The sequence below is a fragment of the Trichosurus vulpecula genome, chromosome 8, assembly GCF_011100635.1.
Source record: "Trichosurus vulpecula isolate mTriVul1 chromosome 8, mTriVul1.pri, whole genome shotgun sequence".
Classification (NCBI taxonomy): domain Eukaryota; kingdom Metazoa; phylum Chordata; class Mammalia; order Diprotodontia; family Phalangeridae; genus Trichosurus; species Trichosurus vulpecula.
The window spans coordinates 217,376,961-217,449,049 of record NC_050580.1 but is presented as its reverse complement, the minus strand read 5'-3'; the positions used below and the strand labels follow the sequence as shown (position 1 = coordinate 217,449,049).

The window sequence follows — 72,089 nt, the reverse complement described above, 5'->3', positions numbered from 1 at the left end:
AACCTGACCAACCAGAGTATCTGTCCAACGCCATACAGCCGCTTCCACTTCACGGTGGAAAGCATCAAACACAATTTCCAAGCATCATTCCGCCCCCCACGCCCCCCACCACCACATCCCCACACCCCAAAGGACAGAGCACAATCCCACACTCAGATGCAACTGGGCCAGAGCAGCCTCGGTGATGTATATGCAGTGCCAAGTACTGGTTGCCAGGGAGGTAGCACATGTCTCGCTCGCTTCCCAAACTCCCGGGGGCAGAGAAACAGATGGGGAGAGCTGGAGGCAAATGGGGGAAGGGACTAGTGGAGGAATTTGTCTTTATGACTAACTGGGAAGACCCGTCCAAAGGTATCTCAACGACGCCAGCCTACCCCAATCACTCCCCCATCCCAACTCTGCGTTGTCGAGAGACTTACTGTCAGTAGCCATGACTTGCCCCGCAAAGGGCTTTGCGCAGTGCTGGCCTCTCTCGGCTCCCGCAAGGCCGCCCGCGTTGGTGCGGGCGCGAGCTCTCCTTCCCTGGTCCTCGGCCGCTGCCAAACGCCAGGCAGCGCTCCCTCCTAGCCCTGCCCTGCACTCCCCTTCCTGGCTCCTAAGCGCGGCCGCTGCAGCGGTAATTCTCCCGAGGCGCAGCTGCTGGAGGAAGCAGCAGTGGTCACAGAGGAGTTGACCCCACGAAGGGGCCGCCAGACACCTCACTCGGCTAGCCTAGTGAGGAATCTATCTCTCCAGTTTCGCATCCTCTCTCCTCCTTTCATTCTCTTCGTCCCCTCCTCCCGCCCCCAAACAATGCAACTGGGAGATTCTTGAGGGCTTTTCTGGCCCCAGAATTTCTGAGGATGCCTTCCCACCGTTGTGCTTGTTTATAGCTTTCTAAACCCCTCACAATCCTGCTGAGCAAAGAGGTGGCACCCCTTTTGCTTGTGCCTACCCAATAGATAAGGGCATGTGGATTTGTAACTGGTCATTACCTTAATGAGAGTTCTTCCGTCTTTCAAGGTTGTTTCTCTTTACAATGTTGCAATTGTTTAATTGTTCACCTGGTTCTGCTCATTTTACTCTGCATCAGTTTATTTAAGTCTTCCCATGTTTCTCCTTCCTTTTCATCATTTCTTACCACACAATATTATTTCATTACATTTATATGCCATAATTTGTTCATCCATTTCCTGACTGATGTCCACCCCCTAAGTTTCCAGGTCTTTGCTGCCATGAAAGTACTGCTATATATATTTTTGTATGGATGAGGTTTTTTTCCCTCTTTATTTGATCTTTTCGAGGAATAAGCCTGGTAGTAGTATCAATGGGTCAAAGGGTAAGTACAGTTTATCGTTGTTCCGTCAGGTCCTGTTCTTTGTGAGCCCATCTGAGATTTTCTTGGCAAAGATACTGGAGTGGCATGCCATTTCTTTCTCCAGTTCATTTTACAGATGAGGAACTGAGGTATTTAGGATTGTGACATTCCCAGGGTCAAATACCTAGTAAGTGTCTGAGGACAGATTTGAACTCAGGAAGCTTAATCTTTCTGACTTCAGATCTGGCTCTATACCTGCTGTGCCACCTAGTTTATTTAAACTCATTTCTTACAGATCTGTTTCATGAAACTTTAAACATCTTTTGAACTCTTATGTTTCCTTGACAAGTTATCTACTTTCCTCTAAGTTGTGAAGCTGAGAAACCAGACTCAACAATCTAGTGAAAACTGGACCGGAGCTCATCTTGATGGGAAAGGTGTCTCATTACATATTATACTCCTAATAATATATTCCAGGATTATAGTTGCTGTTTTAGCCAAATTCATAATATTAAAAATCAAGAAATTCTAGGCTATTGATGTAATGACATATTAAAACAAATAATCTAGGCATTATGAACATCAGAATATATTATATATATATATGAACATTATCTACAAAAATCTAAACCTTTATTCTTTAGGAGGGGAATATGTTGGCAATGAAAATTTGCCAAAAAGTAATGATGAAAATATACACACTAAACATCAGTTTTTATTATATTGAACATTTATTAAAGAGCCAACAGAATTGATTCTTCAAACTGAACTATACTGTCAGTAAGAAATTATGGGGAATTGAGAGATCCATGGACAAATCATAAATAACCTGCTCCTCAGGTCACCAAGGTTTTAAAAAAAAAACCATGAAATTTCTAGTGAAACCACATTTCAAGATTCCATTTTCCAGAACTCTTCCAATTCAGGCATATAAAATACCAAGCAGGAGAGAGGTATTTAGAATATACATAAAAAGATGCTGAGGAATACACTGGATCCTTGGGCTAAGCAATAGGTAGAAGGCTTGAATTTTTAAAAATATGACTCTAGTGATGTACTTACACTGGGGATTCACATTAGTAAAAGGAATTCCTTTAAATACTGCTATATGAAGCAATAATCTTAGTCTCCTTTGTTTTCTTAACACACAGGTGATATAGGGCTTATATCTAAGAAAATAACAAGAGTTATTTTGAAATCAGTATTTGTGTCTTGTCTTTGTATTTTCAAAGGACTTACTATCTGGACATGGAGACTCAACTCAGTTTGCTATCCAAGGCTCAACTAGCTAAGCACAGAGAGGTCATTCACAAGCAGATTGGCCATTAGATAATGAATTCCTTGGCCATAGCAACACATGAAACAAATGAAAAAAAAATGAAAAATGGCCCCTGAGTACAATATGGCCTACTTCTAGGATAATGGTTAATAGTGGAAAAAACAGTTTTCAGACCCTCTATAAACATCATCTTATTATGGTGTAATATCAATTAAGTTGGGACTTTCTTACTGTTTTAAAATTAAGTGTCTTTGAGCCTTACTAGGTGCTAAGCCCCAGGCCCAAACCCCTATTAGGTGCTAAGCCTATGTGGGTGTGAAGCTCCCAGGGTCCTAAGGGGAGGTGCTAACTTCAGAGCTAATAATAGGAGCCTAAGTTCTGGTGGGTCGGATGACGTTTGATGATGTCTGAAACTGTATAAAAAAAGGGAAGACAGAGCCATTTGCTTAGGGCTCTCACTCTTGGTGGCGTGCTGATGTGGCGACTCCAGGCAGCTGTAGCTAAGAGCCCTCCAGCTTTTAAACACAGATGCTGGGACTTTGTTAAACTCTGGTAACTATGTATTGGGATTTGAAAGAGACAAGATCTGTCTGTTGATGTTTGTAATTGGTTTATATTTGCTCTGAAGTTCAGGGTGCTGACTTTTTCCCCTAAACTAAGTGAATGGTATTTGTATGCTGAATTAAAGTGAGATTGTTAACCCCTTAATGTTGCTTTCCTTAGTAAAGCAGATGAAAAGAACCTATGCTGGCAGTGTTCTTGTTGTTGGGCTTGTGTTGGTTTTTCCCCCCACAGCAGCTGCTAGCCGGACTGTTGAAACATATGGATACTCTAAATATGAGATTATTGTCCAATAACCAACAAATGTACATATCATATATGAACTGAATCATGTGAATATTGATATTTTGTTATTTTGATGGATCTATGATCTCATAAATGTGGGTACCTTTTTCAACCATTCTGTCATCCTGCACATCTCATGTTCCTGACCTTCCAGTAATCTTCAACATGCACTACACCAAACATGATGGAGGCCTTCTTCTAAATCTCTTGACAATGAATGGATATCAGGGGAAATTGTGGAATATCCCTCATACTTACCACATCTTTTTACAATTATTTATCTCCTGGACAACAATGTTTATAGTGCTTTTTTGTGCAATTCTTCACTACTAACAATGTCCAGCCTTCTCCCACCCACCAAGCACCTCTCTTATTCTTTGGGTAATATTCAATTTTAAGTCTTTGGAAAATGTTGGATTTCATGTCACACAGACATCCAGCACCACCAGGAGAATATTAATGTTAAAAAGATGGATCTCCAATGCAGAAATGTGTTTTGCTTGCCTATACGTGTTTGTAACAGGGTTTGTTTGTTTAATTTTCATTTTTAGGTGGGGAAGACTGTTGGGGGCAGAAAAGAAGGCAGATTTTTACTGACTGAAAAAAATATATGATGGGTCAAAAGATGGTTCTTTATTTCAGGGGAGAAGCTTGAGGTCATTAAAAAAAGGCACTATGCAATTTCCCAAAGGCAAGCTAACCTATTCTTTTCTTCTAACTATGGAACCAATTCACTGTATATGTATAAGATATGTATACTGATAAACTAAATTTAGGGGCTGTCTATTCAACTCCATGTTGTAGTCCAGACAATAGAAATTCTTCATTCATTTGGTTTTTTGCATAGATAATTAAACTAAACTTTTTGAATATCTATGGAGACTCTGCCATATTTTGCACATTCTACAGTCACCATAATATCATCCACACACCATGGCATCCGTAAGACTTCACCACCTATTAGACACTATGCTAGATAGCCTCCATGACACTGGAAAACACCTTGGCAAAAATACATCTCTCTGATTTGTATTTTGCTTCACATTAATAACAAGGTGGTCACTAAAAAAGTTGTTACCATATAGCAAAGGCTGCCTCCCACATGTTATATGGGGATGTCATTGTATGGCTTAAGAAGGCAGAATAGGACAGGAGCCAAGATGGAGGAGTAAAAGCAAGGACACAGCTGAGCTCTCTCACAAATTCTTTCAGATATCTCTAAAAAAGTGAATCTGAACAAATTTGAGAGTGGTAGAATCCACCAGGAGACAGATTGTGGCAGATTTCCAGCCCAGGAGAGTCCAGAAGGTTGACAGGAAGGATGTTTTGCACCAGGCTGGGAAGGCACAGAACGTGTAGGTCTACACCTGACCATAATGGAGCAGGAGCAGGCCCGGTGGTCTGAATCACCAGAGGCAGTGGCGATTACCAGATCTCTCAGCTCAGGACTCTCTCTGAGCTGGGTGAGAGTAGCGCAGGGCCTGCACCAATGGCAGCAGCTACTCCTGGGGCTATCCACCCACAGACTAAATGTTTGAAACTCAACCTACTTGAACTTCCAGGAGCGACAATGGCAGAGTAAACTGTAAATGCTCTCATTCCCCCGCCCCCCCCCTGCCACTTTGTTGACCTTGAAAAACCCAGAGAATATTGCCACAGGAAAAATCCTGGAATAGTGGAGCAAGAAGTAGGGGCACAGCAGTCTTTTAGCTCAGGAAGCTTGGGAGATGGGTCCCTCTTGCTGTGGCTGAAGAGGACCAGTGCAGGACAGGAGGCATCCCAGCAAGCCCCATGTTAGCAGACCAGCAGGAGTTCTTGAGCCCCAGTGGGTTGGAACTAGTGAGTGCCAAGACCAGGACCCCAGGCTTGCCTTGGCACAGCCAGAGGAATTGGCAGGCACCAGTTCAGATGACGGCTGAGACGGCTATAGTGTAGCCCTAGGGGAAGAGGAGACTTCCAGTAGACAGACCACTCCTCCCCACCACACCTCATGCTGCGAGCTTCAGTGTAACCTGGGGGAAACTCAGAAAGTCTTCACCTGGCCTCAATCCTTGGTGCACACCATCCAGCTCCAGCTCAGCACCAGGTGACTTGCAGCATGATATAGCTTCTGACAGAACCAGAGGCCACAGTACACAAAGCCCCTAGCTTCCAGCACAGGAAGCTTGGGACAGAGCCCCTGGTGCCCCTGGATATACTTTAAAAGCCAGGAGAAAGGCAATCACACAATGAAGCAGCAAACAAGAAAAGCAAAGACCATAGAATCTTACTGTGGGGACAGGGAAGATCAAAATATGAATTCAGATGAATTGGCACTATACTCACATCTGAAACCTCAAAAAGGAATACTAACTGGTCTCAAGCCCAAAAAGCATTCTTGGAAGAGCCGAAGGAGGAATTTAAAAGCTAAATTAGAGAGGTAAAAGAAAAACTGACCAATCCTTTTAAAAATGCAATGGACAAAATGGAAAAAAAAATCAACAATGAGTATAAATCTTTAAAAAGTGAAAATTGGCAAAATAGATAAGGAGGTACAGAACCTAACAGGAGAAAATAACTCCTTAAAAAGTAAAATTGGCCAAATGGAAAAGTAGGTGCAGTAGTTAACTGAAGAAAACAATTAGTTAAAAATAGAACTGTGCAAGTAGAAGCTAATAACTCTATGAGGCATCAAGAATCAGTCAAGCAAAATCTAAAGAATGAAAAAATAGAAGAAAACAAAAAAATATCTCCTTGGAAAAACAACTGACCTGGAAAGTAGATCCAGGAAAGATAATCTACGAATTATTGGTCTAACAGAAAGCCATGATGAAAAAAAGAGCTTGGACAGTATCTTCCAAGAAATCATCAAGGAAAATTTCCCCAAGGTCCCAGAACCAGAGGGTAAAATAGTCATCGAAAGAATCCATGATCACCTCCTGAAAGAGAACCCAAATTGAAAACTCCAAGGAATATTGCAGCCAAATTCCAGAATTATCAGGTCAAGGATAAAATACTACAAGCAGCCAGAAAGAAATAATTCAAATATCATGCACCTACAGTCAGGATTACACAGGACCTTGCAGCTCCTACATGAAAAGATGAGAGGGATTGTAATATAATTTTCTATAAGGCAAAGGAGCTATGGAGCTAAGGAGCTAACTACAACCAAGCAAACCCAGCAAAATTGAGCATAATCTTTCAGGCAAGGAGATGGACATTCAATGAAATAAGGGACTTCCAGACTTCCCTGATGTAAAGGCCAGAGCTCAATGGAAAATCTGATCTTCAAATACAAGACTCAAGAGAGCATAAAAAGGTAAACAGGAAAAAAAGAAAAAAAACCTTGTGATTCAATAAGGGCAAATTGTTTACATCCCTATATGGGAGGATGATACTTGTTAATCTTGAGAATGGTATATTTATTATGACATTTAAAAGGAATATATATAGACAGAGGGTATGGGTATAAATTAACTGATGTGATGATTAAAAACCTAATTAAGGGGTGCAAAAGGATTGTAATTGGAGAAGAAGTAAGGAGGAGGCATAAAAGGGTAAATTATATCACATGAAGAGGCACAAAAACACCTTATAGTAGAGGTAAAGAAAGGAGGGAGAAGAGCATTATTTGACCTTTACTCTTATCAGATTTGGTTCAAGGAGGGAGTAACATACTCTGTTAAGTATAGAAATCTAACATGCCCTACAGGAAGTAGGAGGGGAAAGGGGAAAGAAAAGAGGGGGCGGGGTTAGAAGGGAGGGAAAAAGTAGTAAGGGAAAAGGGTAAGATAAGGGAGTGGGGCTGAGAGGAAGGGAAAATTGAGGGAGGTGGTGGTCAAAAGCAAAACTATTGAGGAAGAGAAGGGAAAAGGGAGAAATAAAAGCATAAACAGGTTGGGGGGGATAGGATGGAGAGAAAGACACAGATATTACTCATAAATGTGAATTTAAATGGGATGAACTCCCCCATAAAATGGAGGCAGATAGCCTCCATTGTTAAGGGAGTTGCTATAATGAAGTACTCTGGCCTCTTACCTCCAACACTAAAAAGGAAATATCTTTCACTCCTCTAGGGACCCAATGATTTTTGATATTAATTATGCAGGATGGTGCAGGTAACTCCATGGGTTTCCATTCCATCCTACACACAATGACTGGTATAGAGCTTGCTGAAACGGTCCACATAGGTACTGATGTCTAAGAACTCATAACATCCATTACCACAATACACCCCCTCTGATTAGCCACTACAATCGTGACACACACAAGAGATCTCCCACCTTCCTCCACCTGAGAAGGGAATAGCCCTTCCCTCAGTGGTCTGCAGACCAGTAATCTGTGGAAATTGGAGTGTCTCTATGTATTCATTTGGAATCCCCTGGTATGATAGTAATCTGGTATCCAGCAGCCTCTGGATATTTGGCATCTCCCCATCCAGGTCACCACAACTCAGGCACATGGTTTTACCTGAGGTCTTGAATGTCAAGGAAACCCCAGCCTTGGCCCTAAGCAGACCCATATTCAAAGTCCTCTTTACTAAAGTTTTGAGTTTAGAATTGTCTTTATTTTGTTATTAATTTATTTATTTTATTTATCCATAAGATTTTGAGTTCTAAATTTTCTCCCCCGCTTTCCCCTCCACACTCCCGAAGACAGCATGCAATCTGATATAGGCTCTATAGATACATTCATTTTAAACATGTATTCACATTTGTCATGTTGTAAAGAATTAGAACCCATGATAGGAACCATGAGAAAGAAGAAACAGAGAGAGAGAGAGAGAGAGAGAGAGAGAGAGAGGGAGAGCGCAAATAGTATACTTCAATCTGCATTCAGACTCCATAGTTCTTTTTCTGGATGTAGATAGCATTGTCCATCATGAGTCTTTTGAAGTTGTCTTAGATCCTTGCATTACTGAGAAGAGCTAAGTCTATCAAAGTTAGTCATCGCACAATGTTGCTGTTACAGTATACAGTGTTCTCCTGGTTCTACTCACTTCACTCAGCATCAGTTCATGTAAGTCTTTCCAGGTTTTTCTGAAGTCTGCCTGCTCATCATTTCTTATGGAACAATAGTATTCCATTACATTCATATACCACAGCTTGTTCAGCCATTCCCCAATTGATGAGCATTCCCTCAATTTCCAATTTTTGGCCACCACAAAAAGAGCTGCTATGAATATTTTTGTATATGTGGGTCCTTTTCCCATGTTTATGGTCTCTTTGGGATACAGATCTAGAAGTGGTACTGCTGGGTCAAAGGGTATGCACAGTTTTATAGCCCTTTGGGCATAGTAGACTGTCTTTAGGATTTTGAGTTCAAGATTCTGAGAGAAATGATTATTTCTCTCATATATTAATAGCCAATTATTGAATTAGGACTAGGATTTTTCTCCTTTTTTCCTCATTCAAAAATCAGCCCCTGTAGGTTATCTAGTTTTTGAAGGGAAGGGCTAAATGATAAAAGATGAAATATTGGGCAAGCTACAACCAAGTGAGGAAACTTAGATTTGATAAAAAGGTAAAGAAATTCTAGTCTAGGGGAAGTGGTGAATTCTAGCCCATTGTGTTTCAGTCAGACAGATCTGAATAGAATTGGATTCCCCTTTTAGTCTAGATTGCCCTAGACAGGGGGTGTTCTGGGCAAAGATAAGGCTCTTTGTCCAAGACTGAGTGATCAGAGTCAGGATCCCCAGTCCCTCATTAGACTAAGCCCACCTCTCATTATAATAATCTTTCATTAATTGTTAACCAATCAGAGTTGATTGCCACCTGCCTAGGACACCCACTCTTCCAAGGTTGTATAAGCATTGAGAAGCTTCCATGAAGGGTCTTTTGGTTTAGAAGAGACAGCCAAATAACTTTTTTAATTAATTATTGGCTAGCCATAATTAATAAAATGATTATTAATAATTACCCAGGAACTACATCTCTCTAACTTTTTGTCACGAATCCTAGGTGATGCTTTAAGTTTGGAAGGAACTGAAGGTCCCTTAGTGCACTTGTCCCAGGTTTTACAATAGTTTCACTAGCAACCTCATAAATTACTGATCAATTGCTTATCAATCTTGTTTCAGAAGCCATACCCAAAGTTCCTTATGGGAGAGAGCCATCACCCTGGCAGGTTAGTGGATGCGGAGTCTCCTTTCTACTCACATCCACAGCTATATTTGCCCTGATGGCCTCTGCTGTACCAATCTCCAGCTCAGATTTCATCAGTTGATTTGCCTATATCTGTTTGTTTGGCAAGGACCCATAGCTAAAGCTTGCCACCATTCTAGTGGGGCTGCACTAAGAAGGTAGATCTAATTGTCTCTTAAGACTAGCTGGTCATAAAGTGTGGCAGGGTGAGGAGGGCTGCACAAAACCATCCTATCAAGCCCATCCCCCTTCCCTTGAAGATCTCCATTGGGAAGCCAAGTTCAATAGAAATACATTTTTATAGAGCCAAGTATAAGTAATTCCCCATCTCAGCACCTAAAAAGGGACAAAAGTGACCCCTGTCTGGAACTACTAATTGATCTATCTGACTTTGCAGCAGTAAGTTCTCAGAGAGCTCCCTAGGACCATGAAAGTCTCCTGCAAAAAAGGGTCTCTGCTTTGATCAGTTAAATCATTTCCTCTGAAACTATTGCTCCAGTGACTTATCAGGTTGCTTGCTTTTTTTTTTAAGTAAAAGCTGGCACACCCCTTACTCCCCTAGTGAAGAAAATCACATTCTAGGGTGCAGTATTAGGGTGAGCCTGGAGCTGTCTTATCATCAGTGGGAGTATCCAAATGTCTTCCTAACTACTATTCTCATGCTCCTCTTATAGCTCTGATTTCAGAGTGACAAAGTGCAACTTCTGGGTCAGGTCCAAAAGTTCCAAGCTGCAGACCACTGGTTTCCAGTCCCTTCAGGAGGTCTCCCTTCACATATGTGGTCCCCAGATCAATTAGCTGACCCTCGGCCTTCAGAGCAGTTTATGCGCTGTATACATGATGTGTGTAGTTGAAAGCTGTTTCTAGTTACTTAATACAGTGGGTGAGTTCACTTTCAGTCTTATTTTAGCAGTCCAACCTCTGCTGATGGCAGAACTTCTGCCAGAAGACCAGTAATAACCAGGGAATGTTGGACTTGATGCAATCAATAATAACCCTGTTAGTTCAGGTTCAATTTGGGGATGAAATAAGTCACTGAACAGTTAAAAGGAGATTTACTTTGCCCCAAAAGAGCAAGAATATGCAACAAGGATACGGTGGTGTTTCGCTTCAGCTTTGGTAGTTGTGGCCTCCCTTGCTACCTTATGGAAAAAGGTCTGGCCAACAGGTCAGAATACAGTAACCCAAGTGATACTCAAGTGGTACCCACCAAGTCTGAGAGGACCAGATTATACACAAATAGGACTGTTTACATACTTCAGTGATCAGAAAGCTGTGTAAAGGAAAATAGGAGCCAATCCTCTGAGGAAAAATTTCTGAGGAAACTTTGTCTCCTTCTAAGGAAAATTAATCCCTGGGGAAGTGTATTGGTAATTAAGGTGGGACTCTTTTACTGTTTTCTCTTTTGGAGCACTGAGGTAATCAAGTGCCTTTGATGAGTTTGGCCTTTGTTTCTTTGATTGAATCGGGAGTCTTTAATGACCTGCTTAAGAAACTAGAGAGCCTAGTTCACATAGGTTTGAGTCACATGGTTGTAATGCCCTTTGACCTTGAACAGGGTATATAAACTCAGAGGTTAGCATTTTGTTTGGGGTCTCACTCACTGGAAGTGTTGTGTGATTTGACCAGCCAAGACTCTGGGTAGCCGCTGGAGTCCCACAGCTTTGAAAACCTAGATGTTGGTGCCTCTGTCTCCGGTAACTATGTAATTCTTTGGTCAGACAGCTGGAGGCCTGTCGATAACTGTGTTTGCTCTGTTTATATTCTGTTTGTAATGTCTGTTTATATCTGCTCTGAAGTTCAGGATGCTGGCTTTTCCCTCTGAACTAAATGAATGATATATGTATGTTTGATTAAAGTGAGATTATTAACCCTTAAAGTTGCTTTCCTTAGAAAAGCAGATCAAAGAACCCGTGCTGGCGGCCCTTTTGTGTGCTGGTATATATAGTTTGAATTTCTTCCCTTGGGAATTACTGTTATCCTTCAATCATTTATCAATTAGAAGTGGTTTATAACCATTAATTTTAATCAGTTCCTTATGTATCTTGGAAATAAAACCTTTGTCAAATAAACTTGCTGCAAAGATCTTTATCCCCCAAGTTATTTTTCCTCTTTTTATGGCCACATCAACCATGTTTGTACAAAAATGTTCTAATTTTATGTAATCAAAATTGTCCAGTTAATCTTTTGTGATCATTACTCCTTGTTTGGTCACGAATTCTTCCATACCTATGGATATGAAAGGTTAATTTCCTTCATGCTCCTCTAATTTGTTTATAACATGACCTTTTATATCATGTATCCATTTGGCTGTATCTCAAAAATTTTAGTATGTCATCATTTATCTTCAATTATCTATCATTTAAATGATTCTTGGCCCAATAATTCTAGGAATTCTAAATGATCTTTTGGCCAAGATTCTCAACGATTTTGCCTTTTAAGTGTTTTGGAGTCATTCTCCTACTCTAGGTTTGTATCTTGGGCAACCTTACCATAATAACTAGCTTTTTTTGTTTACCCATTCCATACTTCCTATATTGAGAGTTTGGATAGAGCTAGGTACTGAGCATTTCTGGTGGGACCATCGTGGTCTTTTATGATCCTGACTTGTCTTACCTATTATTCAAGTGACAGAGCTGTGGTTCTGACATTCACCCAGACTTCTTCTCCTAGGTTAAAGTAACAGCCATGGAACTTTTCTCTTGAAAGGGTCTGGATACAAGATCCCCTTCTCCTGGTTAAGATAACAGCATCAACAGCACCATGGCCCCAGTGTCTGGGAGCTGAGTTTCAGATTCTTATACTAACACTCCAGCTCCCAGTAGAAGTTTAGAGGCCATGCCTGGGGGTCCCTTCTCCCTGGTTAGAAGAGACAGAACTCTCTGCCCAGAGACTGAGTCCTGAACCTCAAATCCACCCCCTGGGGATCAGGAATAACTGCAAAAGTATCGAGGCCTTTTTCTTCACCCAGGAGCTGAGTCCAAGATACGCATTATCCTGGTTCTGTATCCAGGGTCTGGTTTCATGATCCTGACCTGTCCTTGTTCCACATTTCCTGCTCTGCTCTTGGTTACTTGCTTGTGGGTTGAATTTTTGATCTTGTGCTGATGACCCACTGTAGTTTCTCCTTAGTTTCAGATTACTACTTGATCTCAGTCAGTCAGCAAGCATTTATTAAAGGCTTATATTCCTATGTGCCAGGTATTGTGCTAAGCACTGCAAACACAAATACAAGCAAAAAGCCCTCAAGGGGTTTACATTCTAACTGGGAAGACAAAACATTAAAGCAAGCTGAAAGAGAGAGGAAGGTAAGGAGAAGGGACTGGCATGGGGCATGGTAAGTCCAGCCTGGTGGAAAATGAAGAGCTTGTGCTATCTGGCACTCTTCTGAGATCTTTGTTCATGTAATTTTGGGGAACATGGGCTGTACTGCTTCCTCTTATCTTGCCCTCTTGGCTGTTCTGTCTGCTAGGTGCTTTTTGTCCCTCAATGTAGCACTTGGCTAAAATTTGTCAGACCTCCTTAGTAAATAGAAATAGTTTATCTTAGGAATTTATTTCCAATTTTTAGACAGCAGCAACTTAAACAGATCAGGTTGTAAGCTGCCTCAATTTCATGCCATTGCTCTTCATGTTTAATTCTTTCTTTTAGTGTGACACCGGCTTTTTGCTCTGATAGGTCAGTGGTCTGATTCTACAGACAGTTGATTCAAAATTAACTCCCCTCTTAGCCAGCAGTAGCTTTCTATTTAAATAAATTTAATTTTAATTTCTGTGATATTATTTGGTACCTACCATGCTGAACATTTCCCAATTCTCTTCTTGAAGAAAATATTTATGTAAGGCTTCTGCATAATCCTAAATTATGCTTTCCATTACAATTTTTGCCACTCTCCTTATATGTTCACCTTATCTTTTCACTGGAGCTACCAAGTATATACTAATTTAACTTTAAGGGTATCATGAATTTTTTTCATAGAATTTTTAAAATTTCTGATCCTATGGCAATATATGTAGTACACTTGGCAACTATTTTCAAAGTGGTCGTCTAATAAATGTTTATCTGAGCATTGCAAGATGACCAAATATTCTACGCAGTAAGTCTCTTGCTGGCTTAGGACACATGATAAAAACCAATTGCAACAATTCCTTTAATTGCTTCAAGAAGAATGGAGCCATCCTGTCATTTTACTTCAACTTCCTTTTGTCTTCTGATTTTATTTATGATGAAGACATCAAGATTGCTATGATTCAATTGCTCTAATAGTATTATCCACTTAATGGTCAATGGATGACAATTCCATATTTAAGAAACCAACAGCTAATTTTTATTATAGACTGCCTAAGAATGTTGGGATTCTTAGCACTCTCTGGCACTTTATCCAACACCGTCACCATCACAACAGATTTGGAAAAGGACCCCAAAGTACTAAGGGCCACTTTAAGTTTTTATTCACTTCATGGATTGCCATTGCCAAAGAATCTATCACACCAAGTGGCTGGACTACTGGTGAGAAGATTCTCCATACTTAGTTTAGCTTTTGTTTTTAAGCTTTTTTTTAGCTGTTGTCAATAACATAAAAGAGGTCTTTCCAACATGATCACTGTAATAATCGTTTTTGTTCAATAAACAGCAGTACTTAAGATACTAAATTTTAAAATTTTATTTGGAAGGTTTTAATAACTCCCTAGAAGTAACATATATTAAAATATGCTTGTACTCAAGATCAGTCAATATATTATTTAAATGGTCTGGTTATTTAAAGTTCATTAAAACAAAGGAGGTTTACAAACAAAGTTAGGTTGGTTATAAAGTAGCAATTGAGCTATGATCTTGACAGGAGGAACTACCAACAGGAGTTTCATGTAAAAATTAAACAAAGCATTTCAATTCAACATTTATTAAGAACTTGCTACACTTATATTTTCAACATTTATTAACTACCTACAATATGCAAAGCTTTGTGCTAAGCACTGACTTTATCTTATTGAATTTATGGTCTCGTAGTAACAAAGAAAAATATGTTTATTGCACTTACCCATATAAGATGGTTCCATTCAAGTCATAAATTAATCCATAACTAAGTACAATGTAATGTACATCTCAGTTAAACTAAAGGTTAATTTAAAATAAGAATATGTAATAATTAACACGGCCACAACTGTGTTAAGGCAATTGTGAGAGCATACAAATACCAGTGGAAACCAATTTCCACAAAGGATTGCTGTAGCACTGCATAACAAACAGAGAATAGCTGGCTTTAATAGCTGCTGTCTTCATCTTCATCACATAAAGATTTTAACTGTCCAGAAATTAAAATTTCATAAAACTCTATACTCCAGGTTCTTTGTTCAGCATCTTCTTTTCCTCTTGGGTGCTGAAAACTCTACAAAAGCATAAGAAAATTTAGAAGTTCAGTAGGTTTAAAAAGATGGCACCAAAAAACAAACAATGCTTCCTTAAATTTAGCAGTAGTGTATTATCTATGGTTTCATTTTTTTTAAGGACTCAAAAATAGAAAGATAAGTATATTTATTCTGATAATTAACAGCTGGCTCCTTGGGTCCTTTTACTTCTTTATGCTATACATAAACTATATAGTTTATATACAGGTTTTTAACTGTAATAGTGAAAATATTAAATAACAGTACAGAAAATATGTTCTAACCTTAACCATATTGGTTTAAGAATCTAAGAAATTACAACTTTATTCTGCAACTGAAATTTTCCTTCAGAATGACTCTAGAGATTCAACATTTATATTGAAAACATATTTTTAAGTGCAAGGCTACTCTAGAGTTATATTAGAAAAGTTTTTACATTAAAATGGAAAATTCTGAAACACAGGAGTAAAGAAATACGTAAACATTAGGGTTCTTCAGTAGTCTTACATATGTCCTGCCTAACCAAACAGACAGGAGTTCTAGAAAAAAAAAAAGAGGGTGGGGGGGGGGGAAATAAATATTTATTATTTATTTACTATGTGCAAGGCACTTGTATTAGCAAAGCAATAATCACAATATAGACGATAACTGTCAATATGCCTATGTGGTTCTGTATCACACAATATAAGAGACTCTCCATACAGAAGGTAGAAGTAAACCAAGTCCCAAAACCAATAAGCCCAATCCATCACAGCAGCAAAGAATTCAATACACAATATCACAGCAGAAAACCACTCCATCCCATAACCTTCTCACCCCATGCTGGAGCCTTGCATGTGTCTGCTCTTTCCCTCAGCTCTAACTGCTCTCTCCACATCTGCAGTAACACACTTTCCTTTTCCTCTCGGCAAGCTCTTCCCATCACATGTGATGTAGGCTTCCTGAGATGTAAGCAGGTCACATAGCCTATTAATGGGTGGGAATGATGATATTGTTTTATATGCTTATCTTGTGTTATCCCTGTTATATTGTTGTAAAGTTCTGTTGATCCATCATCCCAAAACCCCTATTGATTGCCCCACTGACCTACGTAATGGGTAAGAAAGATTTTGGGGCTGAATGTAATGACAATTCAGATTTGAAGATCCTTCCCACACATTAATAGGCCATGTGACCTGCTTAGGTCACAGGAAGCCTAAGGAAAAAGAAATTGTGTCACAGGAAATACAGAGTGAGCAGACCCAGGCAAGCTAGCTGTGCCATGAGTGTTTGTGTTGGTGGCAAAAATCAACAGCCTTTCTGTATTATCAACAAAACTCAGCAGGAAGAGATACAAAAAGAAATTCCTTTTAAAATTAGCACAGAATGTCTCAAGAGTACCCCTACTAAAGAAAGGATTATATGAGCACAACTACAAATAATACTAAGAATAAAGATAAACCCAAATAATTGGAAAAATATTAACCACTCATGGTTAGACCACGCCAATATAATAAAAATGCCAACAATACCTCAACTAATTTACAGATTCAATAACATCCCAGTCTAACTATCCAAGGTCTACATTATATAACTAGAAAAAATAACAACAAAATTCACCTGGAGACTCAAATATAACACAAAGGAAAAAAAATCCCAGAGAAATTCAAGAAAGAGGAAAAAATACTCATATGCATAAAATAGTTATAGCAGTAGTTTTTGTTGTAGCAAAGTCCTGGAAATCAAGCGGATACCCATACACTGGGAAATAATGAACAAATCATGGTATTTAAGGTGAGTAAGATAGCACCGTAAAGGATGAAAGGGACAGATTCAGAGAAACCTAGGATATGAAGTGAAAGAGAGGGAAGGAAGCAGAATCAGGAGTACCACTTATGCGATAACGATAATAGGGCAGCAAGGTGGCACAGCGGATAGAGTGCTGGGCTTGGGGTCTCTCTTTGAGTTCAAATCTGGCCTCAGACACTATGTGACCCTGAGCAAGTCACTTAGCCTTGTTTGCCTCAGTTTCCTCACCTGTAAAATGAGCTGGAGGAGGAAATGGCAAACCACTTCAATATCTTTCCCAAGAAAACCCCAAATGGGGTCAAGAAGAGTCAGAACACAACTGAACAATAGCAGCAACAAAAGGGGAAGCCACTATGAAAGACTTAGGAAAGTTAAATCAATGTAATGACCAGTTAAAACTCTAGAAGACTGACAATAAATCATGCTTCCTACTTTTTGGCAGAAATGATAGGATAGAGGTTAGACTAAAACTTACATTTTCAGATCCAGCCAATGTGTGAATCTGTTTTTCTATATAAAGAAGGATCTTTTTTTATTTTGAAAGGAGGGAGGGGGGAACAGTGATGCCAAGAAAAAGAAGAGACAAAATTTTAAATACAGAAGAGAGCAGAAGAGAGTTCAGAAGGGGATACAACCAAGTACAGTAGTTCTGGTACTACCATGCTTAATTTTATAGCATGACCTAAGTAGAGATTTAGTTTTATGTACAATCATCTTTTTCTATACTTCTTTGTATAAGGAAATGTTCATGTTTATTGGTGTTTGTCAAGTTCACAATGTTAAAAGATTTCTTTTGAGCCCCCGCCTTTGGGCACCCTTACCAAAATTTCCAAACCCTTGTAGAACCACTACAAGTCAGAAGTTTACTCCCACCACCACCAGAGCTGCTGCTGCCATTCTGAAATCTCCTGTTACCAAAGCCATCAATTCCAACTCAAGGACCAAAGAGAAAAAGTCTCAACCCCTATAAATCTCAAACTGCTGTTAACAGTGTCCCTGTAGGAGTCTCTCCAGCTCCCACCACCAAGAGAACTGCTGCTGCTGAAAAACTGACAAAGTTCCCAATCGTGGTGGGTCAGATTAGGAAGTTCTTATACTTGAAACTATAGTCACTATGATATCCTATCCCAGGAACATCCAAAGCCCTAGTTCCCTATAACTACTTGTATCATAAAAGTGAGAGACAAGAAAGTTACTCTGCTAGGTTCAGGGAGAAAATAGAGTAAGGAAGGAGTTCTTCCTTACACTCTCAGAGAAAAGAGAGATCTGTTCCTGGTGTCATACTTGTAACCCTCTACCTGTCCACAGAAACAATGGTATACACTATAATTGGTTTTAGGGTTGAGCTATGTCACAAATTAAGTTTTCATGAGGTACTGTAGAAACCTAACCAACATTAATAACACTTTTTCTATAAGGAAATAATAATAGGCCACATAGTGTATTTTTATATATATTAGCTCATGTGATTTTATAACAATCCTATGAAACATTGTGGGGGAAGCAGAATCAAAGAGACTCAGAGGCTCATGTCTTCAGATGTCTGGTCTAGCTTTCTTCTTTTCTTTTTCTTTTCTATCTACTGCCTCCCAAAAACAGCATTCCAAAATGATAAACGGTCTGAGAAACAGACCTCTGAGTCACACGCAATATCTGGAAACTGCTCATACATACAACAGAAAGACAAGGCTCATCATTAATTTAGAAGCCACCCTCCAAATAAACCACTTGACTACCTTAGAATCAGGGGAGAAGAGCTGGGCAAAGCAGGACAAAGATCCTAGATTGAGGAGAACAAATTCTAAGAGTTCAGAAAGAGCAAAATTTCCTATTCTACAGGTTCATGGCCTGAAATTCTACAGCAGCTGGGAGCAGTGTAAAGAAAATCTGGGTTCAAATGCCAATTCAATGATACTCTGTACGTAACAATGAATAAGTCACACCCTCTGTTTCCTCATCTGTAAAATAAGGCTAGACTAGATGCTCTCAAAGGTCCCTTCCAACTCTAAATCTACAAACAATGAATTGTAAGAGGGTTAAAGTGGATGGCTTCTGAGGTTTCGGTGAGCTCTAAATCTATAACCCTCTAATTTCTTTTGTCAAAAAATATAATATATAAGCACACTTTCTTCCTCCCAAGTCAGAAAAATTGTGCAATATATCTTGGGGGAAAGTTGGAGGAAGGCAAGGGAGAGAAGAGAGAAATCAATAAGAAATAATTACACTTTTAAAAGTTTTAATGCGTAAAGAGGTAACTTGTCCAAAGCAACTTATTCCTTAACCATGCTGGATAAAGGAGGTGTAATTATAAGTGAAGACAATAATAAGAAGTGTGAAGAAAAAAAGGCTTATAAAAATTGTGTAGATTTCTTTTTAATTTGATGAGAAAGTTTTCGGCTGTAACGGCACAAGCATACACATGTACTTTTAACCAAAAACCTTTCATGGCTGGCTCATTAATATTTTGATACATTGTAAGAGGTTTCTTTAAAATCCTGTTTCACTTTGTTATTGTTCAGTCATTCAGTCATGTCAAATTCTTTGTGACCCCATGGACCACGGCACGCCAGATTCTTCTGTCTTCCACTATCTCTTGAAGTCTGTCCAAGTTCACGTTTGTTGTTTCCATGACCTTATCTATCCATTTCATCCTCTGCCATGCCTTCAATTGTTCTCAACATCAGGATCTTTTCCAATGAATCTTATCTTCTCATTATGTGGCCAACATATTTAAGCTTCAGCTTCAATATTTGCCTTTCCAGTGAATAGCCTGAATTAATTTCTTTAAGTATTGACTGATTTGATCTCCTTGCTACTCAAGGAACTCTCAAACGTCTCCTTCAGCACCACTGTTCAAAGTGACAGATCTGTAGTGCTCAGCTTTCCTTATAGTCCAACTCTCACAGCCATACAATGCCACTAGAAAAACCAAAGATTTGACTATATAGACCTTGGTCAGCAGGGTAACGTCTCTGCTTCTTAGTATGCTGTCCAGATTTGACATAGCCTTCCTTCCAAGGAGCAAGTATCTTTTAATTCCATGGCTGCAGCTGCTGTCTGCAGTGATTTATGAACCCAAGAATATAAAATCTGACATTGCTTCTATTTCCTTTTCCACTATTTGCCAGGACGCGTTGGGACCAGCTGCCAAGACCTAAATTTTTTTGATGTAAAGCTTCATGCCAGCTTTTACACTCTCCTCTTTCACCCTCATCAAAAGGCTTAATTCCTCTTCACTTTCTGCCATAAGAGTGGTATCATCTGCCTATCTGAGATTGTTTATATTTCTCCCAACCACCCTAATTCCAGCTTTTGATTCATCCTGCCTGACATTTTACATGATGTACTCTGCATATAAGTTAAATAAATAAGATGACAGCATACAGCCTTGATGTACTCTTTTCCCAATTTTAAAACCAAGTCCTCTTTGAGAACTTGCCACATTTTATAGTGATCCACATAGTCAAAGACTTTAGTGTAGTCAATGAAACAGAAGTAGATGTTTTTCTGGAACTCCCTTTTCTCCATAATCCAGCAAATGTTGGCAACTTGATCTCTAGGTCTTCTGACTCCTCAAAAACCAACCTGCTCTTCTGATAATTCTTGGTTCAAATACTGCCAAAGCCTAACTTACAAAATCTTGAGTATAACCTTCCAGGCATGTGAAATGAGTGCAATTGTCTGGTAATCTGAACATTCCTTGGCATTGGCCCTCTTCCGGACTGGGATGTAAACTGATCTTTTCCAATCTAGTGGCCACTGTTGAGTTTTCTAAATTTGCTAGGATATTGAGTACAGCACTTTAACAGCCTCATCTTTTAGGATTTAAATAGCTCCGCTAGAATTCCATCACCTCCACTAACCTTACTGCTAGCAAAACACACTTGACTTTATTCTCCAGGATCTAGATCACTGATGACATCGGTGATGTTATGATCCTCCTTACAAAGTTCTTTCGTGTATCCTTGCCACCTCTTCTTAATCTCTTCTATTTCTGTTAAGTCCCTACCATTTTTGTCATTTATCATGCCCATTTTTGCATAAAACATTCCCTTGATATCTCTAATTTTCTTGAAGAGATCTCTCTTTCCCATTCTATTGTCATCTATTTCTTTGCATTGCTCATTTAAGAAAATTTTCTGGGGGTAGAGCCTCCAGAAGATGGTGGCTGGAAAGCAGGGACTTGCCTGAGCTCCCCGCCAGGTGCCTCCAAAAACCTATAAAAAATGGCTCTGAAGAAATTCTAGAGCTGCAGAACACACGTAATGGCAGAGGGAAGCAGGCCTCCAGCCCAGGAGGGCCTGGATGGTCGCTGGGTAAGGTCTATCACGGAGCTGGGAGAGGAGAGGAGCAGAGCAGAGCCCAGCGTGAGCCACACCCAGACCAACCAGACTAGGGGCGGGGCAGAACAGGCCCTAGGGCCCTGAATCAGTGAGTTGTGGCAGTTACCAGACTTCTCAACCCATTAAACACCAAAGACAACAGAGAAGGTTAGTGGGAAAAGCTGCGGCACAGAGTGAAAAGAGTTCGCTGTTCAGCCACCACCCTGGGGGCAGTGGAGGTGGTACAGCTCTGAGGACAGAACTACAGCTGCAGTTGCTTCCAGCCTCAGGCCCACCTTGTGGGAGGAATTAAGTGGCGGATCAGAGAGGGAGTACAGAGCCTGCTTAAGATCTGAGTCCCTGTCTGGGTTGGTGGTTCTTGGGGGAGGAGTGCTGGTGTGGCAGAGCTGGCTGTATAGAAATAGCTCTGAAAACAACAGCGCAACCCCTCAAGCTTGGAACAAAGTACTCTCTACTCTACAAACAGTCATACCCCAGCAAAAAACTCAAGGGTTAAGTAGTTGCCTGGGAACATGCACAAGCATCGAAAACAGACTCAGATTCAGACCCAGCCTTTGGAATCTTTCCTTGGTAACAAAGAAGACCAAAACATACAGACAGAAGAAGTCAACAAAGTCAAAGAGCCTACAACAAAAGCCTCCAAGAAACACATGAACTGGTCCCAGGCCATGGAAGAGCTCAAAAAGGATTTGGAAAAGCAAGTTAGAGAAGTAGAGGAAAAACTGGGAAGAGAAATGAGAGTGATGCAAGAAAATCATGAAAAACAAGTCAATGACTTGCTAAAGGAGACCCAAAAAAATACTGAAAAATACACTGAAGAAAACAACACCTTAAAAAACAGATTAACTCAAATGGCAAAAGAGCTCCAAAAAGCCAAAGAGGAGAAGAATGCCTTGAAAGAAAGAATTAGCCAAATGGAAAAGGAGGTCCAAAAGACCAATGAAGAAAATACTACCTTAAAAATTAGACTGGAGCAAGTGGAAGCTAGTGACTTTATGAGAAATCAAGATATTATAAAAACAGAACCAAAGGAATGAAAAAATGGAAGACAATGTGAAATATCTCATTGGAAAAACTACTGACCTGGAAAATAGACCCAGAAGAGATAATTTAAAAATTACTGGACTACCTGAAAGCCATGATCAAAAAAAGAGCCTAGATATCATCTTTCAAGAAATTATCAAGGAGAACTGCCCTGATATTCTAGAGCCAGAGGGTAAAATAGAAATTGAAAGAATCCACAGATCGCCTCCTGAAAAAGACCCCAAAAAGAAAACTCCTGGGAATATTGTCATCAAATTCCAGAGCTCCCAGGTCAAAGAGAAAATACTGCAAGCAGCCAGAAAGAAACAATGAGTACTGTGGAAACACAATCAGAATAACACAAGATCTAGCAGCTTCTACCTTAAGGGATCAAAGGGCTTGGAATATGATATTCCTGAGGTCAATGGAGCTAGGATTAAAACCAAGAATCACCTACCCAGCAAAACTCAGTATCATAATCCAAGGCAAAATACGGACTTTCAATAAAATAGAGAACTTTCAAGCTTTCTCAGTGAAAAGACCAGAGCTGAATAGAAAATTTGACTTTCAAACACAAGAACCAAGAGAAGCATGAAAAGGTAATCAAGAGAGAGAAATCATAAGGGACTTACTAAAGATGAACTGCTTTGTTTACATTCCTACATGGAAAGATGATGGGTATAATTCATGAAACCTCAGTATTAGGGTAGCTGAAGGGAATATATACATTTATATACATAGACAGAGGGCACAGGGTGAGTTGAATATGAAGGGATGATATCTAAAAAAAATAAAATCAAATTAAGGGATGAGAGAGGAATATATTGAGAGGGAGAAAGGGAGAGACAGAATGGGGTAAATTATCTCGCATAAAAGTGGCAAGAAAAAGCAATTCTGTTGGGAGGGAAGAGGGGGCAGGTGAGCGGGAATGAGTAAATCTTGCTCTCATCAGATTTGACCTGAGAACGGAATAACATACACACTCAGTTGAGTATCTTACCCCACAGGAAAGAAGGAGGAAGGAGATTAAAAAAAGGGGGACAATAGAAGGGAGGACAGATGGGGGAGGAAGTAATCAAAAGCAAACACTTTTGAAAAGGGACAGGGTCAAGGGAGAAAACTGGATAAAGGGGGATAGGATAGGAAGAAGCAAAATATAGTTAGTCTTTCACAACATGAGTATTGTGGAAGGGTTTTGCATAATGATACACATGTGGCCTATGTTGAATTGCTTGCCTTCTTAGGGAGGGTGAGTGGGGAGGGAAGAGGGGAGAGAATTTGGAACTCAAAGTTTTAAAAGCAGATGGTCAAAAAAAGAAAGTTTTTGCATGCAACTAGGAAATACAATATACAGGCAATGGGCCATAAAATCTATCTTGCCTTATAAGAAGGTAAGGGAAAAGGAGATTGGGGGGGGGGGTGCAGAGTGGGGTGACAGAAGGGAGGGCTGACTGGGGAACTGGGCAATCAGAATCTTGGAGTGGGGGGGAGAGTAGAAATAGGGAGAAAATTTGTAATTCAAACTCTTGTGAAAATTAACGCTGAAAACTAAAAATATTAAATAAATAATGATTTAATTTAAAAAAAAAAGAAAACTTTCTTATCTCTTCTTACTATTCTCTGGAATTCTGCATTCAGTCGGGTATATCCTTCCCTTTCCCTTTTCCCTTTTGCTTTCCTTCTTTCCTCAGCTATTTGTAAAGCTTCATCAGATAGCCATTTTACTTTCTTGCGCTTCTTTTTCCTTGGAATGTTTTTTGTTGCTGCCTCCTATACAGTATTGTGAACCTCTGTCCATAGTTCTTCAACACTCCATCTACCAGATCCAATCCATTAAGTCTATTCATCACCTCCACTTCAAATTTATAAGGGATGTTATTTAAATCATACTTACATGGTCTCATGGTTTTCCCTGTTTCATATTATACTGAAAAAAAATCTGAAAAAGTAAACCCTTTTCTTTCTCTTATACATATAATTTCAGTATTCTTAAATAATGAATATCCCCTTTAAAATACACTATTTAAATTTTTTTGCCTCAACTGCTTCAACAGTACAAATGAGAAGATGAAGAGACATTAGGAACTACTTTATAATTCACTAAGCTATGAGTATCTTGAAAAACACAAATATATGTATATATCTATCCACCCTGAACATTCTATTGCCAACAAAATACTAAACAAGAAATGGCCTACCTCTAAAATAACTAGTATTTTGCTATACCATCCCTTCTATCCATGACATTTCAATGAAATGAGGTTTTTTTTTTAAATCAATTTAAACTCATCTAGTTGAATATCACACTGATATTTAATTTAAAAAAAAACAAGAACATTTCATGTGGCCATTACCTAAATTCAAAGAACCTGAAAAACATTTATACATAAAAATCCAATAATAATAATCCTTGATATCTACAAAAGATGTTTTTGGAGATTCCCATGAATTAGGGAAATCTACGAATACTGTATTAGAGCATATTAAGGATTTGCTTCTATGATTTTGGCATATTCACTGTACTATTATTCTTTATTCTTTTAAGTGGCATGACATATGGAATGGATTAATAGTGTAATGTACTGAAAGTATTACAGAAGTGAGGTAAAGTATCTGCATAATGCTCAGGGAAAGAGACTTTATCAGTACCTGAAACCTCTAAAACGAAATTTCTAGAATTTGTTGACACTTCAACTTTACCCAATTCACTAAAAATCTCATTTTCTTTTTGCTCTTTGGTAATACTCAGACATGACGCCTCCTTCTTTATACTCTGCTTGCCACCTAACAGGAAACATTTGGAAAATAGTATTTACCTATCTGTGTATGATCTTTGCACAGATGATCAAACCAGGGCAGAATACAGCAGGACTCTAACCTCCTAGTTCTGTGTACAATGCCTATCTTAAGGAAGTATAAGATTTTATTAGCTTTTTTTTTTTGGCTGTTATATCCTAATGCTGATGCACATTAAGTTTGCAGTTCACTAAAATCTTCATGTTATTTTCAAACCAACCATCTCATCATGACTCCTCTGCCTTGTACTTCTTTTGTTTTTAAACCCCAGGGGTGTATTTTGTATTTATCATGATCAAATTTAATTCTATTAGATTCAGCCCAATATTTTGCTATCTTTTTGAATGTTGAGCCTGTCATACAACACAGTAGCTCTCTCTGATGGATTTGTATTATCTTCAACTTTGGTAGGCACATCACATATGCCTTCGTCCAAATCCCTGAAAAAAATGTTAAACAGCACAACAGCAACATTTTCCTGATGCTCGGCACCAGAGACTTCCTGCCAAGATGACCCCAAATCATTAATAACAAATCTGGCTGCTTCCATTCAGTAAACACTATCATCTGAAGTCATAAATTTTGTCAAATGCTTTGCTACATAAATTTTAACTCCCTCCTTTTCTTTATCTACTTGTTTAGTGACACTGTCAAAAACAGGAAAATTGGTTGGTTTTTGATGATCATTTCCTCTGCTAAATTTTGCCAGGAACCAAGGTTAGGTTCATTGGCCTACATTTTGCAAGGAATACTTTTCCCTTATACAAAAATATATCTGTCGTTCTCCAAGCTCTGAAGTACCTCTCCCATTTTCCATACTCTTTCAAAGATCATGTTGAGTCATTCACTTCCACTAGTTCTTTCAAGACCCTGGGATATAGTTTATCTGAGGTCACTACCCAGAGAAGCTATTCTAAATCCTCCCTTCTTTCAAGTCTCCCATACCTCACCTGCCCCTCCTTCATTTAACTGAGAACCCTGGCTCTTACTATACTGAGAAAATTGGGGCAAATAAATGTGAAATTCCTCTTCTCTATATCTCTTCATCTCAAAATCCCTTGATATTATGCCCCACTCTTTTCCCCTTTCACCGAAGCACTGACAAAAAGGTGGCCATTCTTGTTGCCAAGGCCAGCTCCTCAATATATGTACTTCATTCTATACTCTCCTGTATTCTCCAGCAGAATGCAATTTCTATCATCTCCCTCTCTAAAATTTTCTACATCTCCCTATCTACCCATTCCTTCTCTGCTGCCTTCCAACACGCCCAAGTCTCTTACATCCTTAAGAAACTTTCACTCCCAGCTGTCATCCTTTATCTCTCCTCCTTTTCACAGCCAGAATCCTTGAAAAAGTTGTCTATACTCACTGCCTCCACTTGTCTTTTCACTCCTCAACCATTTTCAATTCTAGATTCCAACATTTTCACTCAACTGAATTGCCAATCTGATCATCTTTTCTCAGTTTCCATCCCTCTTTTACTTGCCTGCTACATCTGACAATATTAACCATCCTCTCCTCCTGCATACACTCTGCTGCTCTCTGGGTTTTCATGACACTACCCTTTCCCATGTCTCCTATCTAGATGACTATTCTTCTATTTGTATGACCATACCTCCAATTCCTATCCTAGTTCATCATCATTTAACTGTGGATATACCCCAAGATTCTATGTCCTTACCTTCTCTCTATAAACTCTCTTGATAACCTCATCAGCAACCCTGGATTTAACTGTCCTCTCTATGCAAATGACACACATCTATACATATATATATATATATATATATATATATATATATATATATATATGTATAGTCCAAATACATGAAGCCCTTAGCCTCAGTTCACATCACCAATTAACTACTGTATATTTCAAACTCAATGACCTGATATATCTCAAGGTCACCTTGTCCAAAATTAAACGTATAACCTCTCCTTCCAAGTCCTATTTTCCAAAGAAGGTACCACTAGGCTTCCAGTTTCCCAAGTTTGTAGCTTAAGTCTACAACTCCTCATTCCATATATTCAACCAGTTGTCGAATCTTGCCATTTTTTTTCTCCACAATATCTCTTAAGTCTGACCCCTCTCTACTAACACAGCTACCACCTTGGTTTAGGCCCTCATTACCTCTCCACTAGGTTATTGCAACTGACTCTGACTGATTTCCCTGACTACTCAAGTTTCTTCCTACTCCAATCTATCTCCTATATACTCTTGTTAAAATGCGTCCAACTGTGTCACTCTCCTACACAATCAACTCTGGCAGTAGCTCCTCTATTTAGCTTTTAAAGCCCTCCACAATCTGGTCCCAACACATCTTTCTAGCTTCATAGAACACTACTCTCTCTCTCCCCTCCAAACACACACACACACACACACACAAACTGGCCTTTATGTAACCCTCCATCTCCCCTACACACACGCACACACCAAACTGACCTTTATGTAACCCTCCATCTCCCATCTCCATGCCTTTGCACTTGTCTACCCCAACCCCGGAGTGTACTCCCTTCTTACCTCTCCCTCACAGAATCCAATCCCTCTTTTACTTCAAGACACAGCCCAAGCACCACCTTCTACATGAAATCTTACTTGTTCTTCCCAAACGTTAGTTCCTTCCCTCCCTCCCAATTTACAATGCACTTAAGTATTTTGTATTTATTTTCCTCATATTTATTCTACATATTTTGGTGCCTTTCCTATTAGAACATAAGCTCCTTGCAAGGATGAATTGTGTCATCATATTTTATCCACAACATCTGACTCAGTGGCTAGAACAAAGCAGGTACATACATGTCTGTTGGTTAAATAGGCTTTTTCTGTAATTTCCAGCCCAAAGGTCATTCTTTGTAGACAATTAAAAGCAAAATAAAAGATGAGTTCTACATTTACTCATTCAAACCCACATTTATAAAGCATCTATACTCTGTATTAGGTACTATGCTAGGTGGTAAGGATGCAAAGAAAAATATGGAAAAGTCTCTGTCCTCAAGGAGGGCAATGCAGAATGCAATGTATAAACAGATGGGCAATTACAAGGTAATTTGAGGCAGGAGAGAATTCTAACTACTAGGGAAATCAAGCAAGTGGAACTTGAACCAAGCCCGGAAGAAAACTAAGGATTTTTTTTTATATATATAAAGCAGTCAATAGGAAGAAACACATTCCCAGTATGGGGATAGCTTGTGCTAACATACCAAGATGGAAAATGGAAGGCAAAGTGTGGAGAGCAGCACATATGCCAGTTTAATTGTGATGTGTGAAGGGAAATAATGTAAAATAAATTTTATTGGTAAATGGCAATACCAGAATTCATAACCTAGAGGCAATAGAGAAACACTGGAAAGCATTTAGGAAAGAAATTCAATCTCCCTGAAAAATGTTCCTACCTCTTTTTGTTGGTCTATACATTTCCAATGAATTCAAATAATTTTTTAGACAATTCTCCCATTGACTTTTCAATGGAATTATGTTTTTGTGTCTTCAGAATTTCATTAAGAGTGTCCCTTCTCTTTGGAGCTAACTTTCCCTACAGAATCTTAGGCCATAGGATCCTACTTGTGTTTGCCCTGAACTTTCTAAAATATACTCTCCCAAAATTTAATACTATACCATTTTTCCTTTCCTTTACTGTCAAAAATGCTAAGATGGAGTGCTCATTCATAGGATCACACAAGATGGCTCCCCATCACTTTGGCCACAGCAAGTTACTGGTCCTTTTCAAGAAAATATTAACTTCTGTTTTTGTCAGAGTGAACTGAACTCAGTTGAATTCAGTCCAAATAAATGAAGCTTTCCATCAATACTATATCATACCTCTATGCCAGGTTGTAATCTATGTCCTTGAAGTGAGCTATCAAGACAGTTTGTAGCATACTCTGACATTTTTCTCCCTATCTACAATGATCTTAACCCAAATGTTCTTCACAACTTCCCTCTGATTCCTAGATTTCCCCCCCATACACCTTTAACATAGTGTTACTCTATTCCCATCCTGCTTTTCCCAGCTCCCATTCAACTATCCTTTTCCTTTTAAATAAGGTACCCTTCCAGAGTCATAGTCCAATCACAGATTCCATGCTATCAAATCTCAAGTATATATGTTAAAGAAAGAATATTTTAGTTGGGGGTGGGGGGGGTAAATCTTTCCAAAAAGAATGTAGTGGAAAGAGTCCTGGATACAAGATATGAGGACCTGAACTCCCTTCCTACTGCTTATGGCACTGAGAAAATCACTCCACTCCTCTGGGTCTCAGTTTGCTCAACTATAAAATAAAGAAGTTATGCTCAATGATCTCTAAGAGTCCTGCCAGCTTTAGCTCTGTGATCCTGTAATATAACACACTATGTCAACATACCATTGCTAAATGTTTAGAATAAAAATACAATTATAATAACAGTAACTTCTCTGAACCAAATATACATATTTTCAAGGACCCATGTAAAATAAGGTATGTATGCTCTTTGCACAATGTCTCAGGAGACTTCTAGGCCCAATTCAACCTATTTTCTTTAATTCTTACATCAAGGGAAAGAATTGTTTTGATAAAGATAATTGGACCGAAGATACCACTAATGAAATAGAAAAAAATTTTTAAAAAAAAGCTTGGCAACCATCAAGAAACAACTATTAAATGTTTCTCAAATTCTGTGAAAGGACCTAATTATATAAAGATATTCAAACCATGATGACCTCATATTCTTATATGTTTAACACATAAACCCTTCTTAATCATCACTGTCAAAGTTATATAGCATAAATCTATGCTGTATTTCCCACCGAAATTTTATACCAAATAATGCAGGCATGATAGCTTTTGCATGGTTCTGATCAATAATAATTCAAGATTTTGAACTGAATTGTCATAATGTAATACATCTGAATAAAAAATCTTAATAGGAAAAAAGGAAAGAAAGGGAGGAAGGGAGGAAGGAAGGCTAACAGAAAGGAAAAAAAATTGATATTATGTATGTTGTCTAGCAAGTAGACATTTCAGAACACTACTTTTTTTACAACTATGAAATAAGCATTTAAAAACGATTTAAGAGATGAAGTTTTATTTAATCACATTTAGGTTAATTAAATTTTTAACATTAAATGCAATTATTTCAAAAGAAAAAAAAGGAAAAAATTTTAAGGAGCTCTAAAATACACTAACACTTTAGCTAAAACAAACACAACCAAGGGTTAGCACATAAACAGAAAGTCCTCTGAAGAGCCAAAATTGAGGTCACAAAATCTAGGCACTAAAGCTAATTTTCTCTACTGACAGGAAAGCCACTCAGCCTCATCCTGGGAATATCTTACGCATAATTCTCATGGGTTTGGTTGTCAGGTTTACAGAGTCAGCACATATTAAAAGCACTTGGCAATAAGGAAGGGAAATCACAGAATTTGAGAACTGGAAGGGACCACCTCAGAGTTCCTCTATACCTAAGGAAGAATCATCTATACCACTCCTCTATGAAAAAAAATTACCATTTAGCCTCCACCTGAAGAAGGAAAACTCACTATCTCATGAGTCAGACAATTCCACTTTTGGAGATCTCTATTTTTAAGGGAAGATTTTCTTTTATATTGAGCCAGCAATGTGCCTCTCTACAATTTCCACAATTACTCCTAGCTCTAATTTCTAAGGCAAAACAAGTTTACTCATCCCTATTCCACCTAACAGTCCTTCAAATACCCTTTAAATATCAGAAGATGCTGTTATGTTACATCCTTAGTCTTCTCTTCTGCAGCTGATCCTGGAGTCATGATTTCAAATTCTCTTGCCATCTTAGTGGCACTACAGGTAGAAACACTAATATTATAATAAGGCAGAAATACTAATATTATAATAATAAGAAGTGACTGAGAAAAGACAAAAAAATTTGAAAAGCAGACATAAACTCAAAAACAATAGCCATCTAAGGCCATTTAATGTAAATACAAACACACCCAAATATGTCCCAGAACATTTTTATATGCAGTAAGATTTATGACAGTAATGATTATTATACTTGTGTGTATGCTTATCACTCATACGAAAACAAATAAAACCCAATGTGTGTAGTTTGGACGTATGATTTTAATACTTTGACTCGGTTTGCAGGGCCTGCTCCTTCAGAGGTTGCTTGTTTAAAACAATCCTTCCTCAGGAGCCAAACACCCAAAGCAGTAAAAGTATCATGATGAACAGAAAAGCAGGTAAGGAGAGTTCTAGCTCACATAGTGAGTTTGTCATAGTTTTCTTCTGGGACTTGCTGGTAGCAGCCAAAGGGACACAAAGGCTAAAATTACTGATTCTGAGTACACAGTCCTAGTTCTTGTCCTTGTTCTGTCAATCATAACTATATGGATGTGAGCAAAGGACTTAATTTGCTTGGTCTTGTTTCTTTGCAAAATAGATTAGGTCACCGTCAAGATGTCATTCAACTCTAAAATTCCATGACTCTAAAAATGAATATCCTGATGTTGCCCAAATACACTGTAAGAGTATCTGGTCCACAACAAAGATATAAATCACTGTCTCTCACTTCTATAAAGACCTTATAAAGTTACCTTTAATTGGAGATGATGTTTCCTCTTCTGATTCCAGTTTTCCTTTGTTTCTTTTATTAGGTGTCTTGACTAGCTTTTTAACAAATTCTGACTCAAGTGGTTCAAGTTTAACTTGACGATGTCTTCTGGACTTGGATGCCTGAAGAATTAAAGTTACTAAGTTACAAGGAATCCTGGTCTTAACAGGTATACAGAATAGAAACATATTCAATACAAAGAGCAAGTCAAAAAATATATTTAAATCACAAAAACATTCTATCAGGAAAATTTTACAGGAAAATATATTTTTAGAATTCCAGTAATCTTATAACTCACATCCTCTAAACGTACACTACACATCTATCGCATGCCACACTCTAACATTATGCTTATCCCAAAGAAGTTAAGCTTTTTTTTACCCAATACAACCCACTCATATCCTCTATTCTAGACAGGCTAATTTCCTACTTTCTCCCACAAAGGCTATGCTCATTCCAGCCTTTATGCCTTTTACTCAAGCTATTACTGTCATTTAGAATATCCTCCCCCTCCACCAAACCAAATCCTACCCAATTCCTCCACAAAGCTTGCCCTGATTATTCCAAACCACAGAAATCTTTCCTTTCTCTGAATTCCTAAAGCACTACATAAGCTTGCACTAAACCATGCAGCATGACTGACAGACATCAATACTATCATAAATATAAAACCAAAAGAACACAGAATAAGTGTAACCTCAGTTTCTTAAAAAGGTTATTTATTGCTCATACCCACAAATGACGCCTAACTGGCAGCAGAGATATCTAATAAACTCTATCTGGCCTGGTTAGAAAATGAGGTATTGGAATTAAGAAAACATGGCAATTAATGTAAAGCCATAGATTTAGAGCTAGACTTTTAAGATCATCTAGTCCAACCCCAGCCCAACATGTATATGAGGAAACAGAACCACAAAGGATAATTAATTTGCCTGAAGTCACACAAAGTCGTGAACAGCAGTAAGGGAATCTGCACCTAGTTCCTCCAACTCCAGTTGTTTCCCCTCTAGCACATTAATACAGAGCTTATCTTCTAATGGATTACAAATTATTAAAACAATTAGCATTCAATAAAATATACTATACTAAAACTATATCCAAACAAAATTTAATCATTCTTTGATGATTCAGAAGACATTTCATTAAAGTGCCTTGATCCCAAGGCACTTGATCTCAATGTAATGAATAATAACTATCACAAGACAACAGAAGAGATCATATTTACTGGCTAGTTCTGGTTAATGTTTTTTTTTTTTAAATTAACCAGTTTTACTGATGGTGTCTGAATACAGATTTAAGCATCCCTTTTTTTCTTTATTTTTCTTGAAGTTTTTTTTTCTGTTTTCTTTCAAAACATGACTATTATGGATATGTTTTGCACAACTACATATGTATAACCTATACTGAATTGCTTGCCTTCTTGGTGAGGGTATGTGGGGAAAGAGGAAGGGAGAGAATCTGGAACTCAAAGTTTTAAAAGTGAATGTTAAAACTGTTTTTACATGTAACTGGGGAAAAATAAAATACTAAATGAAACATAAAAAATAAATTAACCCATTTTTGTGCTTAGGAGACAGGGGGAGAAGTGGACTACTAACTGAGATCAAAAGACCTGTAATCAAATTCCAGATCTGCTGCCATTTACTCCTATGCAATCTCAGGCAAGTTCCTTAACATCTTTGGGTCTCAATTTTATCATCTCTAAAGTGAAAGAGTTGGGCTAGAAGATTCCAAAGTCCAGTCTAGGTCTAAATCTAGGATCCTATGATTATACAAATGACAACATTGGTGAGATTTTGGCCATAGTGTTATGGAAATGAAAAACAACTGATTAGTAATAAATAGGCCTCTTTTCAAGCTCTAAAGTTCAAACTCCATTATAATTTTTCCATGAGACTCCCAAAACTGGGTCAAGCAATGTTAATGTTAAAAGTGTTAATATGATCAAAGAATCAGAACATCAGGTGAAGCTGAAAAATCTTTATCAAACAAAGTTTATTTCTGCGATACTTGCAATAACTGCATATGACCCACAGAGGACTCTAAAATAGTATATAATTGTGTGCTTATAGGATTTTAAATGATCTACTAGCCAGGAAACAAACATTCAATCTGTGGACCAATCTGAGGGGAAAAAAATTTTAGCTAAAGAGTTACTGGCACATATAAAAAAGCAGACTACTAGGGGGCCTGACCACCTGCCTGTCACTACTACTATATAATTGACTACCATACAGTGTTATGCTATCAAGCTTAGATCAACTGGTAATTGTTTCAAATTGAATGTAAGAAATCATACATCTACATGTAATTACATAACTACATGGTCTACACATACAAATTTCTCATCATATGAATATATCCATCTATTGCATACGGTAACTGAAATTAGAATAAAAAAACCTAGATTTCAAAAAAGATTATTAAATGACTTAAAAGTCTAGCAATGTACCCCTTATTCAATCAAATCCATCATACAGCTAAAATACTTAAAATCCCTTAATAAAAACAAAAATATGACCAAAATATTCCTAAAAATGTTTGTTACCTCGTAAAAAAAATTAATTTACCTGAGTGACAATTGAATAGGCCTTGGATTTTATTTTAGCTAATGCTCCCGCTCTTTCAGAACCCTGCAAACAAACAAAAACAAGAAACGGACAGAAATCAGAAACGGCATTTAGGCAAGATCAATCAATGAAGTTATTAAATTCCACTAAGACTTTAAGACCAATATCCTTAATTTGTACAAATTACTATCATTCTTCACAGTGACTTCTACTTTCAGTTACCTTAAAAACATAAAAACACTTACAGATTATAGTGACATAGAACGCATATATAAATCACTCATACCACTGCCCTTCTCATTGCCACAAGCAGGTAACAGAAACCACCTTCATCTAACTGAAGTTTACCAGCATTTCCAGGCAAGACAGAAGGCCAGCAGGATACATTCCATTCATCAACCTCATCCATGTTCCAGTGGAACCTTGGACTCTGTCCTTAGGTTGATGGGCTTTGATAAATGAGCCTTCACTTTATCCTGCCTGGAAGGAGGCCTCCACGTCACTTCTACACACCAGGACTCCTGTGTGCTCCCTGCTCCATATTTGCCTTTTATGTGCTATCTTCCCCCTTAGAACATAAACTCCTTGAAAACGCACACTGTCTTTCCTTCTACTTGTATTTGCATTTCCAGAGCTTAACACAGCGTCTGTGAATACTTAATAAATACTTGTTCATTTGATTTAATTCACTGAGACTGGGCTCCCTCCTGATGGCATAGCTTCCCCTCAGCATCTTTTACAGTCCTAGTTGTGCTGTGTGGGAATCAGAATAGCCCTCCACTGCTATGTGCAAGCTCTCCCCCTACCATTACTCTGTAACCTCTACTCCTTTAAGGTTCCTTAATCCATATCTACCACCCAATCTAAATGCTGCTGTTTTCTACAGACCTCCAGAAGATTCCCTTTCTTTCCTCAATAAGTTCAGTACCTGGTTTACAGTCTTTCTCTCCTCTCCTACTCCTACCCTAATGCTAGGGGACTTCAACTTACATAATGATATCCTCTCAAACACCTAAACTTCCCAGTTTCCCAACTTTCCCATTTCCTATGACCTACTCTATCCTCCACGACCTACATTCCCTCTAACCTTCAGGTTTTTGCTAGGCTATTGCCCCTGCTATGACTGTACTTGTTCCCTTCCCTGCCTTTCTACTTTGGTAATGTCAATTCTACTCTATAAAATGTAAAATCCCTTACCCTATCATTGACTGATTGAGCCTTGAGTAATCCTAAACATGGATTACTTCTACCACCTGCCTCCTTAGCTCCTATTCACATGCTAGTGAATGAATCAAAAGGATATCAGGAAATCGTGCCACATGGGCCCACAATAAATTTATGTTATCTGATCTCAAATGGGCCCTCATTGAAGCAAGGTAATCATTCTTCCTAATCAATTCACCATCACACTCTATAAATCAGTTGTTTCAAACTTTCCCTTATCTTCTTTAAACTTCTCTTGGCATGATCTTCCCCTCAGCTGAGGACCTTATCATACCTCCATCAAAAAAAATGAAGTCATTCACCATGAGTTGCCCTCTTCTCCATTCTTCCACATCTCACATCATTCAGACATCTTCCTCTACAATCTCCTCCTTCATATCAGATGAAGAGATGGCCTTTCTCTTTACCAAGGCCAGCCCTTTACATGCACCCTTAATCCCATCACCTCTCATAAAGTCAAGCTAATTGTCCCCACCATTATTCCCACTCTCACTCTTATTTTTCAATCTCCTTTCACCCACTGGTTCCCTTCCTGTTGCCTACAACACACCCATATCTCCTCCTTTCTTAAAAACTCCCACTTGATCCATGCATCCCAAATTACCTATTTTCCTGTTAACTTTCCTCCCCTTCTAAAGGCAACCATCCTTAAGAAAGCTGTCTATACTTGGTGCCTCCACCTCCTTTCTTCTCACTCTCTTCTAAACCCTCTGTAGTCTGGTTTCTGACCTCATCTATCCAAAATCATTAATAATATTTTAATTGTCAAATCTATGGCCTTTTCTCAATCCTCATTCCTCTCAACATCTCTGCAGCATTGTACTCCTGGATAATCACCTCTTTTGAGACACTGCTCTCTCCTTGTTCTCCTCTCACTGTCTGACTTCTCAGTCACCTTTGCTTCATCCAGGTTATGCTCAGTAACACTGAGTGTTCCTCAAGGGTTTGTCTTGGGCCCTCTTCTTTTCTCCCTCTATACTACCTTATTAAGTGACATCATCAGCTCCCAAGAGTTCAATTATTATCACAATGCACATGGTTCTCAAATCTCTTTCTAGCCCACATTACAGTTCTAGATCACCAACTTGCCTTTTGGACATATCAAAACAGATGTCTCACAGGCATCTCAAACTCAATAGGTCCAAAACTGAAATCATCTTTTCCCACAAATTCTTCCCATCTTCCCTATAGTAATAGTAAAGACACCACTATCCTCCCAATCATCCAGGCTCACCAACTTGGTGTCATCCCCCCATTCCTCTCTCACATGCCCTCCATATCCAAATTCTGTCATTTCTATCTTTCCTATCTTAATATTTCTTAACTATGTCTCCTCCACACTCCTAACACAACCACCATCCTAGTGTAGACCCCAAGTATCTTTCTCATTGGTCTCCCTGTCTTAATTTCCTCCCTACTCCATTCTATCCTCTACTCAGTTTCCAAGGTGATTTTTCTAAAGTATAGGTCTGACCATATCACCCTTCTACCAAACTCCAGTGGCTTCCTATTAAAATCCTCTGTTACTTAAAAGTCTTCATAACCTAGTTCCTCTCTACTTTTCTAATCTTCTTACACTTTATTCTGCTCTGTGTAGTCTATGACCAAGCTACACTAGCTTATTTGCAGTTTCTCAAGCATGACACTCCATCTCCTATCAATGCCTTTGCTTTGGCTGTCCTGTATGCCTGAAATGCCATCTCTCCTCCTTTCTACTTCTTGGTTTCCATGGATTCTTTTAAGACTCAGTTCAAATCTCACTTTCTGTAGGAGGTCTCTCCCAGTCCACGCAATTGTCAATGCTTTTCCCTCCCTTATTACATATCTATTCTCTTTATCTTATATGAACAGAGTTAATGCTATGTATTCCTTGAGGACAGGGACCACTTTTGTACCTTAGTGTCCTGAGCCTGGTACACAAGAAGTCCTTAATAAATGCTTTGTAGCTGGCAACTGTTGACTCCAATACCAAGCCCCATGATTTGAATGCTTCCCATGTCTCAGATTTAAAAAAAAAAAACTGTGGGAAGAGGAGTGAAAGGGGTATACACAGGTGCTGCCCTATCATCCCTCTCCCTTTCCCAAACTGGGAATTTCCACTCCCTATATTAAATTACAAAGCAACAGGAAAAGAGCAAAGAAACCAGATTCCTCATCACAAAATAGCTACGAACCCTGAATTAGAGTTTCTGATGTAATTATTTCAATAATGACTGATGATCACTTTCTTTAACATATGATACTACAATGACTTGAAAGTTAATCTATCTGTTCCATAATAAGAAATTTTAAAGAATTATTTTCCTTACTTCCAATTCTTGTGAACTTCCTTCCTTTTCTCTTTGGTCATCTTCATTTTTAACCTTTGTAAATAGCTTCTGTGACAACAAAGAATAACATTTCATAATTCGAAGTAACTCAGAACAAAGACAATTGATTTTAGAATAAGAAACGATTATTTCTAATGATTAAAAATATTTTAAAAAGTTATCACATTTTTCTAGGATCCTCCACAATCTGAAATTAATTCACAGTTAAGCTTCACTCAGCTATCACACTGAATAACTTACAGCAATAACTTATAATCTAACTTACAGCAACATGAAGTATTATTTGAAAGCAACCAGAACTTAATCCTATAAAAGAAATCAGATCATAATACATTTTTTCCTTCTGGTTTCCTCAAGTGCCAGGACACTTGTTCATTTTTCATAACTTTCAGTAAAAATACCTTGTTCCTATATGGATGAATACTAACTTACATGCCTGGCTGATCATCTAATCTGATTTGGCAGAATAGTATTAAAAACAAAACATTTTAAAATCCTCGTCATCTAGGATTTTGGAGAAATTAAAGGTGTGACTCAAAGTTGTTTGACTACTACAAGCTACTTCGGCCAGCAATGAACAGTGAAAACTGCTCTGGAGTAAGCTCCTCAGCTCGAATCTGACTCTGATGCTCCTGACCTATGTGACCCTGGGCAAGTCTTCTGGATTCATTCTCTCATCTGTAAAATATGGATTTGAGGTTAGATGGTCTCTAGGATCCACTTCTAGCTCTAAATCCCATGATTCTGGGTGGCACCCTCCTTTCTACCATTAGCCTTGCTCACCATCTCTAATTAGCTACCAATCTATACCATGAACCCCAAAACTAAAATGTCTTAGAAAGATAACATATTAAAAATATGCCAGCATTTCAGATACAACAAGAGGAAGCCAGACAGCAGGAAGACTCTATGGCTTAATCCCAAAGCCTGATGTTGTCCATCAAGGTTAGAAAGGAGAACTGGACTAAGTGAAAATGGGAGACCACCTAAACAAAGAAAAGTCATTTACTTTTCAACACAAATGTCCAATATTTAATATTCAGTACTCAAAATACATACTGAATATAAAATTAAACTTTATTTTTAATAATTTAGAAAGTTCCACTCTTCAAAATAAGCATTACTAGAGAAGAGACAGCCCCTAAAGGTACCTATCAAAATGCGAAAAATTTGTAGCTGATATTGGATTGTAGATGCTTCAATAATTCAATGCCTCAGATTTGGTAATTCTTGCATTAAGCTGAATCCGAGTAGAAAATGTGGACTAAGGATCTCAAAAATATAATTTCTAGAAATTTAGGAATGGCAAAATGCCAATCAATGCAACTTTTAGGGCAAAGTCTTGGTAAGTAGACTGCTTCTAGAAAATATAATTTATTATTATGGTGTTCAATTCAACAACATTGATTAAGCACCTACTATATGCAATGCATTTTTACTAAGTACTGGAGACACAAAGCCAAAAACTTAAAGAGTTCTTCCTTTCAATGAACTTTCTTTCAACTGAGGGGTGGGACTGGGGACCAAAAAAACCCCCAAATATATAATACAAGGTAATTTTAGAAGAAAAAGGTAATAAATGGAAGGAGGGAGGAAGAATTCAGGGAAGACTTCATGGAAATGGAGGAGGTAAAATCTGAAATATGCTTTTAAGGAGAGACAAGACTTCCTGAGGTAGCTATGAGAGTGTGTATTCTAGGCACAGAGAGGGCAGTGAGAATGTACAGGGGCAAGAGATGAGAATGTCAAGTTCATATAACAATAAATAATGCAATTTGTTTGGGAAAAAAAGAGTACATTAAGAGGACTAGTATAGTATAGAATAGGGCTGGAAGGGTAGATGTGAGGCCAGGCTGAGGAATTTTTATCTTATTCTAAAGAAAATGGGTAACCACTAACCACAGAGTCTATGTGTCGGGAGTATGTGTGTGTGGTGGGGGATGGACCCTATGACCTAGGAGTATTATTATTTCAGCACTGTGTGGAGAATGGAATAAAGAGCGGAGAATCTGGATGCATGGAGACTAATTAGGAGAATGTTATAGAAGTCTAGGACAGGAGTGATTGCAGGCCAGAAAGTAGGGTTTCAGAGAAGAATATTTCAGAGATGTTACAAAGGAAGAATCAATAAGCCTTAGTACTTTATTAGAAGGGAGAAGGGTTGTTAAGGAAAGGGAAGCTGAGTTAATATGTGAGGTTGTATCAATAACTAAGGTGAATTTAAACACAGCTTCATAAAGTTTTACTTCGTAAACATGAACAAAAATGTTGCTAACTTCATACTGTAGAAGCTATGAGTACTACATATTCAGACACAGTAATGATTGGATATAATATTATATATGTTATTGGTAACCAATATTTATGAAAAATTAAGACACACTTTGGTTACTACCTTCCTACATAATTTTAGTTGAGTTATTAAAGAAGCACTCACATACCTTTTTGTCTTCATGCCACTGTTTATGTTCTAAAACCAGGTTCTTAATGTTAACTAGAAATTCATCTTTTATCAAGCTGAGGGCTTTGTCAGGCTGGGATTTATCAGCTGAAATTATTTGCTTCATTTCCTGGTAATGATCATGGATATTCATAATTTCCTGGAAACAAAAGATAAATGCCAATATATTTTTGAGAATATGGGAGTGATATTTCTATTTTCTACAAAATACAAAAAATTCCAAGCAGTAAAACTCTATCCTTTAAATCTCTCTGGATAAATCAGGGACTCTGGATATGCCAGGATAGAAAAAATAAAATGTGAACACAGGGTTTTGAGAACGATAAAGCTGCAAAAATCAAAAGAAAATAAAGTCAAAACAAAAGCTGGACCAAACCAAGTACGTAACAAAGAAAGCCATGATGAAGGTAACACAATCTTGTTTTACAAGATTGCTTTGGAAGGGAAACATATTAAAATAATGGGGGGAAGGAATCATAGATAGTATTGCAGAAAAAAAGTGATAAAGGGACATCCAGCAGAGATCTTGAGCTTCAAGGAGTAGTAGTAAATGGTCTTCACTAAAGGGGACTGACACACATCAGAAAGAAAGCATTGATCTAGAGCAGTACTTCTTAAACTCAGGTCTCGAAGAATTTGGCAACAGTAAAAGGTTTCTGAATGTGCAATGACCAAAACTTAATTCAAAATCAAACGTGTAATGAATCCGAGGTGTTTTTGGCAGCACTTCCTTGTGCTGCAACGAGCAACTTCACTGCAGCCTTGGCTAAATGCAAAAAGGGGTCGTGAGTGGAAAACGTTTAAGAAACCCTGATCTAGAACATGAAGGCAAATGCTCCATTGACAGGGTTATCTTGTGGAACTGTTTCATCCCTCAGCATTTTGGAATGACTTTACTTCACAGGTGTCAAGTTTGAGCTCAGTTCATCTCATTCATCAGGTGTTTACTACTCCATCTATCTGACCAGAACTCTACTACCTCCACATGCCACTAACCCATCCCCAGATCCTCATATTTTGAATAACAAGCCAGAGACCGATTCACAAACCCCCCGAGGGATACCATGCTAAGTTATCAAAAAAATCCTGTAAAGCTGGGTCCCCCATTAACCTTTCACATGGGTGGAAAACTCCCACCTCCTATGGCATAGTTTTGCCAGCTACTGAGATAATACTTTCCTCCTCCTTTTTCTTCCCATATTCTTGGTCAAAATTAGGATTAGAAATAGAATTAGAATTAAAAACAGAAATGAAATTAAGATTAGACACAGAGGCATGGAATTAGGCACAGAGATTCCAACTCCTCATAGGCCAATGCCTCCACACATCATATCTTAACCCCTGCTCTATTATTAACAATATTCTCTTCATCTTAAGTCTCTTTCCAACTTCTGGTTTTCACAGACATGAGTGTGTGTGTGCATGCACAAGCATATGAATATATGTATACGTGTTTATAGCATATATGTATATATATATGTGTGTGTGTGCACATATACACATGCATATATATTATATATATATATACACACACACACACAAACATACGTCTGTGTGTGCGTGTGTGTGTGTATGCGTGTGTGTGTAATCTTTAGCCAACCTCTCTAGTACGGACTGGCTCATCTTTCATGTACCTGCCTCCACTTTCAGATTTTCTTGTTCTATCCCCATAACCAGGTAATCTCTCTTTTGAGGTTCAATCCACCTATCTATATCACCTTATCCAGATCCCATAGCAAAAAAGAAAACTGATGAAAAGCTGCAAAATCAGATTCAGTTTCATAAAAATCTACCTGAATCCTGCGTTTCTGAGCTCCTACTAGTTTTGCTTTGGGAAGAAGCTGGCCGGTAGAGCACAAGATAACAGTAGCCGCAATATACCACAGAGGCCCTCTCTCAGCTCCTGTCACTCTGGATGGAGGCTGAGGGTGTCACACAGGTTGAGGAAGCAGCTCCAGAAGGCCCAAATGCATAATGCCAGTTATGTTCACTGTTCCCCACTCTAGAAATTCTTCTGAAGTCACCAACCATGTCCTTCCTGACACAATTCCATCTAGTATTTAGGATGCCGCCCTTCAACCAAGTAATGGAGAATGTTTAGACAGCCTGCGTGATCAGCAACATAGCAGTGGTTATATAGTTGACTAGGCAGTGCCTTTGGAAAACATCTGTTGTTGGGGAGCCACCAGCATTTTTAAACTAGGTTCTGGGAGATATGAGATACTTCCCAGGGTGTGGGGGACTCCAACCTTAACACTAGCCATCAGGCAGAGCACAAGTTCCTTGATGAAGAACATGGAAAAAAATCCCCATTTTAAGCTCATTTGGGATAATGGAGCTTTTGAAGCCTGGGTTGAATAAAGAGTTTCAAAACCATCCAATTCCTTGCCCCCTAACAACATGACATGTCTGAGAGATAAACCTGTCCAGCTGAATGATAGCATAAAATATCAAAGAAAGAAGCAAATATGTGAACTAAAAGACTAGAGATGGGGATGAGAGGGTCCAACAATCAATAACAGACAATTAGATGTAGAGCCCATGCACCTAGAGACCAACTAGCATAAATAGGTGCCTACTGTAAAGGGAATTCCATAGCTAATATTTTTACTCTGGAATCCTGGGTCATTTAAGCCACTAGTGTTTCTAAGGTAAAGATGAGAAAGAGCCAAGAGTCAACAGAAAGTGAGAAAACAGCTATTAGAGGTTAATTTGAGACATCTAATCTCCATAGTAAAGGCATATTGGGCAAGCCGAGGCTAATGTTTTAGATGTGGGAACCTAAAGCAGTTGGTCTATTCATAAAACAGTCCTGTGAATACCGCTTACCAAAATGTCTCCTCTTTAACCATGCTCAGCGATTCTGAGCTAAGAATACACCTTGCTCTCTTTCCCTTAATTCTACTGAAGAGACAGAATCCCAAGTCCAGGGTCATCAGAGAGGTATGCTCAGAATGAGGTACAGAAATAAGGGAAGATTTGCCAGACATTATGTCCGAGAGCCAAAGTAAAGGTAGTACCTTTAAACCCTTAAATTTAGACCTTCACATATAATGAAAGATTTGAGCAAGAACACATCACAAAGAGGACTAAACTGATTCCCTAGCTGTATTTAGCCCTCTGTGAAAAGAGTAGTATGAAGGAACAACAGGAAGAATCTAGGGAAAGTACTAAGACTAAGAAGTATTTGAGAAGGCCATCAGGTTTAAGACAAATATTAATCTTAAAATTTTTTATTTGGATCTGGAGTTTCATTAGTGTAAAAAAAAATAATGGTGAGGAAATTCTCTCTAACAATGAAGATCAGTAACTATTCTGCAACTTAGGTCTTAAAGGAAAATGGAAGGAGATGCCACTAAAAACAGCATAAAAGTAAATGTGAAATAAACATTTTGATTATATAAAATTTAAATGACTGTACAAAAAATTTGAGACAACTAGAATAAGAAGCAATTTAATGGGAATGTTTATAGCAAATCTTATAAAGACCTGATATCCAAGATATATAGGAAGCTCATATACACATATGTATACATGTACACACATACATATATATAATATACGCATATATATAAATAGCCTGATGGACTCCCTTGGGGACTGCCATTTTAGTCAGATTATAATACACAATCAAAGAAAATATTCAAACATTAAATCTTGGGCTCTTCAAATTTTAACTCAAGGCCTATCATTAAACTACATCAAATTTCAAGATTTATAGTAAAACTGAGAGTATGTGGTAATACTTATAGTACTTTACTGTGATAAATGAATCTAAGAAATCAGCAGCACCTAGTAAAATTCTTTGATAGTCATTCAGAGGATAAAAATAAAATTACCTCTAGTGTGTCAGCAGTGATAAGCTTCATTACCCGGTCATTTGGCTCCTTAAATTCCTCTGTAACTTCAGGTCGTGGAATCTTTTTCTTCATTCTGTATGAAAGCTACATAAAATAGTAATAATTTAATGCAGTTGGTTGTTTAAAAAAACAGGTGCATATTTACAGTACTAATATGAGGATAGCAATAAAAATACTGTGCTGGAAAATAAAAATAAATAAAAATTAGCCCTACATATGGTAGATTTACTATTCAATGAATCCTAAGTTTTCCAGTCTTCACATTATGCCTTTGAGATACACTTTAGCAACACAGAATATAATCGAATTTAGAAAAAATAAAAGATGCTACATAAAAGCCTTACTAGAGGGGCAGCTAGGTGGCGCAGTGAGTACAGTACCGGCACTGGAGTCAGGAGGACCTGAGTTCAAAAGTGGCCTCAGACACCTGACACACTTACTAGCTGTGTGACCTTGGGCAAGTCACTTAACCCCAATTGCCCTGCCTTCCCCCTCAAAAAAAAAAAGCCTTACTAGAAATCCAATATACTATGAAAATGTAATTACTTTGATCAACAACCCTGTTTTGAAGTGAAACAAAATGGCTCTGTAGTTCAATCACTTTCAAATAGTCATATTTTGCTATTCTGCTCAATTAACATTACCTTAAGGAGACCTTTACTTTATGTCATTCTTAACAACTTATTCCATGATTTCTACTACACAACTATGCTCAAAGGTTCAGGGTAAAAGCACACGCATCATCAGGATTTTACTTTGGTATATCTATTTTCACACGCAGTCTCTAGAAACATGCTAGAAATACAATGTATCTTCATTTTAAAGACAAAAATTTTAATCAGAAAGCATTTCAAGTCATATTTTTAAGGTCATCCAATGATATTGGTAACAATACTTTAGTATTAATCTTAAATTAATTAAATCTTCAAATGATATCCAATGATACTGGTAACAGTGCTTTAATTTGTTTCTTTTTCAAATATTCTAGGCATCTAGTGGTACTTAGTAAACAACAGAGATGTTTTCTTATTTTGAAAAAATAAATTATTATTCCATACACCAAAAGTTCACGGAACATAACATCATATGGATACTTATTGCTCTTCAACAATCCCTTTACTCTACCCCTACTAACTCCCTATCTTATTCTCTATGGCAACTGTCCCAAACTCTTTCTTTCCCCATCACTCTTACAAAAGATGGACTAGTCCTACGTTACTAAGAAAACTGAAGTTACCCAATGTGAACTTCCTCAGTGCCCTACCTTCATTACTCAAACTTTCCCAGCATCATTCCCTTTTCTCTCCTGCTTCCCTCAGGTCACATAAGAGTTATTCTTATACCCCAGTAAAGTTAACCATTCTTTATGTCCCTCCCTGGTAGCACTTCCTCCTACCCACTCTAGAACCTTGCATCAGCAGTCAACTCCTCTAATGTATCATCAAAACTGCCTCCTTCACATCTGCTACAAACATGATCACTCCAAGTTTAGAAGACTTACCTTGACCATTCTAACCTATCTAACTACCATCCCATCTATCTCCTCCTTTTAACTATTACACTTCACTTCTTGAAAAAGTCGTAAACTACCCTCTTCAACCTCACTGTAGCTTGATACCCATTAACTCTCTCCTTCTGTGGCTTCAGAGACTACACCTCCTGGTATTTTTTTTCCTCTCTTTCTAACCACTCTCTCCCTTGCTCTTCCCAATGCTATAATGTAGGAACTGCCCAGAGGTCTTTCCTTGACCCTCTTTCCTCTTATGTTCTCTGTGGGCAATCTTATTCACTCCCACAGCTTCAATTACCTCTCCTAGGCAGATGATTCCCACATACATATTTCTATTCCTGGCTTTTCTTCTAAGCTATAGATCTAATATCTCCACCTGATGATAGTATGTCCCCATCTTTATCAGAGGTTCTTAACCTCTTTTGTGTCAAGAACCTATCTGGTGATCTGATAAAGCCAGAATATCTTTTTGAATACTTTAAAAGGCATAAAATTAAATATGTAGGAATATAAAAGAAACCAATTAAGTTGAAATAGTTACCAAATTTAAAAAAAGGGAAAAAAAAGGTTCATGGATTAAGAACACCTGACCTAGGTATGCCACCAGTACCTCAAACTCAACAAGTCTAAAACTGAGTTCATCTTCCCACCTAAACCTGCTCTTCCTTCTGACTTCATTATTTCTACTTATCAGAAACCTAGACCCTTATACAAGTCTTCCATGATTGTAAATTGAGTTATTTTTTTTACCCTTCCCATCTCTTTCCTGTTATTATCCATTAATTACCAAGTCCTATAAAGTTCATCAAGGAAACAACTCTCAACTTTGTCCCCTTTTCTCTAATCTCAATACACTCACCCTACTACAGGCTTCCTTCCCACTCATCTAAAATATTATAAATGTCCTTCATAGGAAGTTTTCCCACCTCCAATCTCCCCTCTTCCAATTCATCCTTTATACTTCTGTCAAAATAATTTTTCTTAATTCATAAACATGATCAGGTCATTCCTCTGCTCAAAGATCTTCAACAGCTCCTTACTGCCTGCTAGTAGTCAAACTCCTTTGCCTGGCATTCAAAGCCCTTCACAGCCCTGTAACATTATTACCTTTCCAGACTTATTTTCTATTACTCCTTTCCTAGCTCTCTACACTCTCAACTAATTTGACAACACTCTAGCCCCCTGAACAAATACTGCCTTTCATTCCTCTATGCCTTTGCCCAGGCTATTTCCTATTGTTGTAATGTCTTCCCTCCCTCTTTTCACCTGTTGTATTCCTATCTATCCTTCAAATACCATATCCTTCCCTGATACATCTCCTATCTCCACTTCAGACCTGAGACTTCAAACAACGCTTTGCTTTGTAACTCTAATGCATTTTTGCACTCCAGTAAGATGGCTGAATAAATTGTCGTTCCTAGGTCCAGTTCCCCTATAGAAATTCAAAACAAGATATTCACTACAGTAAGGTAAAAAAACAACAACAAAAAGAGAGAAAGAAATCCTCATTCAGGAAAGACCTTACCAAAAAATAGCAAAGAAACTAAATAAATGAACAAACAACAACCGTGATAAAATGAACACTCTGAGGTAAAAGAAAAAAAAATTGGAAAAGGAATCTCCAGAAAAAGAACTCTTTCCAGTAGCTTTTAACTGTAAATGAGAAAAGAATAACTACAAGAAGTCTCAAGATGATTGATAATCTAATAAAAGAATTAAAAGGAGAAAAAAAGGAACAAAATCATCTCTCTTAAAGATTTTAAAAAAGAATCTATGTTTTATAACTGATGGTGGATAATTGTAATGCATCTGCATAATACTATGTACTATAGTTATCTGTATTGTTGTGTTAAGTCCCTACTAGTCCAGGCAGCTAGGCAGCACAGTGGATGGAACAGTGGGCCTGTAATAAGGAAGACCCAAGTTCAAATCCAGCTTCAGGCACTTGTTAGCTATGTGGCCTTAGGCAAGCTACTAAACCTGTCTTCCTCAGTTTCCCCAACTTTAACATGGAGATAATAACAGCAGGGTTGTTGTGAGGATAAAATGAGATAATATTTGCAAAGCACTTAGCACACAGTCCTGGTGCATAGCAGACACTATATAAAAGCTTACTCCCTTCTCCCTTCCCCTTCTCTACTAGATTTTAAGATCTACAAGGGCAAGGACTATGTATTATCTAAACTTTTTATCACCCCTCATGGGTTAGGACATAGCAAAGGGGTTAATAAATGTTTTTGAACTGAATTATACCATGTTAACATACAGGTTTGGGCATTGCTGTAAAATGGAAGGCTTTGTCTAGTCTCAGCTTCCTAAGAATATAAGAAGCATCATAATGTTGTGCGTTTGTCAGATCTTGCTGGAGTTTCATAACTTCATCCCAATCCTTAAGGCATACTCTAATCTAAAAGCAAGAAAAGAAAAATGTCATTAAATCCATACTTCAATATACATTACATGCATACAATTAAAACACTGACTTTTCTAACCAAAACATTCTGCTATTAACATATTTTATAGACTGTATCTGTTTCAGATTACTCTATGAGAACATTATAAAACATTACCTTTTGCTTTGGCTGACAGAGTTGTGTATTATACAGTCCATACATAAGATACAAAGCGCCAACTCTGATCTGAAAAGTGTATGGAGGTAGAAAATATTTCCAAGCCAGAGCTAAAGCTTCCTTTGTGAACTTGTTCTTTTCCATATGTCTCGTTCTGCCACTGGAAAATAAGAGAGCATATTATGACTAAAGAGAATTGGAGTTATCTTCTTATAACAGAGGAAAAAAAAAGAATAGGTTTCTGTTGATTCACATGAGGACAAACGGTATGCCAAAAGATCATCAAGAAAACATAGCTAAGGATTATGAAGTCCTTAGCAAAACACTAAAGACATTGAGGGAAAATGTGGTATGTTTATCACCACTGTTGATCAAAGATGAAGCCTTCAGAAGAGAAAGGCAGAGATCTAGGAAGGGTCTGAGAAAGGAATTTGGATTTCTGGAACACTGGTTAAAATACACAAATAATTCTTGGCCAGGGATACAGTGTACCTAACAATGTTTGATAGAAAATGTATTTGCCAGGAGTCTTAAAAGACTAATCAAAAGAGTTTAAACTAAAAATGGGGTGGGACAGAGGAGAAAACTTCCAGGTCAAAGACCATAAAGTAGCTACAATCTAGGATGAAAAACTATAGAAAAGTCTAATAATTCACGAAAAACAAAATCCAATTAAAGCCATTGTCCCAAATTTCTTTATACACAAGAAACAAAAAAGATCAGATCCTAATACAAGACAAATTTCACTTCACATTTATTGCTGATTTAATGGAATGAAAACTTTTTAGACGCTCAACTGGGTCTGTGACCTCACTGATTTTGAGAGCTCTCTCTCTCACAATGCAGATCAAAGCCTATCCATGGCTACTCTTTGTATGTGACTCCTGTCTACCTTCTTCTATAAGTTCACCACCCAACATGCTGGAGTATTTCCTCCACTTCTCAAGACACTGAAAACCCACCAACCAGTGCAGCACTCTAGCATCAACCCATCATCCTCTGTCCTTGTCATGTGACTAGCTCCTCTTCTCTTCCTAGATGACATTTTTTTACTCCTGTTTTTCAAAGTTTCTCGCTGATTATATATTGCAACCTGCTCACACCTGTCACACTCTCCACTAATATTTATTTTTAATTCTTCAGAAACTGTTGATTCCCTACTTGTTACCATATAGCAATACCAGTAGAATGCTAACACTAAAAAGATGAGCCTCTGTGTTCATGGGAAGCCTGGGGTTCTAAAAGGAGCTTTTCTATTTTGCAACAGTAATCCAGTTTGTTCAACCCCAAGTCCAAATTTTTGTCAATCTTTCTGTACCAGATATACACAGTGATGGATACATGTACTTTACAGGTTGTCTAGGCAAAGAAAGGGCGTACAGTCAAGCAAAAACTTGGTCCTTTCTTAAAGAGAAACATATAAAGCACCACTGTAATATTAGAGAAGATACAAAGCTAAATAAGATACGGTCCTTGCCCTGAAAGAACTTATAATTAATTCACTGCTTATCACCCCTTTTGCTGCTTCTAATTAATACTTCTACCATACTCCTCCATTCTTCTCTCTACTTTTCTTTTTCTTCTTATATCTCCTACTGCTTCTCATTTCTCAACTTTGCTAGAAACCCTTTATTTCAGGCTTACATTATTACTTCCACAATTACTTACTCTCAGGCTTACAGTCCCTTTACCAGCTTCAGGATCTATCCAACTTGCCCTTCTTATTGTTCCTCACATAAAACATTCCATCTTCTGCCTCCATATCTCTACAATCTGTCCCCTTCTCACTTTTGCTTTCTAGAATCCCTTGTTTTTCCCAAGGCTTAACTCAACTGCTACTTCCTACATGAGGGTTTTTCTGTTACTCCCAACTGCCAGTGTCTTCCCCAAAAAGTTAGCTTATCTTATTCTTTATATAGCTACAAAACATACATGTCATTTAAAGAAAGTAAATCCCCTGAAGGCAAGGATCTTTTCATTTTGTCTGTGTATCCTCTGTGCTTGGCACAGGCATGGCATGAAATCAAGGTTTTTAAAACTTGTCCAGGTAAGGATTTCAAGAATTCCATGAACTTGGATGGGAAAAAAAATTACAATTTTTTCCCACTAACCTATGGTCTCTTTTGTAACATTACATATTTTATTTCTATAATTTTTTTTCAATTAACAAAAATCTCTTCTCATTCTCTCCCACTCCCATGCACTAAGAGTGAAAAAAACCTTTGTAACAAATATGCAGGGACAAGCAAAATTAATTCTCAGTGACCTTGTCAAAAAAATGTCTCATTAAATAACTTACTTCCCCACATCTGTCACAAGGTGGATAGCATGCTTCATCATCAATCCTCATGGCCAGTCACTGTATTTATCAGAATTCTTACAACTTTCAAAGTTCTATTTCTTACAGTATTACTATATAAATTACTTTGCTTGTTCTCACTTTACTCTGCATTGGTTCATGTTTCTTCCCAAGTTTCTCTGAAATTGTCTCCTTCAACATTTTTTATGGCAAAATATTACTCCATTATATTCATATACTATTCCCCAAGTGAAGAACAGCCCCTGCTCTTAAGTTTCCAGTTCTTTGCTACTACAAAAGAGCTACTGTGATTTTTAACAGATGGGTCTTTTCCCCCTTTCTTTTTAACTCTTTGGGGTGATCAATCTAGCAGTAATATCACTGATCACAAGGTATTTAGTTTAATAACTTTGGGGGAATGTTCTGCTTTCCAGAACAGCTGGACCAAACCCCAACTCCACCAAAGCTGCATTAATGTAACTTTTCCCATAGCCCTTCCAATATTTGTCATTTCCCTTTTTTGTCATCTTTACCAATCTAACTACTATAAAGTACTACTTCAGAGTTGCTTTAATTTGCATCTGTTAATAACTTGAAACATTTTTTCATGTGGATATTGATAGCTAAGAGTCCTTTCTTAGAAAACTACCTTTTCATGTCATTTGAGCATTTTATCAATCAGGCAATAGCTCTCATTCTAATTTTGGCTGCACTGGTTTTATCTGTGCAAAAATTTTAGTTTTATGCGATCAAAATTTTATCTTCAGCGATCCTCTCTATTCCTTGTTTGCCCATGAACTGTTCTCCTATCTATAATCCTATATGTTTTATTTTATGTATTTAAAAACAAAGTATCTGCAGGTTCCATTATGCTGCCAAAACAGTTCATAACACAAAAGATTAAGAACCCCAACATTAACTGAACTTCTGTTGACAGACGGCCATCTCCAACCAATCAAAGTAGTGGCTTAACCGCAAATGAAAAAAGATGGACATTAAATAACAAAAAGGCATTTGAAATATTGTTGGGGGGGGGGGGAAGACCTCAAAAGTTTATGCGCTTCTCAAATACCCCAGACAATAGAAATGCAGGAGGGATGAACGAATGCAACAGGCAAGGACCATAACAGCAAAATCATGACAGCAGAGAGACTGGTAAGAACCTTCTTTCTAAAGGTACACAAAGAGATGGAGGACAAGGCAGAAGTCTGGTACAGGTAACAGTGGAAAGGCAGCCCTGATGATTATGGACAGAATCTCGAAAACACCCTAACTACAGTTGAATCAGTGGTTTTTGTGGGACTATAAAATGGGAGACTGCATGAAAGGGGGCAGGGAAGCAGGGGGACAAGAAAGGAGTGTGTGATGTGCCCAGACCAAATCAAGGACTGGCATCAAGGGGATGGTGACCCCTAGAATGTCTCAGGAAGAGAAGAAGCTGCAGGGTAGTGAGTAAGAGAGAGGAAGAACTGAAAAGGAGAAGGGAAAGAAGGAGGCCTTGGTTTTTTGTAGTGGGAAGGGGTTCCACTTCACTTGGTTTGCACGGCCAAATTGGGGTAGCAGCACAACCCAGAGGGCACTGGGTCCCTCCAAGCCAAGATCCTTTATTCAATCCAATTCTGGCATTAAAAGGGGGCTTTTATCTGAAAAACTGAGTTCAAATCCTTATTCTTTCATCTACTAGGAACTGAGTTCAAATCCTATCTCTGCCATTACCTTCCAGAACAATCTCAGGCAAGCTGCTTCGCCTAGTCGGGCTTCAGTGTCTTCCTTTGTAAACTGAGGGGATTGCCCTAGAAGACCTCCAAGCTCTGCCTTCTGGAACATGTCACAACACACAGAGTGGAAGGAAGATGAATAAAGGAATCCGGGATGGAAGGGGGGGGGGGGATGGCGGTGTGGGGAGGAGGAACGGCAGCGAGGAGGGGGCATGTGGATACCCCGGGGGAAGGGGGAAGGAGTAGAAAGAGAGAAGGAGGGAAGAAGAGAGAAAGAGAAGCCGGGGGAGGGGGAAGCCGAGGGCACAGGGAAGAAGAGATTGGGGGAGGGTAGAGGAAAGCAGGGAGGGGTAGAGGATACTGGGCCCGGAGAAAGGAAAGCTGGTGAGGACAGAAGGGGCGGCTGGGAGGGATGAGAGGAGCGAAGGAAACAGAGGAATGGAAGGCAGAAACAAGGGGAGAGAAGGGAAATTGTTAGGGGATGGGGTGGGGGAGGCTGGAGAGGGGGACGCTGCCATGAGGGCGACTGCTGAAGGGCGGGTAATCCTGCGCTCTGGGTGCAAGAGCTGGAAGGGGAAACACTCACTAGAAGATAGTATGAAACTTCATGTCCCTCCACAGCGCCGTGAAATCCTCGAATCGGACGCTGTCGGTCTCCTGGAAACGGGTGAGAAGCGTATCGAAGTCCGAGTGCAGGCCCCCGGGAGTCCCCATGTTGCTGCCACCTCTCGGCCGATACCCGCCCCCTACTCAAGCTGACAGATCGCAGTCTCCGGGGAAACGCAAATCCGGCACGTAGCGCGTCGCTCTAGAATCACGCCATGACGCAGGCGCGCTGGTCGTACGTACCGCGCCGCCGGACTTCCCCCCTACAAACGACTCCTGCCCTGAAGATCCCGGAACAAGTCCTAGCTGAGGTTAAGGGTTAGAGTGCATGTGTGGGCTTCCGCTTCCTTTTTCCTCCTTACCTTCTTAAAGGGACCGTTAAGTAGAAATGTAGAAGGAAAGGGGAGGAGGAGAGGAGAGGAAGAGAGGAAGAAAGGAGGAGAGGAGGAGATCCTTGAACATGCCCAATGCGGGTATTTGTTTTGCTTAACTATGCTATATTTGTTATGATGGTTTTGTTTTAATTTTGTCTGTTTTACCACAACCCCCAGAGGAGGGGAGGGGGGCGGTGGGGAGGCAAAATAAAAGTTTGTTAATTGGAAAAAAACCTTTTTTTAAAATTTTAAGAACGTAAAGGAAAGCCATAAAATTCCCTAAGCACTAAGACTCAAAGGAGATAGCACATGTAAAGGACTTCGAAAACCTTAAAGCACTATTTTTTTTAGTAATAATTTTTTTTTTATTTTTAGTTTATAACACTCAGTTCCACACGTTTTGGGGTTCCAAATTTTCTTCCTCTCCCTCTTCTCCCCCCTTGCCCCTAAGACAGCATGTAATACAATGTGGGTTCTACATATACCTTCACAGTGAACTTATTTACATGATAGTCCAGTTGTAAGGAAGAATTATACCTAATGGAATGAATCAAGAGAAAGGAGAAATGAAACCAAAAAAGGAAAAAAAAAAGGGGGGGAGCAAAAAGTTTACCTCGATCTGCATTCAGACTCCATAATTCTTTCTCTGAATGTGCATAGCTTTTTCCATCATGAGTCTTTTATAGGTGTCTTTGAACCTTGCATTGATGAGAAGAGTCAGGTCTATCAAAGTTAGTCCTTACAGGTACCATGTGTCTGTAATCGTGTATAATGATCTTCTGGTTCTGCTCCTCTCACTCTGCACCAGTTTATATAAGTCATTCCAGGTTGTAATGAACCACTATTAAATGCTAGCCATTAATTATCATTAATAAACATTCCTAATAGCACCCTACAGATTACAAAGCACTTTCCTCACAATAACACTTAGGTAATTAGAGGAAGAAATGATGATATCAATAGTGACATAAACTGCTTTAAAGTTTGCCTGGCGTTTTGCCAGTATTATCTCATGAGCTTAACGGGCATTATCCCCATTTAACAGATGAGGAAATTGAGGCTCAGGGCCATTAAGTGACTGGCCCAGGGTCATGTAGCTAGTGTCAGAGGTTGGATTTGAAATCTCAATTTGCTGATTCAGCCCAGCTCTCTATCCACTATGTATTTTCATTTTACAAATGAGGAAAATTAAACCCAAAGAGATTCAGTAACTTGCCAAAGACTAAAAGTTCTAGATTCAAAAAAAAAAATAATGGATATCAACTCTGTTCTTCTGATTTAAATGCACTCTCCACTAGGAGAGTGGTCAGCTTTCCTTTATCTCCTAAAAGTGGCAACGTGCTTGCAAGGCTTAGGCCTTTCCTCCAAGTCTATACTTAAGTAACACTTAGATCGTGAGGGTCTCATCGCTGGAGCTTGCTCAGATTTGTCCTTCCTGATGGATTATACTGAAAATGCAAAATAGTCTGTTTCTGCTGCCAGTCCAACTAACAGGATTTAGTTTTCTGCCGTGATGACTTAGGGTTAATACTATGTCATATAGTATTATATACATAGTATCATATAGTATATGATAATGGAAAGTCTTCTGGTTGGCTGAGGATCTGGAAGACGGATGTCTCAGTACAGGTTGAACCATAATGGGTCAATTCATAGAAAGTTCTAGTAGACAAACAGCTTGCTCTCTTCACTAGTGAGGACGATTGCTTTGAGTTGCTGGGTTGGGGGAAGCTGCCTGCTTCTCTCCACCTAACTGATAACACTTTGGTTACTTTTGTTTTTATCCTTTTCTGTATTAGACAATCAAGTATTCTGAGGGGATGAAGGAGAGACTGGGGAGGGCACCAGTTGACCGGTGAGACTGGAAGACCCATCAAAGCTCTCAAAAGGGTCTAGTCAGCAATTAGAGCCTATAGCAGCTGAGTCAGTCAGTCAATAAATATTTATGAAGTATCTTTTATGTGCTAGGTAACATACTATGCACTGGGTACACAAAAAGAAAAGACACTCCCTGCCCTCAAGGAACTCAGTCTAATGGGGGGAAGGACACAGTACTATCCTCCCACAGCAGTTGATCAGTCTACTTGATCCAGCCCAAAGGGGATTGCCCCATCAATTAATCATCATTATTATTAATAATAATGATAATAATTGCTAATATTTATATAGCACCTATATGTTCCAGGATGTATGCTGGATTATATGCTACAATTATTATTATCAATAAATATCTACAGTATTATCTATATGCTACAATTATTATGTCATTTGAAACTCACAAAAAACCTGGGAGGTAGATACTATTATTATCCCCATTTTACCAATGAGGAAACTGAGGCAAACAAGTTAAGGAGAAGAATTGTCTAAAGGATTTATAAAGGAATGAGCTTCATTCTCTCACTTCTCTCAACTTCTACAGTGCTTACACACTACCTCACACATGCCTCTCATCACAAGAGACGATATAAGTAAATATTTCCTATTGTTATCTAATTGTTTCACGAATGTTAATCTTGTCTTCTCAAAACAGCTTCTCTTCATTGTATGGCTAGCAAACTAGAACAAGTTACAATCCAAATCTCTCCAAGGCACTTCAGTTACACATTATGATGCCTCTCCAGAAGCAAGCTCTCCAGACCTTTCCACATGGAGGTTTGCATGATCTGAGTAGGCTGCTCACCAGCCCTCACATCTAACACCCAAAGATAATGACAAAACAATTCTTCCCCCTCAAAGAACCTACATTCCACTGGGGGAAATAGGAAATGCACACAAGTGGATAAATACAAAGTGATTTCAGGGAGATAGCTCCAACAACTGGAGAATCAGGGAAGTCCCAAACACAAGGTGGCATCTTAGCATACTTGGAAGGAAGCTAGGAATTCTACAAGTCAGGCAGAAAGATGGATCGAATTTCAGATAGGGTGCTGCTTGTGATAAGCACACAGAGCAGGAGATGGGATATCTACCTATCTGTCTATGTATCTATCTCTGTAGCACTGCTACCCTTTGAATAAAGAATACTTTAATTTGTTTATAATTTATTATTTATATTGTTCTAGTGAGCATAATAAAATCAACTTGAGATTTTAACATGAGGAAGTAAAAATGGTCTCAGTCATTGAATGACAGTAACATCTGGAATTTAACACTGGGATATAGGAACAGAAAAATTTGTTCAAAAGAAATATATCTGATAAAAAATGATGGAGAGGTGACCTTGTGATGCCAAGGTTTTTTTCTTCTTTTAATTTTTGTGTCAGTTTTCCTAAGTATCATCATTGTATATCAAGAATCCCACCCAAAGACCTAAGCTTTGGGGGCAAGAACCATCTGCCATAAATTCCTGAGAAAACTGGAAAGCAGTTTGCCAGAGACTAGGCATAGACCAATATCTCACACCATATACCAAAGTAAGGTTACAATGGGAATATGATTTAGCTATAAAGGGTGATGTCATAAGCAAATTAGAGGAGCATAGAAAAGTTTACCTGTCAGATCTATGAATAAGGGAAGAGTGTATAACCAGACGAGAGGATCACAAAAAGTATAATAGATAATTTTGATTACATGAAATTAAACATTTTTGCATCCAAAATTAAAAGGAAAGCAGAAATTGGGGGAAAAATTTACTGCAAATTTCTCTGACAACACACCAAAAGAAATTGAAAATGGAGAAGGGAGGAGAAGGTACCAGAGGCAGGAGAATGGAGAAGTCTCAAAGTAGTGCAGCCAGGTGAGAAATAGGGCACTGTCTGAGCCGAGTTCTCTCCTTAAATGGAAGTTTAAAGTCCATGGCCCTATTCTCCAGTCAGAGATGCAAAGGGTAATCATGATATGGAGTACCAAGACTAATATCTTATAGGATGATGAGGTTATCCCAGTATCCTAAATTCAGTCCAATGTTACCTAAACAAGAAACCCCTCAATAGCGGTACTGTACATGTTATTTATGGCTCAGGGTCCCTAGTTATGAATTTATACAAACCAGGTCCCACCTTGCAAGCAACTCCCAAAATACTATTTTCTGTGTTTCACATTACACCCTCCAAGAATTTACTTCAAGATACTTCCAAATATAAGCTCAAATCTAAGTCTACTGATGTGGGCCAAAAGGTCCCCAGCATCTATATAGATGTGAAGATGGTCCTTGAAAGCTGTGGACTTAAGGAATAGGAAAAGGGCCCAAGAATGATGTGTTAAACTAACTGCTAAAGATACGGATCTAAGTGTTCCTTTTGTGAGATGTGGATCAATCTCTGAAATGAATCAAAAAGGAAGCAATCAATTAATTAATAAAAGTTTATGAAACACCTACTACCTTGCCAAACACAATGCCAGGCACTGAGGATACAAAAATAAACAAAAGGCAGTCCCTGACCTAAATGGGAAACATGCAAAGAAATATACCAACAAGCTCTATACAGGATATATAGGAAATAATGAACAGAGGGAAGGCACTGAAATTAAGTAGGATTGGGGAAACTTTTTAGAAGGTGGGATTTTAGTTGGGACTTAAAAGAAGCCAAAGATGTAAGTCGGCAGCGGTGGAAGCACCACAGCAGAGTGAGGAATAATGTGCCACCCTTTAAAAGTCAGTTTAGTGAGTAAAAGACAAGTGTAACCGAACCAGGGAGAGCTGTAAAAAGCTATGCTTAGACATATTGGCCTGATGCCAGGCGGAGGAGCCTGTGCTGCTGCTTCCGTCCACTGGCCCGAGCAGGGGCCCCCCTCCAGAGCAGCGGAGGCAGAGGAGGCTTCGCCGATCCCTGGAGCGGAACCTAGCGGAGGTGAGATTTAACTTCCTAAACGCAAGTTTTCTTTTCGTGGTAATGCCTTCAGGTTGAAACTGTGCCTTCATTCAGCCCAGCGTCTTTCAGCACCTGAAGCCGGACTTATTTCCGAACGATGGCAACAGAAAAGAAACCAGAGACCGAAGCCCCGCGAACACAACCTACACCTTCTTCATCAACCAATCAGAGCAAGCCTGCACCTTTAAAACCAAACTACACATTAAAATTTACTTTAATAGGGCATACTAAAGCTGTTTCTTCGGTAAAATTTAGCCCTAATGGAGAATGGTTAGCAAGTTCCTCTGCTGATAAGCTCATTAAAATTTGGGGAGCATATGATGGAAAATGTGAGAAAACAATATCTGGGCACAAACTGGAAATCTCAGATGTTGCCTGGTCTTCAGATTCAGACCTTCTTGTGTCTGCCTCGGATGATAAAACTCTTAAAATCTGGGATGTGAGTTCGGGAAAATGTCTAAGAACCCTGAAGGGCCACAGTAATTACGTCTTTTGCTGTAGTTTCAATCCCCTATCCAACCTCGTGGTTTCCGGCTCTTTTGATGAAAGCATAAGGATATGGGATGTGAAAACAGGGAAGTGTCTCAAGACTTTACCCGCTCACTCTGACCCAGTTACAGCTGTGCATTTTAATAGTGACGGATCTCTGATAGTATCCAGTAGTTACGATGGTCTCTGCCGCATCTGGGATACTGCGTCAGGTCAATGTTTAAAAACTCTTATTGGTGATGATAATCCTCTTGTATCTTTTGTGAAATTCTCTCCGAATGGTAAATACATTCTTACTGCAACTCTGGATAACATCCTTAAGCTATGGGACTACAGCAAGGGAAAGTGCCTAAAGACATACACTGGCCACAAGAATGAGAAGTATTGTATTTTTGCTAACTTTTTAGTCACTGGTGGAAAGTGGATTGTGTCTGGGTCAGAAGATAACCTTGTTTACATTTGGAACCTTCAGACAAAAGAGATTGTGCAGAAATTACAAGGTCATACTGATGTTGTGATCTCCACTGCTTGTCACCCTACAGAAAACATCATTGCATCAGCTGCACTAGAAAATGATAAAACAATTAAACTCTGGAAGAGCGACTGTTAAACCTTTTCAATGTTATGTTAGAGACTGTATCAGGAAGTAGATCCTGTTGGGCAAAAAACTTACATGTTTGAGAATGTGATTTCTTGGCCCAAAGGAAAATCTCTTATCCTTCTCAGGACTGCATAGTCTGGTAAGAAATGGCAGTATCTGCTTCATTTGACAAATAGATCTTTTTCTAACTTTTTTAAAGGAAGGAAACAAGCATTTATTAAGCACTTATTTATAAATGTGTTGGGTGCTTTACAAATATCTTATGTGAGCCTCACAACAACCTTGGGAGGTGCTGTTATAGCCATTCAACATCTGAGGAAACTCAGGCAGACACGTGACTTGCTCAGGGTCACACAGCTAGTAAATGTCTGACACAGGATTTTGAGTTCAGGTCTTCCTGACTCCAGGCCCAGTGCTCTACCCACTGTGACACCTAGCTAGGGGAAAAAATTCTTTATATTACTAGACTTCAAAAAGCTTTGGTGACAGTACTTGCCAACTGTCCTGATGCCGTCAAAGGAAAATTTCCATCTATTTTGTGTATGAATCAAGTCAATAAAAACTTGAATTTTTAATTTTTAATACAGAAAGATTTCATCTTGGACTTTAAAGATTCTGTATCTTTTTTAAAAGTACCATTTACACATTACACATACATTTCTAATTCTGTGACTAAATACAACCATGTAAGTGTCTCTATCTCCAAATTTCACTGATTTTGTAGTGAAATATCTTTTTACTTTCTATATAGTTGATCACTTCTTGTTTTATATGTGTTTGTATGTATATATATAATATATAAAATAATAAGACTATGTCCTGTTGCAAATTGTCCACTTTTCTTTTTCCCCTCTGACCACTAGTTAATTCTTTCTTACAGTAATTTGAAACACATTTTGATGCCTTTCAGAGGAAAAAAAACCTCAGAACACTAAAATTTTTCAATGTAAACACAATTTTGTAGTGTGAAAGTTCATAATATAGAATTTTTAAGTACATCAGTGTACACTTCAGTCTCAATATTTTCAGTCAAGGGTTTACCATAAAATTTAAAACATTTAAAATTTTTCTAAAAGGTGGGATTTTGTGTTAAAAAAAAAAAAAGCTGTGTGTAGTCATAGACAAACCACCCAAACAGAAGCAAGAGTCACAAAGAAAGGAATCTCGATTCTAAGAGTGAGGGTCTGTGGGTCAATTTTTCATGAGTAATGTCAGGACCAATGTGGTTGAAACCCTCAACTACAGACCATTAAGGTCTTATATTCTTTCTCTCCTTGGGTTCTGTCTTGGAAGCTTTAAACCTCTGAGCACAGGAATGTCTGTTTACCTTTCTTTAGTTTTAAATCGTTACCTTGTATTTATTATAAATAGCCAGTATAAATAGCTTGTAAATACAGTTGGGAGAGGCTAGCCAGGGGAAACTGATACTGATCCAAAGAGGTAAAGATCAATCTAACACAAAGGTGTTTTTTGTTGGAAGCACTGGCTAGGGCTCAGAATTAACAAAAGAATAGATTTACAGATCTTTTGATACTCTTACCAAGTAGTAAAGGAATATTTAGTTTGGAAAACCCACCTGTAGGGCACAGAGCAAAAAAGTAGTTGAATGACCTTCACCATGCCACCATGGTTACAAATCCGCATAAAGTCAAAAAAGACACATTCATCATATACAAGACAGGTTTTATTTCAGAAGACACAGAAACTTCAGAAGATACAAAGGACTCAAAGGAGCCCTTAGGCAAACAACAATCAATAAACATTTATTAAGTCATGTGCCAGTTAAGAGCAGACTTTTCTGGGATGGGCTGGATTCAGGCTAGTCCCTCAGTCATTTATGTTTGATACAGGAACAAAAAGAGATACTTAGAAATCATTCAAAGATTAACAAAAGGAGATACATACTTGACTGCAGTCAGCAAAGGATATTTAACAAGGGTATGAGAGGACACCAGGAATTGATTCAGCTTCTTTAACTCATCTTGGTCGGCCAGCCAAGGAGAGACCAGGCCTAACGCTCCTCCTGCCAATTTTACACTCTGCCAACCAGGATGTGATATCAACAGACTGAGCATTTCATCCCCTAATTTTGACTGAGTCCAAGTTTTACAGAACAAATCCTTTTATTAAGGCATTTTGTTCTGTGAAGTTTGGATTTAGTCAAAGGGCTGTGCTTGAGGACCTAGAGGGTCACATGAGGCTGCAGGTTCCCCGCCCCTGCTAAAAATTTAAAAAGATGGTTACCTTTTAAGGAAAAGCTAGCTTAACTTTTGTGGAAGTAGTCATAAGAAATTGCTCCCACCACACAGCCATAGCATAAAATGTTGTACCAGAAGCAAGCGAGACACACCACAGAGTATAAGTTTTAAGTGGAGAATTTATTAGCCGGCGGCCATCGGGGTACGGCACCACAAATCAATGGCAAATGTGTTGGGGTGATGGCTTGGCTTATATAGGATATGGGGGTACAGAGTGGGGGGAAGAGGAACAAAGGTCCTGGCTGATCAAAAGATTCAGTCAGGTTATCGTACTAGTGGGATAATCTCATTTACATTCCTTGGTGGAGTCACAGAGTCCCAGGGATATCTCCCAGGAAGGGTCTGTCAAGTTATCTCTCAGTGGGATGGTCCTATCTATTGACATTCCAGGAAGGAACCAAGGAGTCTCAGGGATATCTGCTAGACAGGATCAGCCAGGTTATCTCTCAGTGGGATGGTCCTATCTATTGACATTCCAGGAAGGAGTCACCGGATCCTAGGGGGCTTGCTAAATGCCAAAGATATCTAAGTCCATTCTTTCTGGGGGTACTTGTCAATAGCTAGGGGTTTCTCAGGGGTTCCTAATTTTCCTTGTATTACAATATATAGTGCATAAGAGAACTAGCTTTACAATCAAGAAAACCTGGATTCAAGTACTATTTCTGATATGTATTGGCTGTGTGACAATGAACAAGTTATTTAACCTCTGAGAGTCCCAGATAACTCTCCACAAATCCGTTCATGGCCTAGGGATTCTTTCTCATAAGAGGCTCATACTCTTGACCTAAAGAACCCTGTATTATTTTGGGCTTCCCTGACCCCAGAGGAAGGTTTTGTCTTGTACTGTGGTTCACTATGCTCCCACCTTAGAGTTAAAATCTGAGGAAAGTCTCCCAAATAAAGCTTATCTATGGCTCATGTCTAGAGTCCTCCTCAGAAAGGGTTTAACAGGGACCCTTCTAAAAAAGGTACTTAAGGTACAGAATGGACACCAGGAAAAGAATGGCTTTTTATTTAATCTGCCACAGAAGATTTTTTTTCAATTTTTTCACTTTAAAGTTTTGAGTTCCAAATTCTATCCCTCCTTCCCTCCCTCTCGTCTTTCTTCCCTGAGATGGTAAGCAATCAGATATGTTATACACATGCAATCATGTAAAACATTTCCATATTAGTCATTTTGTACAAGAAGATTCAAATAAAAGAAAAAAAAGAAAGGTGAAAAATAGCATGTTTCAATGTCAGTTCTTTCTCTGAAGACTGATAGTATGCTTCATCCTTGGTCCTTTGGGGTTATCTTGGATCACTGTATTACTGAGAATAGCTAAGTCATTCACAGTTCTTCATCAAACAATATTGCTGTTACCATGTATAATGTTCTCCTAATTCTCTTCACTATACATCAGTGCATGTAAGTTTTTCCAGGTTTTTCTAAGATCATCCTGCTTGTCATTTCTTATAGCATAATAATATTCCATTATAATCATACATCATAGTTTGTTTAGCCATTCCCCAACTGATGGGCATCCCTGAGATATCCAATTCTTAGCCACCACAAAAAGAGCTGCTAGAAATATTACAAAAGAAAATTTTAAAACAGGCCTAATAAACATGTTTTAACACATACTTAAAACACAAACAGCCTATCACTATCATTTTAATTCTTCAAAACATAAAGGCACTTTGCCAGACTATGGAACAGACATTTCACTTTTATCTTAGGCCTCTATTATCTAATCAAATCACAAGGTCCAGGGTTACTGATCACCAGGCATGCCTGTTGAGTCCTTTGGGCCACAGTGATCTTATTCCTCCAAGATACAGTGTAGTAGTAGGAAGTATATTTCACTGATCAGTTCAGGGGCCCAGGCACAATATTTTAATTGGTATAAAACAGTCATCTCTGAGGGTCACTGTGTTTTCATTGGTTCAATTGCTCCTTTGCTTTAGGATTTATTTTTAAAACAAAAGAAAGCCAGACAAATTTCAATGTTTTTGTTCATATCTGGCAAGGACACTTTTCTTTAAAATTAATGCGGAAATAGTTATTTTGTATGTGAAATATTTAAAGGAGTATTTCTTAAAATTGGCCTCCCTGCATTCACTTATCCACTACCCCACAACAAAAAAAAGTTAGAAATACTATTTTTTCTAGAAGTTTACTAGTTTAAATACTAAAACAATTTACTTAGCTTTTTCTATTACACCAAGAATGAAGTAATTAAATTCGTAAGAAAATATAAGAAAAAGAAAGGGAACTAATAACATTGTTTTTACTGTTTTGGGATAAAACTAACACCAACACTCACTTATTACCCCTTCTATACATTCTTTTTGCACATAAATGCAAATTGTAGCTAAATTCTATGTTATAACTATATAAACTATAGGTTGATGTCTGAAAGCAGAAAACAATTAGGATAATTGGCATGCTTCTATTACAATTATTTGTTTCCATTTTAATCTGATTAGATTGGGCACAGTCAGGGTGGTATGGCTATTTCCATTTAAATCTCAGTTTAAGTTACCAAGTTCTAGCTAGGAGATAATTTGCTTGAATTTTACCTACATGTATAAATTGTATAGTTCTGCATGTTAGTCATACATAGAGTGTAGAGTTAATTCCTAGAAAGACCCACCATCAGTCGACATTTCCATATCATTATAGCAAGACACCAAGGTTTAACTAATTTACTGTTTCTTATATATGAATGTGATAAAACAATTCAGCAAACTATAGGCCAATGAATTTGACTTTAATTCCTGGGAATATCCTCCAATAGATAATTACCAAAGTGGTTGAGGAACATCTGAAAAAGAGAAGATGCCATGATGGGTTCAAAGAGAGTTCATGGATTAGTGTTCTATTAAAAAAAAAAAGTCATCTTAAATTATTCTTTTTTGACAGAATTACTAAACTAGTGGATGAGGGCAATAACATGGATATAATTTACTTATATCTTAGCAAGTCTTTTTGAAAAAATACAGTAACTTGTGGAGAAGATGGAGAGGTGTGGGCCAGAAGTCTTTGGATGGTTGATTTCAAAGTATAGTATTTGATGGTTCACTATTAATGTGGCAGGAAGCCTCTAATGAAGTACTGCAGCAATCTATGTCTGGCCCTTTGAAAATTTTCATCACTGACTTTTGGAAAGGGTTAGATACTATGTATGTTCATCAAATCTGCAAATGACACAAAGCTAGAAGGGATAGCTAATATGATGTATTAGAAAGTTGGGATACAAAAAGATTTTCAATGGATTAGAGCATTGGGATAAATCTAGTAAGATGACATTCAATAAAGATAAGTGTAAAGTCTTACACTTGCTTACAAAAATATTAACTTTAAAATTACAAGATTGGGAAAGCATGATGGTTAGATAGCAGTTGTTCTGAAAAACATCTGGAGATTTTAGTAGGATGAAAACTCGATATCAATCTGCAGTATGATGTGGCAGCCGGAAAAGATAATATGATATTGGGCCGCACTGAAAAACATAACTCAACAGGAGTGGGAGGTAATAGTGCCTTTAATCTGCCCTCATTAGTCTTCATCTGGAATACTGCATTAAGTTCTGGGTGCCATAATTTAAGAAAAACTTTAGTAAGATGGAGAGTATACAGTATACAGAGGAAGGCAAGCAGGATAAAAACATGCTTAGCTAGAAGAACTGAGTATGGTTAGCTGGAAAAGAAAAGATTCAAAGATAGGGGGTGTCAGAAAATGCTCTTCAAGTATATCTCTCCTCCTATATGGAGGAGAGAAGAGACTTGTTCAATATGGCCAAGAGAATTAAATCAGAAGTGGCAAAAAAGAAAATTTATACTCGATGTCAGGAATTTCTTTTTTTTAATAATTAGAGCTATCCATAAATAGAATGACTTTCCTTTAAGGTGGGTTCCCTTTCCTTGGAGGTCTTCAAGCAGACGCTGGGTGTCATATGGATGGCTGGATGGCTATGTCATAGTGGGAATTCTTTTCATGAATTTATTGGACTACATTGCCACTGCGATTTCTACCAACTCTCAAATTCTGTAACGTTATGAAATTAAATTTCTCTTCAATTTCCACTTAAAATATAACCAGGCTTCTAACTAAGCCTGGATTGTTTTGTATGTTTATAAAGGGAGACGTAAAGCTTAATTTGTGAGACAATACTCAGGCTACTACCTGTGAAAGCAGCAATTGGGGCAGAGCATCTTGGGAAAGAGATATGTATGGTTCCAGAGATTCTTAGGGAGAGACATGTGGAGAGAGAGAAGGACTTTGGACGTTGTAGAATGTAGACATATAAAGGGAGCCGGCTCTTCAACATGTCCCTGCTTTCCAGTTTTCTTCCCTACAGACTTCACAGAGAGAGAACTTACTGAGTAAAATCAGGCTCCCTCTCTTGGTATGGATTGGGAACTTACCTTACGCCTACCTAAGTAGCTCATTCATACTTGTGCATTTTCTGGTATATTCTAATCTTCGGAACTTCTCTGATTTCTGTTTGTTCTTTGCTTGGATAAACAGTTTTACAGGATAAAAAATATGTCTGTGTAACTGTTTTAACAACCCAGCTAGCAGCTTCTGTGGGGGCGTAAGATTCCGCCCCCCCACCACCACCACCACAGCCAGCACACAGGAGGCTGCTGGGACACCGGGAAAGCACAGGTTCTTTTTATCTGCTTAAACAAGGAAAGCACGGTGAAGGGGTTGACCAGCTCACTTTAATCCAGCATTCGGTTAGCATACAGACAACATTCATTTAGTTCAGGGGAAAATGCCAGCATTCAGTTAGCATTCAGTTAGTTCAGGGGAGCAAAGAGACAAGCATCAAGAGACAGACATTCACTTACTTCAGGGGAAAAAACCAGCACCCTGAGGTTCGGAACATTCATTTAGTTCGGGGGAAAACAAACCAGCACCCTGACCCTCAAAACCAAAATACAAAGAAATAACAAATATCAACAGACAGACCCAATACAATTCATAGTTACCAACATCTGGGCTCGGCCCGAGAGCAAGGGCTGGCCCAGAGTCACGCTCCCCACCGCAGCTGCACCAACCAGAAAAGGAAAGAGGATCTTCAAGCTGTCCTCTCCCCTCTTATAGAGTTTTTGACATCATCAAGCGCTGCCTGAATGACCAGGGCCGATTGGTTCTTGACTTGGCCCCTTCCCCTAGCGTAGACCAGGTTAACACCCAATAGGGCATGGCTCTGGAGTTAACACCTCCCCTCAGCCAGTCCCATGACTCATCACACAGGAAGTTCTCTGATTCCTGGCATGGTCGCTGGGCTTCCTGCCCCAGAAGAGCAAGCCCCAGTGTCCAGCGAGGCTCAATGAGGTAAGCTGAGTCATTCAAAGAAAACAAAGGCCATTCTGGTTACAGTAACCATATTTGGTGAGAAGGATTTAAGTCAAGTAGAAACTAAGACCCTTCCATAAGAGGACCAGGAAAATGTTTTTTGTTCTGAAACTATTGTATCTCTAAACCAATAATATTGAGAATGGGACAGATAAATACAAGTCTTACCAAATACCTCTCTTGGAAGGAGGCCAGAAAAGAGAGTAAGAGCACTTCAATCCTTTTACTGCTTTTCTTATGGCAGAGAAAGGAAATTGCGGTATTCCTTGGAGAGGAGGGGCCAGATTCTAGAGATATCCATCCCTGAGTGCCACCTAAGAACCTCATCAATATGTTTAGAGAGTCTATGTGGACATATGTATCTTACATATGGCAATACATCTTAACTTCTGAAATTTTAAAAACTTAACTAATAACATATGTGTGTGTGTGTCAGTTTAAGATATACATTCCTTGTATCAACCAAATAAGGCTAGTAGTGCAAATATCTTTTTCATTCTTCATTTTTACAAATTAAGGAATTAGGGCCCAAAGAAGCAAATTTCCCAAGTCATACAGCTGGTCCCTATCAGAGCCAGAATTCCTACCCAGGAATCCCGACTCTCAATTCAGTACTTTTACTCTACTGTCACCAAGTATGCAAAATTCAAATAGTCTTTAAATAAGTGGATTATTTGTCAATTGTATTTTTTTTAAAGGAAAGAGACAAGCAAAAGTCATTCTCTCCAGAAGATGGAGAGAGAGGGGAACCCATGAGCTTTGATTTGGAATAGTGAGACATAAGGTTTCATATTTCCCCAAAGGGACAAAAAGCCTGGAACCTTTGAGTTTCAGCATACTGAAACAAAGCTCGATACAAGAAAAAGGGAAGAAAGCAAAAGAAGCAGTAGATTCCTCCCTCTTGACTAATTTAGATACTATTTAGTTCCTAAGAAAAAAAGCTGCCACAGTTTGTATGTGTAAGAAATGGGAGGAGGAGTTTTGTTTCCACAGAACTAAAGGTGTGCTTCCCCGCCCTCCCCCACCCCAGCTTTAGCAGAGACCAGGCCTCAAGGGCTGACAGGTGAGAGGTCAGAGGCTTGTATGCATGTGCATGCTTTTTGAGAAGGCAGTCTGGGGAATTAGAGAGGCCAAACCCACTTATACCAGTTCAAGCTTATCTAGGGTCTGGTCTTGGTCAAGAATCCAGGCCTACTGATTTGCATAATTTAACATTCCCTCTTTAACATAATTTGTCAATTCATTGAGAGAGTAATATTCTCCTTTTAGGGAGAATGCACAGATGTTAGCACCATGATAGCCATGGAAATGTACTGTACAAAATCAGAAGTTATAAAATTATGGAATTTTTTAGCTAGAAGGTAATCTTAGAGGGAATCTTCTTTTTTCTTTTTATTAAAAACTATTTCTTATTACTAAAATAGAGATAATATAATTAAGTATTGCAACTTTTAAGTATGATATACTTTATAGAAAATAGCTAATAAAACATAAAGTCATGAATGTTTTAGAGGGAAAGTAGGAAAAGTAAAAGAATATAGTTTAATCCTAAACTAAGACAAGGAAAATCTAATTAACTTCACTTTTGCTTCTGTATCCTTATTATCCTACTTGTATAATCTGTATAACCTAGGAAAACTATGTAAAAAAATAAAGATTGTAAACTAACCATAACTCTAGCAGGAGTGGAGGGAATGGTTACCCCTGCTCCTGCAGCTGTATCAGTGTGAGTGTTCCCGTGAGCACCACACCCGCTCTCTCGAGGAGGGTAATAAAATGCTCGCCGGGCTTACTCCTGGATCTTGTCTTGGGGTGTCCTGTGATCCCTACTGCGGTGTTAAGAGGGCTACCACTCCAGATTCCCTTGGGGAACCCTATGGTCTGCACAGCCTTCTTAAGGGGGACATCACTTGGGACTTCCAGCCTTGTCTCGGGAGCCTTGTGACCTTACTGCCGTCCTAAGGGGCCATCACTTGGGTCCTCCTTAGGGTCTGACCCCTAGGAGGCCCTGTGATCCCCAGAGATTAAGGGGTGGCTACCACTTGGTCTTCCTCTGGGAGTCCTATGGTCTGTACAGCCTTCCCTAGGGATTATCACAGGGTTCTTCCTCAGGACTTTGGCCCTGCCTAGGAAGTCCAATGATCCCCAAAGCTGCGTGTTCTCACAATTTGGGGAAGTCCAGTGATCCCCAAAACCACGTTTCTCACAGTATGTGAATGCAGTGGGGGCGGGGGGGGGGTGGAGAGGAGAGCAAGAGAGGGACAGAAGGAAGAAGTAAGATGTAATGAAGAGGACAGATAGGAAGAAGGGAGAAGGGGAGGAGAGCAAGAGAGGGACAGAAGGAAGAAGTAAGATGTAATGAAGAGGACAGATAGGAAGAAGGGAGAAGGGGAGGAGGTAAGACCAAATTGAGTTTAGGTGAGTTTAGAGCAACTTTTCTGCATATCTGATAGCAAGAAAATGCTTGAGATGAACGATATTAGGTTAAAATTAAAATTAGTTACTATCATTATCATTATAACTATATTAGTGACTATATTAATTATAACTATATTCATGACTTTATGTTTTATTAGCTATTTTCTATAAAGTATATCATACTTAAAAGTTGCAATACTTAATTATATTATCTCTATTTTAGTAATAAGAAACAGTTTTTAATAAAAAGAAAAAAGAAGATTCCCTCTAAGATTACCTTCTAGCTAAAAAATTCCATAATTTTATAACTTCTGATCTTATATAGTACATTTCCATGGCTATCATGGTGGTAATATCTGTGCATTCTCCCTAAAAGGAGAATATTAATCTCTCAACAAATTGACATCAAACCAAACCACCAGAAAAATAATATATTATTGTTAGTTATCACATGAACATTTGCTACTTCCCTTCATATTAAAAAGGACAACCCCTTCAAACCAAATCCCTCATGATTCTAATTGTGTCTTTCCACAATTCTTAAATGTGCTTTGCACATAGTAAGTGCTTAATAAATGCTTCATTCATTCACAAAAGGAATGATTATGTCATCCATGGTCAGAGTGACTTCCCAGAAAAGAACTTTGGCCGTGGGCTTAAATGGACCCTCACCACCTCACACCTGGATCTCACACCAGGCTACTGCAATAACCTGCTGACTGATGTCTTTACTTCAAGTCTCTCCCTATTACAATCTATTTTCCACTCAGTTGTCAAACTGTTCCTACTAAAGTGCAAGTCTGATCATAACACCCCATCTCCCATTCAGTAAATCCCAGAACCTCCCTATTACCTTCAGGATCAAATAGAAATACTCTGGCTTTTAAAAGTTTTAATTCTTCATCAGAAAAATTATTCTTATCCATTGACCATTTATCAATTGGAGAATGACTCATATTCTTATAGATTTTACAAAGTTCTTTATATATGTGAGATATGAGACCTTTACCTGAGAAACTGTCTATAAATTTTTTTCCCACAATTTTGTACTTTCTTTCTGATCTTGGCTACATTTGTTTTTATTTGTACAAAAACCTTTTATTATCCATTATCCAAAATTATCCATTTTACACCTGACTCTGCTCTCTCTCTTGTTTATTCATAAATTGTCACCTATTCACAAATCTGATAAGTAATACATTCCATGTTCTTAAAATTTTCATGTAATATCCCTCTTTATATCTAGCTCATGTATCCATTTTGACCTAATCTTAGTAAATGGTATAAGATATTGGTCTATGACCAATTTCTGCCATACTGTTTCCAGTTTTCCTAACAATTTTTACCAAATAATAAATTCTTATCCCAAAATCTTAAGTCTTTACATTTGACAAATACAAGGTTACTATAGTTGCTGCTGTAAATCGTGTCTACTTTGTTCCATTGATCTACCTTTCTATTTCTTAGTACCAGATAGTTTTGATAATTACTGCCTTTTAAAGCCCTTTATAACCTGGCCCCTTCCTATTTTTCTAGCCTTCTTATACATTATTTTGCCCCGCCCCCAATTCTGTGGAGGGGTAAAGTGGTGATTCCAACCTTACCCTTAACAGTATTATAAGGCTAAACATCTGCATAGACCTCTCCAAGATTAAGGAGGGATTCTAGAATGTTTGGCTGTTGCATGTCTAGGACCCACCAGTTGTACAAACAAGCTGTCTGTCTGTCTGTCTGTCTGTCTCTCTCTCTCTCTCTCTCCCCTCCCCCTCCCTAGCTCCCACCCCCACTCCCAGAGTTCTGCAGACTGCACAGGTTGGAGGTGAAAATGGAGAGAAACAGAGACAGAGAATATTTTGTTTGTACACAGCTGTTTGCATTGTCTTCCTATTAGACCGTGAGCTCCTAGAAAACAGGGACTGTTTTTTGCCTTTTTCCCCCTAGCACTTAGCACAATTCCTGGCACATAGTAGATACTTAATAAATACTAGTTTACTGCCTGACTTTCTCTTGTGTGGGTCCTAAAATCCCTAAGACTCAGTGCTTCACCACGGATGGACTCTCTTTAGAAGGAATTGAACTTGGGGCTCTTAGGTAAAACCCAAATGCTCTAGGCAGTCTCAGGTCCTTGTGGGCATTGAGCCTTACAATACTGCTAAAGGTAGTGTTGGAACCATCACTTTTGGCTCTGGTGCCTTGACTTGCTGTGAATCAAGTAATCAGAATTGAGGGTGAATGGGGCCTGTCCATCTCTTTGAATCAGTCATGACCCCTGTGAAAGACAGCTGGGCCACTGTCCTAAGCAGTTTGTATAAAGAAAGAAAGCATGAGAGTCATTGGCTCTATAGGTATCTTCAGAGTAGAGGTCCCAGGGAGAGGGAGTCCTGAGGAAAAGTCAGTTCTTTTCCCAACTTCCCCTCTTGATGCCTGTTTATCCATAGACATTGTAATATCTGCTGTCCATAAGCTGACCTTTGCCTCAACCACGAAGTCAGGAGCTAACTAGAGACAGAATCAAATAGGAATTTAGGCCAAAAGTCCACTCTCTACCTAGGTGTTATTAATTTTCTTAATGGGGAGGGAGGAAAATGAATGTCTTTTTACTGTACCTACTGTGTGTAAGGAATTGTGCTAAGTGCTTTTACAAATATTATCTCAGTTGATCCTCACAACTACCCTGGGAGGTAGGCACTATTATCATCCTATTTTACAGCTGAGGAAATTGAAGCAGAGTAATTAAGAGAACTAAGGCAAACAGTGACTTGCCAGGGTCACATAGCTAGTTGTCATTGTTCAGCCATTTCCAACTCTTTGTGGCCCCATTTGGAGTTTTCTTGGTAAAGATACTGGAATGATTTTCGATTTCCTTCTCTGGCTCATTTTACAGATGAGGAAACTGAGGTAAACAGGGTTAAGTGACTTGCCCATGGTCACACAGCTAGTTAATGTCTGAGGTCACATTTGAACTCAGGCCTGACACTCTATCCACTTTGTCACCTAACTGTCCACATAGCTAGTGTCTGGTGTAAAGTCTGAGGTCAGGTCTTCCTGGCAACACAACCCATCACTCTATCCAACCACCAGATGCTTCTAATTGGTAACTTGGAGTGACTGTGACTGAACACAAACTTTTCATCTAAAATAAACTCCCTAAAGCTGAAAAGGAAGGAAACAAGTGAACTTTAGGGGTCATTATGTTGCCT

The 72,089-nt window shown here is 38.6% G+C and overlaps 2 protein-coding genes across 2 annotated transcripts; one reads left to right on the top strand and one right to left on the bottom strand.

The window, feature by feature from the left end:
* Positions 1-14,193: 14,193 nt before the first annotated feature.
* SNAPC1 (small nuclear RNA activating complex polypeptide 1) lies at positions 14,194-52,829 on the bottom strand. Its single transcript, XM_036769650.1, has 9 exons — positions 52,569-52,829; positions 47,966-48,125; positions 47,662-47,802; positions 43,865-43,969; positions 40,006-40,164; positions 37,544-37,612; positions 34,011-34,073; positions 31,424-31,562; positions 14,194-14,930 (listed from the first exon to the last, which is right to left on the bottom strand). Exons 1-9 carry the CDS (start codon positions 52,694-52,696, stop codon positions 14,896-14,898), a joined length of 999 nt encoding a protein of 332 aa, XP_036625545.1. The 5' UTR covers positions 52,697-52,829; the 3' UTR covers positions 14,194-14,895.
* Positions 52,830-57,794: 4,965 nt separating this feature from the next.
* Positions 57,795-59,527, top strand: LOC118829093 (WD repeat-containing protein 5-like). The gene has a single exon (XM_036736036.1). It carries the CDS (start codon positions 57,871-57,873, stop codon positions 58,870-58,872), a length of 1,002 nt encoding a protein of 333 aa, XP_036591931.1. The 5' UTR covers positions 57,795-57,870; the 3' UTR covers positions 58,873-59,527.
* The last annotated feature ends 12,562 nt before the right edge of the window (positions 59,528-72,089 follow it).

What these genes read in the sequence shown, in the direction of transcription:
- SNAPC1 (XM_036769650.1), bottom strand. Translation starts at nt 52,696, where the DNA reads ATGGGGACTCCCGGGGGCCTGCACTCGGACTTCGATACGCTTCTCACC. An exon ending in TCTGTCAGCCAAAGCAAAAG is followed by an intron (nt 47,803 to 47,965) that starts GTAATGTTTTAT and finishes TCTTGCTTTTAG; the next exon opens with ATTAGAGTATGCCTTAAGGA. An exon ending in TCACTGCTGACACACTAGAG is followed by an intron (nt 40,165 to 43,864) that starts GTAATTTTATTT and finishes TTTTGTTTCCAG; the next exon opens with GAAATTATGAATATCCATGA.
- LOC118829093 (XM_036736036.1), top strand. Translation starts at nt 57,871, where the DNA reads ATGGCAACAGAAAAGAAACCAGAGACCGAAGCCCCGCGAACACAACCT.